The sequence below is a fragment of the Oncorhynchus keta genome, chromosome 21 (assembly GCF_023373465.1).
Source record: "Oncorhynchus keta strain PuntledgeMale-10-30-2019 chromosome 21, Oket_V2, whole genome shotgun sequence".
Classification (NCBI taxonomy): domain Eukaryota; kingdom Metazoa; phylum Chordata; class Actinopteri; order Salmoniformes; family Salmonidae; genus Oncorhynchus; species Oncorhynchus keta.
This window is the reverse complement of record NC_068441.1, coordinates 5927138-5999226: the sequence shown is the minus strand read 5'-3', so window position 1 is coordinate 5999226 and position 72089 is coordinate 5927138. Positions and strand designations below refer to the sequence as shown.

At 43.2% G+C, this 72089-nt stretch overlaps 2 protein-coding genes across 12 annotated transcripts in view; both read right to left on the bottom strand.

Moving 5' to 3' along the window:
* Positions 1 to 7018, bottom strand: part of LOC118399988 (RNA-binding protein 6) — a 17533-nt gene extending 10515 nt beyond the window's left edge. For 2 of the 8 annotated variants that reach the window (XM_035796297.2, XM_035796296.2), the window contains exons 1-6: positions 6645 to 7017; positions 5759 to 5833; positions 3253 to 4990; positions 2982 to 3071; positions 2777 to 2846; positions 1519 to 1592 (exon numbers count right to left, since the gene is read on the bottom strand). In XM_035796297.2, coding sequence (XP_035652190.1) covers positions 1519 to 1592; positions 2777 to 2846; positions 2982 to 3071; positions 3253 to 4990; positions 5759 to 5805 — 2019 coding nt within the window. In that variant the 5' untranslated portion in view covers positions 5806 to 5833; positions 6645 to 7017. Of the gene's footprint in view, positions 1 to 1518; positions 1593 to 2776; positions 2847 to 2981; positions 3072 to 3252; positions 4991 to 5758; positions 5834 to 5981; positions 6277 to 6423; positions 6447 to 6644 lie in introns of those variants that run through there. The other 6 variants (XM_052473251.1, XM_052473252.1, XM_035796295.2 and 3 more) reach the window with 6 other exon arrangements.
* Positions 7019 to 18877: 11859 nt separating this feature from the next.
* LOC118399992 (caM kinase-like vesicle-associated protein) lies at positions 18878 to 58583 on the bottom strand. Of its 4 annotated transcripts, none has more exons than XM_035796306.2 (11): positions 58314 to 58583; positions 28074 to 28209; positions 27795 to 27926; positions 22948 to 23022; positions 22507 to 22645; positions 22139 to 22259; positions 21905 to 21980; positions 21653 to 21789; positions 21402 to 21480; positions 21228 to 21315; positions 18878 to 21030 (listed from the first exon to the last, which is right to left on the bottom strand). In XM_035796306.2, exons 2-11 carry the CDS (start codon positions 28166 to 28168, stop codon positions 20677 to 20679), a joined length of 1296 nt encoding a protein of 431 aa, XP_035652199.1. In that variant the 5' UTR covers positions 28169 to 28209; positions 58314 to 58583; the 3' UTR covers positions 18878 to 20676. The 4 variants fall into 4 exon arrangements, with proteins under 4 accessions (XP_035652199.1, XP_035652197.1, XP_035652201.1 ...); XM_035796304.2 differs by lacking the exon at positions 58314 to 58583 and adding an exon at positions 52972 to 53190; XM_035796308.2 differs by lacking the exon at positions 58314 to 58583 and adding an exon at positions 52972 to 53190 and having other exon boundaries at positions 28112 to 28209.
* Between the last annotated feature and the right edge of the window lie 13506 nt (positions 58584 to 72089).

The window sequence follows — 72089 nt, the reverse complement described above, 5'->3', positions numbered from 1 at the left end:
ACCAACCAATGCAGGCTTCTGACACTCTACATGAACTTGTACCAATTTGACCAAAAGGAAGGCCTCACAGTCCCCAAAAGGAAAAAGTAAGAAAAGAACTGTGGTCAAGAGAAAAGACTCCTCAAGTGTCAAGTGAATGGGTGTCGAGCAGATATTCTACTTGTATTTAGCAGACAAGTGGATCTGATGTGGAGGACGCATTTAGGCACAGAGTCTATCCATTCAGCACTGTGAAAGAATACCATGGTTGCTGCACAGCTCTCTACGTGTAGAGAAAGAAGAATGGAATAGAACATTACTGTCCACTTGTTGAGAACAAGGAATGAGCATAACCCCCAACAAACAGTCAAGAGTATTGTAGAATGTAGTACCCCAAAGTAATTGGGGGTAAAGTTGGGCTTGTAGATAGCCAAAGGTTAAGGCAAGATATTGCCAGAAAGGTATAAGTCAACAGGCAACAGCAATCTGAAGCATAAAGAGATCAACTTTCCAACATTGCCACCAAAAAAAAAGCAACTCTCGTATTTTTAAGTTCTGTGCAAAAATGAGAACAAAACAAACCTTAAGATGGACTTGAACGCTAGCTCAGAAATGGCTACCTTACTCGCCTTGACATTGCCATCTAGCAATGAAAAGAAAGAGATCACTAAAAGAAAACCAATCCAACTAAGGACTTCGATGGACAGAGGACCAAGAATGCAGGAACAAGACATTATGTAGCATGCCTATGGGCCTAGACATACACTGAGTGAGCAAAACAAAAACACCTTTCTAATATTGAGTTGCACCATCCCCTTTTGTCCTCAGAACAGCCTTAATATGTTAGGCGTGGACTCTACAAGGTGTCTAAAGTATTCCACAGGGATGCTGGCCCATGTTGACTCCAATGCTTCAAGTTAGAGGGATGTTCTTTTGAGTGGTGGACCAGTCTTGATACACACGGGAAACTGTTTGAGCGTGAAAAAGTAGCGCTGCGGTTCTTGACAAACCGGTGCGCCTGGCACCTACAACCATTTAAATATTTTGTCTTGCTCATTCACCCTCTGAATGACACACATACACAATCCATGTCTCAAGACTGTAAAATCCTTCTTTAACCTGTCTCCTCCCATTTAGCTACACTGATTGAAGCGGATTTAAAGTGACAGCATTAAGGGTCCATAACTTTCACCTAGATTCACCTGGTCAGTCCGTCATGGAAAGAGCAGGTGTTCTTAATGTTTTGTACACTCAGTGTACAATGCACCAGACAGACGCCTCCACGACCTCGTATTATTGAACTATTATGAAAAGTCGAATTTCTCCCAAAAAGCTATTCTCAGCATCCTTGAACCTACACCAACAGTGTAAATTCACACACCCACACGTAGGGAGTAACTACGACAAATTATCCCAAACAATAACCAACCCTGCTCCCACCTCTCCCTCCCCTAACCCTTATAAAATGCCAGCCCCCCCAGCCCAAGCCTTCTTCCTGCCCGAAGGCACAGCCGACGTAGAGAGACGAGGATGGGCCACCTGGTTGGATTCCATGAAGTGGACTGCATCCTCGAGGTTTAAAAACTCCACATAGGCCGTATCGTAGCTGTAACCTGGGGACAGCATTTGAAATACAGATGGGTTTGAGTTAGTCAATGCCAGTAAGGACAGCAGTTCATGAGCACATCACGAAAGGAGATCACATTCAGCATTTTTGTGGTGATGGTGCTGCATTTAGATGACTACATAGGGGGATAGAACATTGTCCTAATTATTCATGTTGAGACATGTATGCCAATGTCTCCACTAATACAGTACCCTTTCAGCACAACATGCATTTTAGTCATTTATCTTGCATTTGAGTTGGCAATGTCCGTATTTAATTGCCAGTACCAACATATTTTCATAATCCAACTATGAACTGAATGTTGTCTCTAAACATCTTGCCAAGTATGCCAACTATAGCTTCATTTCCATAAAGGGAAGTTCCTGCAAGCATAAAGGTATGACCTATGTGCTACTAAGGCATAGGCTTACAGTGTATGAAAGAAACTAACATGAAACATAGGCTATGCCATTGATGAATTGTCTTGCTGCCATATTTAAACTTAGTCATTTCAGAAACATGGTATTGTAGCATCTCAGGGATCTGAAATGTAACGCTTTACATTGCATGAGCTCAGCCCTTTTCAACTGAACACAGTTTAAACCCATCTTGCAACATTTATTAATGTGATGTTCTTTGGTAAGCATGTGAATGAACAGTTGGGAGTAGATGGCTGAAGCAGTCCTTACAATCAAATTATTGAGAAAACTTTCGGTCTAAGCTGAATGACGAGAAACGCAACACCAAGAACCTGAGGTCGCAGCAAAACACTTAAGAGTGGTCTGTAATACAGGCTTGCTGCCGACATTCATTTATAATCAATGCTTTATTTGTTCAAAAAAGGAAATAGTGTATAATGAAACAAATGGTGTGTACGCAAGAAATGCTTGTCACATGAACTGTTGTGACAGATAGTCACTGTCAAAGATGGCTTCGTTGAGGATGAAAGCTTCTACAAAATGTTTTGAACGTGTTCCTACATCGTCAGGAATGAAAAACACTAATGGATAAATACTAAGAAAACCTGGCTGTTGAACTGATGCGCGACTGCATCAAGATCGAGAACACCGGAGGCAACAAAGACACTTTGAAAAGCGTATATGAGTCGTATAGTGAAATAGCGAAACAATTCGTAGGAGATTTGAGATACTGTTCGAGTTGAGCATGTCCACACATGGACTTTTGTCTCACCTGGCACAACATTCTTTATCTTCATGCCCTGCATTGGGACACCATCACGGACTGCAAAGGCACCAAGAATCTGCGAGTGAAATGTTGTTAGGTTTAACCTTTAATAAAAACACCTATAGGTCTATAACTAAAACTTGTATCATCTAAGTAGAAGATTTTACGCAATCAGAAAAGTAAAAAGCAAAATGTCTGATTTGATTCCTACCTGTTCCATTGTGGCTGTCTTAGGAATTCCAGTTATGCAAATTGTATGAGTAACCTTGTCCTTCACAGTCGCACTCCTGTAATCCTGATCCTTTGGTTGACAGGTCAGATTTAAATAACAGGTTAATTAAAGCAATTGAAAAATCACATAAATGACAAAGGGGAACACTCAACCAACAGATGTACAAGAATTTGTATGGAATTTAGTTTGGATACAAATTTGTTGTTTTGCATTTACTATGGGGTTTAGTCTATACATTTGCTTTACTAACCTGGGAACCAGAGTCATTGAATTTGGGAGTCTGGACTGGTTTGGATTCCTTTAGAACTTCGTTAGGTACTTGCAGCTCCTCAGATTTGTGGTAAAAGATTCTCCCTGGGCCTGTTCTGTAGTCAATGTCCCTGTAGTCCTGGTCTTTGCCTTGGAATGCAGGCCCTGGAACCAGCTTATCCATCTCTGGGCCTTGTTCAAGCAATGCATCGTTCTGTCCTTTGAAACTAGCGTTATCTTTTGGCCCCTGGCCCAGTGGAGTTGGTGGAGTCTTCTCTAGGAGATAGGGGGGCCTGTCCATCTCTAAGAGGTATGGGGGTCTGTCACCTCGATTTGGTGCATTTTGATTCTGCTTGGGATCTCTGTCTCCAGGCCAGCGCTTGCTGTTATTCTCTCTGTTCGGGGTGTTTGGCAGGAGCCCAGGACCCATGGGTGGAAAGGGAGGGTACTGGGGACCTCTACGGCCAAAGGATGGCAAATCCATGACAGGAAAATCTTGGGGGGGCTTTTTATCCCAGTCCTGGGAACCAGGAGCTTCTCTCTCAGTGTGAGGGAAGCCAAAGGGAGGCCCATCCTTTTTCCCTGGGAATTCTGTGGATGGTCTGTCTTTTTCTTTAAAAATTGGTGGCTCTCCAAGAAGACCGCCCCCTCTGGACATTGGAGGGAATCGCTGTCCCTGAACATCCATGGTGAAAGGAGGAAGACCTCTGATCATAGGAGATGGAAGAGTGTCCTTCATTTTTCGGTTCTTCCACTCCTCTGCAAGCGACACCTCATCCATTTCTGGAAAGTCCCTGTCTCTATGGGTGCCTTTTGGATCTTTACCCATAAACTTGGGTGTGTTTGGCCCACCAAGATCTGGAGCGCAACCAGGACTTCCCCGGACATCCATTGGCGCACCTTCACTGTCGCCAAATCTTACAGGAGATCTGTCCCTTCCTCTGTATTCAGCCTGGGGTCCAACACGGTTTCTGAAGTCCATATCAGACTCAAACCTTCTCCTTGGATTCAACGATGAAGCACCCCTCCTCCTGAAGTCCATCATTCCCCTGTCCGAGTCCCGTGGAGGCATGTCCATATTAAACCCATCAATGTCATCCATGCCCATCGGGGGCCTGTCAATATGAGGCCTGTCTCTATCACGCATGTCTCTGAACCCCTCATTTCTACCCATAGGCTCAATGGAAAATCCTCCACGCCTTCCATCCATGTTGGGATTGTTGAAACCTGGCATATCCTTGCGGAACATCTCCCCATCTCTCATATCTATAAATCTGTCATTTGGCTCTCGTAAATCTCGTGGTGGCATGCCTCTCCCTCCCATGCCTGGGCCTGGCCCCTTGAAACCACCACTACCTGCTGCATTTAGCAGCTTGTCTCGGATTGACATTTCATACTGCCTTCGGAGGCCATAGTCTGATTCCTCCCCAGGTCTTCCCGGGAAATCCCTGGGTGGTTCTCCTCTCCCTCGTATGTCAAGAGGTTCCATAACATGGCCCCTCATATCAGACGGACCCCTCATATCAGACGGACCTCTCATATCAGACGGACCCCTCATATCAGACGGACCCCTCATATCAGACGGACCCCTCATATCAGACGGACAATCCATCCTCCTCATGTCCATACGAGGCCCCCGATCCTGTGGCCCCCTGGGACCCATGTTCATCCCATTTCGACCCCTGAAATTGGGCATAGCTCCACCTCGGTCCCCAAACATTTCTCCACGATTGCCCCCACTGGAACAAAAAAAATGGTGGGATGTTTGTGTTGGTACAATTAATTATGCGAGAAATGGCCATGATATAATAAGCATATCAAAGTAAACCTGGAGTCACGTGATGATATGGTGTGTGGTCCTCCCACTACGACTCAGGAAACCATGCAAATTATTAGGTTACAGATTAAATAAATTATGATGAACTTCACAGGTTGGTTAAAGTGCACTGTGATGAGCTTGATGCTCCTTTCCAATAAATATAGAGAGTCTTATTCTGGTGACATGATGATCCATGCTTGACAAATAAACATTCTCACTCTTATCTGTAATAACCTCATCATGTAGACTAGCCTACCCTCACTGTATCTGTGAGGTGTTGGCGAGAGAGCACATGTCAAGACCAGAGTAGGCACATTTGCTATTTAACGCAACAGTTTTTCTGACAAAACTATTGGTAGAGTTGAAAATGAGATGGTAACACATTGAACTTTAGATTCTTATTCAGTAGTTGAAAACTAAAATTTACATTGTGTGTACTAAATCCTCAAGCACTGATTTTTATCTGTAAGAAGTCTGTTTGGTGGAAACACACCACTGGTGGATTTTAGAATATTTGCATGAAAATCTATTGCCAATTGGATGGCATCCTAGCTACTGACAAACATTTTCAATTGAGCACCTCTTTCAAATCAAGTAACCAATGAAAATAACTTAACGTTAGTGTTCCTCATCTCATATCACTATAAAAACAGCTCTGTGGATACTGCCTTTGCCACTGTTTGCTTACCGAAAGTGTGGTCCCGCTTGTGGTCCTCTCCTGGGTCCGTCCCACATTTTTCCAAACTTCAATCACCAAATTTATCTGAAGAGTAAAACGTTTATGTTAAATCGCAGAAATCGCTTGACTCCAATGCAGTGTTATACATACCTTCAATATAGCAATAAACTACAGGGGTTTGATAAGCATCTATAATGAGCAAATTCAAGGAAACAAATTGCCACCAGTTTACCGTCTACAAAGGAAGATGGCATTGACACAAGTCGGTATCACCAATCTTTAGCATCGTATGTTGTGCCAAGGAATGGGTTAGCTAGCAATGTGACATGTTATTTACTAGCTAGGCCTGACAAATGTGTGTTAGCTAAATTAAGTTAGCTAGCTAGATAACGTTAGTTACTTTCAGTCAATATTTCCTCCACAATTTGTGGTACAGTTGAAGCTAACTATCTAGCTGTCAAGTATTTTGATAAACAATCAAGGTACACTCTGGTGTGCATTGCAAGGCCAAATACGCTAATGACGACGTTTCATTTCGCTAGCCGTGCTGGCGACATTTTCTAAGAAGCTAAAGTCAGAGATACTGTGTATAATGACGAGACAGTCTTCTCCCATAGGCGGGAAAGCAGACCGGGCAGTCTGCTTATCGTGGAAAGAATTTGACGGGAGTATACCCTCTCGCTTCGCCGTTTCCTCTCTGCTGTCAGCTAGCTAGCTGCCTCCACCGGATTGGTTTTCAAGCTACTAACGCTAGTGAGCTAATATCCTGGCAGGTATATGAGTCGGTTTTCAAAATGTACGCTAGGTGATGTTTTTATTTGATGATAAAGGTTGATATGAACGGAAATACCCATATTGAATCTATTTATTAGTATTTATAATAGGAGAAGCTCACCTTATATTTGTTCTGAGATCTTCAATCAATCGGGAAGAAAATGGAGACCGGAGGTTTTAAAGAAGAGTGGTATCCAGGGAGGGGTAATATTTTGGTGGGATTTGTAGTCCTCTGGCAATATGTACTACAATATCCACTGAGACGATAGGTCTGTTCGACATTGAAGCTTGACTGATCTTCTAATCACCTTGCATCATAAATAGCGACTCGTTATTATTTGAGGGTCAGTCAGTCACAATTTACCCACGATATAACACGGGTTTGATGCTCTCGAACACGGCCAGTGGGCGAGTTCCAGACCGACTAACGGCTTGAGAATTTGGCCCTCCATCGCATGCTGCCTACCCCGATCTCCCCTGGACAACTTTTAGAGATCCCTGTTTTTCTACCGTCAAAAGACTGCAATATCCACAAGGCTGTTGACAACCAAAGCAAACATACGAGTATTTGTTAAATGACTAAACTGTAAATGTAAATATGTGTGAACAACAGGACATAGATGGTTAAAATAATGTATTTACAATCAATACCATTCACACTTTACAAAATCATATCTCTCATTCATTCTTAATTACTTATATTTACAAAACCAAATCACCAAACACCAAACAAAAACAAACCTCAGGGGAGCATCGTCCCTCCCCGTCATACCTAACCAATACCTAACCCTTTCCCTATCTCCCCTTCCCTAATCTATCCCCTTACCAAACTCACTCTAACACTCCCAGCCCTAAACCCCCTTTCCGCCTCTCCCGTGCCGCATGCTTCCCCCACTTCCTCTCCTCCCTCTTCATCCTCCTCCTCAAATCACCTTCCACCCTTCTCACTATCCCTTCCACCCCCCAATCTCTCCCTGTCTTGACTAAATTCTTCCTGGCTTCCCACAGTCCCTTTTTAAAGAGACTCATGAGAAGCCAGAGCAGAAACCTGTCCCTATCCGTTCCCTTTGCTCTCCCTACGCCTCTCTCTAGCCTAGCCCATGTCAAAACAAAATCACTCCTAACCACACCTAGCCAACAGGACATAGATACTGACGGAGAACTCGTCTTTGTATCTGTGACGGCATGGGCAGGACCATTAAGGCTATCGCCATTTAAAGTAGTCTGTTTTCTTCTTCTTCATTGGCTGATTGCTGCCAACTCATAGGAATCCAGTTTTAATATCACATACACAAGTGCAGTGAAATGCCTTTCTTGGAAACTCAAAACCCAACAATGCAATAATCAATAATAATGTTTTACTTGAAAAAAAAACACAGGAAATAAGAATAGGAAATATGAAATAGACATTAAAGTAAGTAAGTAACCATAGTATATATATATATGGTATTGGAACTGACTTTTTAAATATTTCCTGTATATACTATGTATATATATATACTCTTGACATGTTTATTTTTAGGGGATAGATCAGCTTTAATATTGCAAATGGGTTGTAGCTTCCGTCAATGTAATTCTCTGCATCATTTCCAATCCTCAAAATATTGTTTTATAAATATATACAGTACCAGTCAAAACTTTGGATACACCTACTCATTCAAGGGTTTTTCTTTATTTTCACTATTTTCTACATTGTAGAATAATAGTGAAGACATCAAAACTATGAAATAACATATGGAATCATGTAGTAATCAAAAAGTTTTAAACATCAAAATATATTTTAGATTCTTCAAAGTAGCCACCATTTACCTTGATGGCAGCTTTGCACACTCTTGACATTCTCTCAACCAGCTTCACCTGGAATGCTTTTCCAACAGTCATAAAGGAGTTCCCACATATATGCTGAGCACTTATTGGCTGATTGTCCTTCGCTAAAATCCCAAACCATCTCAATTGGGTTGAGGTCGGGTGATTCTGGAGGCCAGATCATCTGATATAGCACTCCATCACTGTTCTTCTTGGTCAAATAGGCCTTACACAGCCTGGAGGCGTGTTGGGTCATTTTCCTGTTGAAAAACAAATGACAGTCCCACTAATCGCAAACCAGATGGGATGGTGTATCACTGCAGAATGCTGTGGCAGCCATGCTGGTTAGGTGTGCCTTGAACTCCAAATAAATCACAGACAGTGTCACCGGCAAAGCACGCCCACACCATCACACCTCCTCCATGCTTCACCGTGGGAACCACACATGTAGAGATCATCTGTTCACCTACTCTGCATCTCACAGACACGGTTGGAACCCAAAAAATCTCAAATTTTGATACATCAGACCAAAGGACAGATTTCCAATGGTCTGATGTCCTTTGCTCATGTCTCTTAGCCCAAGCCTGTCTCTTATTATTATTATTAAGAAATTCCACAAATTAACATTTACAGTGGGGCAAAAAAGTATTTAGTCAGCCACCAATTGTGCAAGTTCTCCCACTTAAAAGATGAGAGAGGCCTGTAATTTTCATCATATGTACACTTCAACTATGACAGACAAAATGAGAAAAAAAATCCAGAAAATCACATTGTAGGATTTTTAATTGGATTTATTTGCAAATTATCCTGGAAAATAAGTATTTGGTCAATAACTTTGTTATATACCCGTTGTTGGCAATGACAGAGGTCAAACATTTTCCGTAAGTCTTCACAAGGTTTTCACACACTGTTGCTGGTATTTTGGCCCATTCCTCCATGCAGATCTCCTCTAGAGCAGTGATGTTTTGGGGCTGTTGCTGGGCAACACGGACTTTCAACTCCCTCCAAAGATTTTCTATGGGGTTGAGATCTGGAGACTGGCTAGGCCACTCCAGGACCTTGAAATGCTTCTTACGAAGCCACTCCTTCGTTGTCCGGGCGGTGTGTTTGGGATCATTGTCATGCTGAAAGACCCAGCCACGTTTCATCGTCAATGCCCTTTCTGATGGAAGGAGGTTTTCACTCAAAATCTCACGATACATGGCCCCATTCATTCTTTCCTTTACAGGATCAGTCATCCTGGTCCCTTTGCAGAAAAACAGCCCCAAAGCATGATGTTTCCACCCCCATGCTTCACAGTAGGTATGGTGTTCTTTGGATGCAACTCAGCATTCTTTGTCCTCCAAACACACAGTGTTGATTTTTTACCAAAAAGTTATATTTTGGTTTCATCTGACCATATGACATTCTCCCAATCTTCTTCTGGATCATCCAAATGCTCTCTAGCAAACTTCAGACGGGCCTGGACATGTACTGGCTTAAGCAGGGGGACACGTCTGGCACTGCAGGATTTGAGTCCCTGGCGGTGTAGTGTGTTACTGATGGTAGGCTTTGTTACTTTGGTCCCAGCTCTCTGCAGGTCATTCACTAGGTCCCCCCGTGTGGTTCTGGGATTTTTGCTCACCGGTCTTGTGATCATTTTGACCCCACGGGGTGAGATCTTGCGTGGAGCCCCAGATCGAGGGAGATTATCAGTGGTCTTGTATGTCTTCCATTTCTTAATAATTGCTCCCACAGTTGATTTCTTCAAACCAAGCTGCTTACCTATTGCAGATTCAGTCTTCCCAGCCTGGTGCAGGTCTACAATTTTGTTTCTGGTGTCCTTTGGCCATAGTGGAGTTTGGAGTGTGACTGTTTGAGGTTGTGGACAGGTGTCTTTTATACTGATAACAAGTTCAAACAGGTGCCATTAATACAGGTAACGAGTGGAGGACAGATGAGCCTCTTAAAGAAGAAGTTACCGGTCTGTGAGAGCCAGAAATCTTGCTTGATGGTCGGTGACCAAATCATTATTTTCCACCATAAAGGGCAGATAAATTCATAAAAAATCCTACAATGTGATTTGCTGGAGTGATGGAGGTTGATATGTATAGGGGTATGTGGCCAAGGCAACAGGACATAAGATAAAGTAGCAGCAGTTTGTATGTGAGTTGGTGTGCAGGTGCGTAGAGTCAGTATAAATGTATGTGCATATTATGTTTGAGTGGGCAAATGAGTGTTTGTTTGTGTGTTGGAGTGACAATGTATGTATATGCCATTTTAGCAGATGCTTTTATCCAAAGTATGTGAGTGTGTAGGGCCCTATCGGTGTGCTTAGGAATAGTGCAAGTGTCACATGTGCTCCATCTCCGGCCTCTAGGTCACCAGGCTGCTCGTTATGGTGCTCACCTGTCACCATCGTGATGCGCACCAGCGCATTATGACACTCACCTGGACTCCATCACCTCCTCGATTACCTACCCTTTATATGTCACTCCCTTTGGTTTCTTCCCCAGTCGTCATTGTTTCTGTTTCTGTGTCATGTTGCTGCTCTGTTCGTGTTTTCTTGTTTTGTATTATGCTACGTTTATGAATTAAAACACTCACTCCCTGAACTTGCTTCCCGACCCAGCGCACGTCGTTACAGCAAGGATGGAAATAAAGGTAAATAAAGAGGTTACTCAGGCAGTCCGTGTAGCTAATTTGTTAGCTATTTATCAGTCGTATTGCTTGGGGATAGAAGCTGTTCAAGAGCGTGTTGGTGTCAGACTTGATGCACCAGTACCTCTTGCTATGCGACGGCAGAGAAAATTGTCTACGACTCGGGTGGTTGGAGTCTTTGTCGATTTTCCGGGCCTTCTTTTCAGACCGCCTGATATAGAGGTCCTGGAAGGCAAGGAGCTCGGCCCCAGTGATGTACTGGGCTGTCCACATAACCCTCTTTAGCGCCATGTGATCGAGGGCGGTGCTATTGCCATACCAAGCAGTGATGCAGCCAGTCAATATGATCTCAATGGTACAGTTGTAGAACCTTTTCAGGATTTGACATACAGTAAGTGCATGTTATACCAACATTTCTACTAGACAGTCACCATTACATTGGTGTCAGAACTGGGCTAGCTATACACCCAAGCCTGTGAAGCATCTGATGAAGAAGACTGGGCAAGAAGAGGAGGAAATTAGCACTCTGCTCCAGGTGCTGAGTCTCGGCGGGAAGTGATCCAAGGAATAAGGTGCCCATCCGGACAGTGAAGGTTGCCTGCTATGGGAAGTGGAGTCCTATGAACCCTACCTCGCCTAGTTTCAGCTAGCCATGTGGTAAAATGGATGGGCTGAAGAGGAAATGGCTGTGCAGCTTGCCCCTGTAGGGGCTGTACTAGACCTCAGCTCTGACCAGTGGTGGGACTACACTGCCCTAACTACCACCTTAAGGCAGAGATTTGGTTCAGCCCTGGCCCACACCTGAGTTGACAAGAATTGCCATTGGGATAATGACGATGGGAACTTCATCCCAGTCCCCTGACCCCTTGTTGAGCTGGAATATGGAGTTTGTTGTTTAGGCCAGATGCAGGGCATCTACCTTCCATGCAGCATCAGCGGGGAGGCCTGGAAGGCGTTGATTGACACAGATTCCACGATAGCCCTTGTTCAGCCTGGTGTTGTTCCAGGCCTCTACCTCTGTATGTCTTCGCACAGTGACGGGAGCTTGCGGTCGTGAATGGTCGGAGGTCCTTATCTGTGACAGTCAGCAATGTCTCGTTGGAGCACAAGTTCTGGTTGGCCAATATCCAAGGTGACTACATCCTAGGGTTGATTTCCACAGTCAATCAGGGGCATGCCTAGATGTTGGAACATGGAAACTCCAGATGAAAGTCTCTGTGATGGAACTTCAAAGCAGTGGAATAAGGCAAGGGAATTGTGGACAGACAGCCCCAGAAAGATCCTTCCTCCAGATGAGAAGCAGCAGTTGATGCCCCCTGAACAGGTGAGTGTGCCCCAGCAGATGAGAAGTGGCAGAGTGGACGTACATTCAGAAGCTACCCAGCAAGCTGTGCGGTTACAAGGGAAGAGGTGTTCGGAAGGTCTGGAGCCTGATCAATGGGAGAAGTTGGAAACACTGCTTGCAGTTAGTGGATGTCTCTGCAGCATGAGATGAAGACTACTGGAGAATCCGTCTGGTCCAGCACTCTATTGATACTGGCAACGCAGAGCCTATCCGTTTGTGGCCCCATCGCTTGCCACTGTCGAAGAGAGGAAACAGAGCAGACGATCCAAGAGATGGCGGATACAAGTTTCATCAAGCCATTCAACAGCCCTCGGGCGGCCCCTGTAGTCCTTGTCAAGAAGATGGACAGCTTGTGGCGTTTCTGTGCAGACTACAGGCAGCTGAACTATGTGACTGGGAAGGATTCCCATCCCCCCCACACATAGATGAAATCACAGGGCCACTGTGGTACAGGGCCACCTCTTCAAGGAATACCTAGGATAGGGTAAGTAAGGGTAAGTAATCCTTCTCACCCCCCCCTCTCCCCCCCCCCAACAAGATTTAGATGCAAGTGGCTGTTCCACTGGTTGTCATAAGGTGTATGCACCAATTTGTAAGTCGCTCTGGATAAGAGCGTCTGCTAAATGACTTAAATGTAAATGTAAATGTTCCCTTGACCTCCACCAACCTTTGAGCTTCTTATGGAGCAAGTGCTGTGTGTAATCCTGCAACAAGTGTGTGGTCTACCTGGATGACCTCCTTGTGCCTACTGCAGACTTCCAGGGAGCTCTGGCGAACCTATGTGATATCATACGCGCCTTCTGTTAGGCAGGACTCAAGCTAAATCCCAAGAAGTGTAACCTACTGCAGCGGCAGATCAGGTTCCTGGGCCATGTTGTCAGGGGCAGATGGAGTCGCAGGTGATCAAGCCAAAGTAGTGGCGGTTAAGCACTGGTCAGTCCCAAAGGACCTCACCGAGTTGAGAAGCTTTGTTGGCCTAGCTTCTTACTACCGGAAGTTCATCAAGGACTTTGCAACAGTAGACAGCCCTCTACAAACAAGGACCAGCGGTTTGACTGGGATGAGGACTGCGCGGCCGCAATTCACTTAACTGTGGGAGGCCCTTATCAAGGCTCCGGTCCTTGCGTACCCTAACCCTCAGCACCTATTCATCATGGATACAGATGCCATCAATGTGGGCATTGGGGCTGTTCTGTCGCAGGAGGGGCCAGATGGTGAACGGGTGGTGGCCTTCTACAGTCGGAGCCTCTACCTTGCAGAGTGCCACTACTTTGGCTGTGGTCGACGAACTCCATCATTTCTGATCCTACCTCTACGGGACCTAAGGCCTCCTCCTTACTGACCATGCCTCACTCACCTGGCTCCTCAACTTTTGAGAACCACAGGGCCAGGTGGCTCGCTGGATAGAAAAGCTACACGAGTACGACTACCAGATGCAGTACCGGGCTGGTCGTCTCCACAAAAACTCTGATGCGTTTAGAATATAATGCTATATATGTGGGGGAGAATCTCAAATTTGGACTCGTCAGATCAAAGGACAGATTTCCACCGGTCAAATGTCCATTGCTTGTGTTTCTTGGCCCAAGCAGGTCTCTTCTTATTAATAGTGTCCTTTACTCTTTGCTTATTTGCGCTGTTCTTGCCATAATATGGACTTGGTCTTTTACCAAATAGGGCTATGTTTTGTATACCACCCCTACCTTGTCACAACGAAGCTGATTGGATCAAACTCATTAAGAAATAAAGAAATTCCACAAATTAACTTTTAACACGGACCACCTGTTAATCGAAATCGCATTCCAGGTGACTACCTCATGAAGCTGGTTGAGAGAATACCAAGAGTGTGCAAAGCTGTCATCAAGGCAAAGGGTGGCTATTTTGAATAATCTCAAATATAAAATACATTTTGATTTGATGAACACTTTTTTCGATTGCTACATGATCCAATATGTGTTATTTCATAGTTTTGATGTCTCCAGTATTATTCTGCAATATAGAAGATAGTAAAAATAAAGAGAAACCCTTGAATGAGTAGGTGTGTCAACATTTGACAGGTACTGTATGTACAAAATGCCATAACAGTAGCTCAAAAGGGACAGGAGATATGCTTGTTCAAAGTTTGGTGGGATACAAAAACTCTCATTTGCAGAAAATGTAATGGTGATGAGCTTATAAGTACTTATGGGAAACATGTTGCTCATGAGGAGATGAATATACTGTATGTACAAAAGGTCATGTCTAGCTCAAACGGGACAGGAGATATGCTTGTTCGAAATTTCAGTTGATTACTATAGCGCCCCTCTTGTGCCGATCAGTGTATTGTTGTAAATGCCAGATCTCTATGGCAAGACGCATCATTCACCTAAGTTTCGTCAAAATCAGGCCAGTGGTGTCTGAGATATCGAGTGTGACTAAACTATGGACAGCAACATCTCCCCACTTGGTCTGTTTATTGCTATATTCTCGCGTGGACAGATTTTGACAGGAGTGGGGTCTCTCGCTTTACTTCTTCCTCTCTGTTAAAACCTCCAAGTGTGGATGTCCGCACCCCCGCGGGAATCGAATTAGCGTAATAAGCTAGAGACTATATGTATCTGTTTTTTTTTGTTTTGGATGCATCTCAATCCACCATCCACCATTGTCGCACTTCTGCATGTATGGTGACAGAGCTAGAGCGGTGTTTGTCAGACCAAATCAAATCACATTTTATTTGTCACATACACATGGTTAGCAGATGTTAATGCGAGTGTAGCGAAATGCTTGTGCTTCTAGTTCCGACAATGCAGTAATAACCAACAAGTAATCTAACTAACAATTCCAAAACTACTGTCTTATACACACACACAAGTGTAGGGGGATAAAGAATATATACATAATGATATATGAATGAGTGATGGTACAGAGCGGCATAGGCAAGATACAGTAGATGGTATCGAGTACAGTATATACATATGAGATGAGTATGTAAACAAAGTGGCATAGTTAAAGTGGCTTGTGATACATGTATTACATAAAGATGCAGTAGATGATATAGAGTACAGTATATACGTATACATATGAGATTAATAATGTAGGGTATGTAAACATTATATTAGGTAGCATTGTTTAAAGTGGCTAGTGATATATTTTACATAATTTCCCATCAATTCCCATTATTAAAGTGGCTGGAGTTGAGTCAGTGTGTTGGCAGCAGCCACTCAATGTTAGTGGTGGCTGTTTAACTGTCTGATGGCCTTGAGATAGAAGCTGTTTTTCAGTCTCTCGGTCCCAGCTTTGATGCACCTGTACTGACCTCGCCTTCTGGATGATAGCGGGGTGAACAGGCAGTGGCTCGGGTGGTTGTTGTCCTTGATGATCTTTATGGCCTTCCTGTAACAACGGGTGGTGTATCTGTCCTGGAGGGCAGGTAGTTTGCCCCCGGTGAGGCGTTGTGCAGACCTCACTACCCTCTGGAGAGCCTTACGGTTGTGGGCGGAGCAGTTGCCGTACCAGGCGGTGATACAGCCCGCCAGGATGCTCTCGATTGTGCATCTGTAGAAGTTTGTGAGTGCTTTTGGTGAGAAGCCGAATTTCTTCAGCCTCCTGAGGTTGAAGAGGCGCTGCTGCGCCTTCTTCACGATGCTGTCTGTGTGGGTGGACCAATTCAGTTTGTCTGTGATGTGTATGCCGAGGAACTTAAAACGTACTACCCTCTCCACTACTGTTCCATCGATGTGGATAGGGGGTGTTCCCTCTGCTGTTTCCTGAAGTCCACAATCATCTCCTTAGTTTTGTTGACGTTGTTCCTGACACCACACTCCGAGGGCCCTCACCTCCTCCCTGTAGGCCGTCTCGTCGTTGTTGGTAATCAAGCCTACCACTGTTGTGTCGTCCGCAAACTTGATAATTGAGTTGGAGGCGTGCGTGGCCACGCAGTAGTGGGTGAACAGGGAGTACAGGAGAGGGCTCAGAACGCACCCTTGTGGGGCCCCAGTGTTGAGGATCAGCGGGTTGGAGATGTTGTTGCCTACCCTCACCACCTGGGGACGGCCCGTCAGGAAGTCCAGTACCCAGTTGCACAGGGCGGGGTCGAGACCCAGGGTCTCGAGCTTGATGACGAGCTTGGAGGGTACTATGGTGTTAAATGCCGAGCTGTAGTCGATGAACAGCATTCTCACATAGGTATTCCTCTTGTCAAGATGGGTTAGGGCAGTGTGCAGTGTGGTTGAGATTGCATCGTCTGTGGACCTATTTGGGCGGTAAGCAAATTGGAGTGGGTCTAGGGTGTCAGGTAGGGTGGAGGTGATATGGTCCTTGACTAGTCTCTCAAAGCACTTCATGATGACGGAAGTGAGTGCTACGTGGCGGTAGTAATTTAGCTCAGTTACCTTAGCTTTCTTGGGAACAGGAACAATGGTGGCCCTCTTGAAGCATGTGGGAACAGCAGACTGGGATAGGGATTGATTGAATATGTCCGTAAACACACCAGCCAGCTGGTCTGCGCATGCTCTGAGGGCGCGGCTGGGGATGCCGTCTGGGCCTGCAGGGTTAACACGTTTAAATGTTTTACTCACCTCGGCTGCAGTGAAGGAGAGGCCGCATGTTTTGGTTGCAGGCCGTGTCAGTGGCACTGTATTGTCCTCAAAGCGGGCAAAAAAGTTATTTAGTCTGCCTGGGAGCAAGACATCCTGGTCCGTGAAGGGGCTGGTTTTCTTTTTGTAATCCGTGATTGACTGTAGAGCCTGCCACATACCTCTTGTGTCTGAGCCGTTGAATTGAGATTCTACTTTGTCTCTATACTGACACTTAGCTTGTTTGATTGCCTTGCGGAGGGAATAGCTACACTGTTTGTATTCGGTCATGTTTCCGGTCACCTTGCCCTGATTAAAAGCAGTGGTTCCTGCAGTGGTTCTTGCCATGACACATCCCGAAAATCAGTCTTCTCACAAAATCTTCTGTAGTGTCAGAATGGATTGCCTACAAACTATTATGACCCCTTTATGTAACCATGTGATTCTCACAAATACGTACAGTGCATTCGGAAAGTATTCAGACCCCTTGACTTTTCCCACATTTTGTTAAGTTATAGCCTTATTCTCAAATGGATTAAATAAAATAATTTCCTCATCAATCTACACACAATACCCCATAATGACAAAGCAAAAACCTTATTTACATAGGTATTCAGACCCTTTCCTATGAGACTCGAAATTGAGCTCAGGTGCATCCTGTTTCCATTGATCATCCTTGAGATGTTTATACAACTTGAGTGGAGTCCACCTGTGGTAAATTCAATCGATTGGACATGATCTGGAAAGACTACAGGCAGCTGAACCAAATAAGGTCCCACAGTTCACCGTGCATATCAGAGCAAAAACCAAGCCATGAGGTTGAAGAAATTGTCCGTAGAGCTCCGAGACAGGATTGTGAATAGGCACAGATCTGGGGAAGGGTACCAAAACATGTCTGCAGCATTGAAGATCCCCAAGAACACAATGGCCTCCATCTTTTTTAAATGGGAAAGTTTGGAACCACCAAGACTCTTCCTAGCCAAACTGAGCAGTCGGTGGAGAAGGGCCTTGGTCAGGGAGGTGACCAAGAACATGATGATTACTTTGACAGAGCTCCAGAGTTTCTCTGTGGAGATTGGAGAACCTTCCAGAAGGACAACCTTCTCTGCAGCACTCCACCAATCAGGCCTTTATGGTAGAGTGGCAAGACGGAATCCACTCCTCGGTAAAAGGCACATGACAGCCCGCTTGGTGTTTATCCAAAGACACCGAGAGGACTCTCAGACCATGAGAAACAAGATTCTCTGGTCTGATGAAACCAAGATTGAACTCTTTGGCCTGAATGACAAAAACATTACTCCTGGAGGAAACCTTGCACCATCCCATCGGTGAAACATGGTGGTGCAGCATCGTGCTGTGGGGATGTTTTTCAGCAGCAGGGACTGGGAAACTAGCAAGGATCGCCGAAAAGATAAACGGAGCGCTCAGGACCTCAGACTGGGGCAAAGGTTCACCTTCCAACAGAACAACGACCCTAAGCACACAGCCAAGACAATGCAGAAGTGGCTTCGGGACAAATCTCGGAATATCTTTGAGTGGCCCAGCCAGAGCCCAGACTTGAACCCGATCGAACATCTCTGGAGAGACCTGAAAATATTGTGTAGCGACGCTCCCCATCCAACCTGACAGCGCTTGAGTGGATCTACAGAGAAGAAAGGGAGAAACTCCCCAAATACAGGTGTGCCAAGCTTGTAGCGTCATACCCAAGAAGTCCCAAATGTGGGAAAAGTCAAGAGGTCTGAATTACTTATGTCAGTTGTTTTTTGAGGGCCACAGGCCTCACAAGACTCTTCTGACGGTTCCCAAGTACCAGTGGAAAAAATGTATTGAAGTAAACACATCTTTCTTATATCTCTCAGATATAGGACACACTTCCTTTTCATTTTTTTTGGGGGGGGGACTATCTGTTCCATGTAGTGAATCTGTTTTTTGATCCCCCCGGCTTAGACAGGGAGTAGACTGTAATGGGTTAACACGGTAGAGTTGATGCACAAAAAAAATACTGAGTTGGAAAACGGCTTAAATCGAGTTTACTCAGAAAACTTTTAGCTAGATACACTATTTTTTTTAAAACTTTTAATAAACTTGTCTGGTAGTGGTGATCGAACGACATATGCTCAGTTGGTCTTGAGCAAGTTGGAAAAGCAGTGTGAGCCACCTTTTGTGTGAGCCACCGTTTGTGACCAAACCTCAACCTGCAACTTTTAATAATACACAAGTAACACAAGCCAACACCACAAATAAATATAAGTAACACAAGTATAATCACATTACTTGCTTTCCTGCTACAGTAGCTACATAGACAATAAAATGCATTTTTTTTTGTCTGTGTAAATTTCAGCCTCCCCTAATGCAGGATGTGATGACAGAGAATGTATTTTCTGGAAATGATGACGATACGTTTATTTCTCCTTTGATAGCTACTGGACCATAAACCTACACATAGTATTCCAACTCACCTTTTTAGCACAGCTGCAGCACCCATACAGTACATTGTGCATCAACAATATATATTATAACTTGTGAATCACAATACATTTTATTTTAGATTTACAGTCAAGAAATACAGACTACAAATGGGACATGACTCAAAATACAACAAAAAGTACATTCGCTAAATAAATGCATAATACAAGCATATTGTTAAATAATTCACCATACATTAACCTTATAGAATACTTTTTAAACGTGTGAGGATTGATTAAATCATTGCTTTGATTTGTTACTCTTTGTTTTGTGGTGGCTCCCATGATATGAATCAGTCAAAGTGAATTAAGAAAATGTTTTACAGGTATTCATGGGCTAAATGAAATGGCAAAAAAACTAAAACAATCTTGTCAAAAAGTTATGATCTGTTTTAAAATATGTTCTACTGTCCCACACCTATATAGGGACACGTTTTTTTTAATCAACGAGGAATGTGCCATTTGAAAAGCAATCAAGTGGAACCGGCTGGTCATGGCATATGAAAAATAAATCATACTGATCAGTCACAATTAAATCAGATTCTGAAAAGTGTCACAGTTTTATACAGCAATACGAATATTGCTCAGTTCATAGATGTACATAATACTTCGGCAGCACTTCAGCTCAGCTAAAAGATGCTTAAGACATAAATAACACACTTTAACAGGCTTGACGCGATCTTAAACGTACACACAACATGAGCTACTATTTGCAAAATGTTCATAAAGCCCGATACACTATTTTATTGGGATAAATAATCAAGCATACACATTTTCTCACCAGGTTTCCATCTTCTTTCCAAAGAAAAGGGAGTATACAGAGAGAATATAAGCAGTTATCAGACCATTTCTCAGTCACATTGGGTACGGTACAGCAGAAAACAGATTTTGAGATTGCTCTCTAAGTTGACCTTTAAGGAACCAAAGAGGCTGGCCATCACAAACATGTAGGCGTCTAGGAATTTCACTAAAGGTGTGATTCAGATTCAAACAGATACATTGATAGAATTGAGAATTCGATCAAATAAAAAGTAATTAAGTGAAGAGAAAGTGAGACAGAAATTTGCTAGACCTGCTCAAAACAAATGTTAGAGGTATGTATTCCTCACACTCTTTTTTCCCAAAAGGATGAGTATCAACAAAACTAGAGGGGAAAAGAGTAAGAGGAAAATATAGACAGACCACTCAACCAATCACAGGGTGCAGATAGATAGAACAGACTGTGTGAGATGCTGCTGCACTAATGCTGCAAGAGGGTGAGTGGGGCGGGACGTTAAGCAGATTCTGGATGATCATGGCGCCTTATTTACAGGGTGTGTGTGGTGGGGGACACTGGTCCCGCTTTGTCTAGCCATTCTGATCCTCCTGTGTTTGTGGGGGTGTTTGGAGTGGTGCTGCTGAGTCCCCGTTACACCGTTCCAGGGGCTCGGCCTCTGGCTCCTCAGGAGCTGGGCTGGGCTGGAGCTGGGAGGGGGAACCAGGAGTGATGATGGTGGGTGCATTCTGTGAATAGGGAACCTGGAGGGTGAGTGAGGCCTCTGTGCTGGCAGGGGTGCCCTCAGAACCATCAGCTGGGGGTACTGGAGTGTTGCTCGGGGTGACAGGGCCAGCGGTGGCCCCTGGAACTGGGCTGGAGGCACCGGAGTCACTCTGTTCTGGAGCTCGAAGCCTCTTCATCAAGGTTGTGACCCTTACAGCTTTCTGTGGAAGAGCAAGACCATAGAAGGATGTTTTTAGAACACCATCATCTAACTGAACAGACTGTCCAGTGAATGAATAGAACTTCATATACACAACATTCATGCATTTAGCATACTACGGTGTAGCCCAGTTCAGAAATGTTTTTTTATATATATTTTTTTTTTTTTTTACATTAGTTTGACAGAAAGGAAGAGTACCTTCCACTTGGCTTTGGCAAAGTTCTTTTCAATTTGCCCACACACTCCATCCCTGATGTTCTTGTTGGAGGCTGCATTCCCAGAAATCCTGAAACAAGGGACAGGTCAACGGGAAACCCACCAAAACACCTGAGAAGACAGAAATGGGTATGCATTTCAATCTTGGATCCATACCATTCATGGTTGATGGCCTCCTGTGCAGTCAGTCTTTGATCCTGCTCCACTTCCATCAGACATGACACCAGGCTTTTCGCTGTGGACGAAATCGACAAGAACGATACAGTACACATCTGCTCTTTCTCGCCTCTGGTGCAATAAAGTGGACATGCCTAAGAACCATAGTTTTTCCATCTAGCTGCTTTACTGGTTTAAAAATGTGATATGTAGTACTGCATTCTGATTTGAAATAACATGACTCTTTATACCTGAGTCAGATATGTCATCCCAGTACGGTGAGTCAAACTCATAGTCTCCCGACAGAATCTTGCGGAAAAGGTTTTTGTCGTGATTATCATAGTCTTCATCTTCCGTTTCGTCGTAGAAAGGGGGGTTTCCTGACAGGCTGGAGGAAGGGAAAACGAGACGTTTGATCGTCACCTGAGATGGGCAATGACATTAATACTGTATGGGCAAGACACTGTAAACTTTAATGAACTTAGGTGGTAAAGAACACTCACAGAATATACATGATGACCCCGATGGCCCAGCAATCCACTGGCCTTCCGTACCTCTGACGTCCCACCACCTCAGGAGCTGCAGGAAGACACACAGAATCCAATATTTTATTAATAGGAAAATTGAATGCCCAGAGGTAGCAAGATGGTGTCCGGCCTCTAAAGTTGGCCAAACATTCATGCCAAACCCATCTGCCCCCATAAGTCCATGATCTGCCCTCCTCCCTACCCCCTCACCAAGGTACTCTGGGGTTCCACAGGGGTCCTTGATGAGTCCGTTCTCCAGCTTGGCCAGGTGGAAGTCACTGATCACTATTTTGGAGTGCTTCAGGCGGTTGAAGTACACCAAGTTCTCCAGCTGTGTGAGACAAAACAACGTGTACATTTGAATACATCATCGTTAATTTTTGTTATTTAGAAAGCATGACAAAATATAGATAATTGCCAGGTTATAGAATTACTCAGGGTGCCATTCAATACATTTTTATTTCAGGCAGAGGGCAAAGTAGCTTAATTTCTAATGCTGGCACCCAAGTGAGTGGCCGGTGGTGTAATAGCCACTATGCAACACTAGATGGGAGCAGTGTGCTGAGTGTGCAGTATACCTTGAGGTTCCTGTGAACAATTCTCTGGGAGTGCAAATAGGCCACGGCTTCCAACACCTGTCTGACAACGTTGCTGGTGTCCTTCTCTGAGTAGTAGCCTTGGTCTAAAATCCAGTCAAAGACCTCTCTGCCTGTAGCTCTGCAGAGAACATACAACATATGATATGACAGTGGTTTTCTCTGCAACACTCAATAAGTCAAATCAACTCTCAGATGAGACGACTAAGATGAGATTCTCCTGCAGAATATGGGAAATAGACATTTCACACAGGGGTTCAGAAAGGGAAGCATACATTGAAAAGTGTGCATGATGTAGGCTATCTTTTTGTACACTCCTTAAAATGGTGTAAACTGGGTGGGAACCACAATGACTTCAAGGGAATGAGTACAAAAAATGAAAAAAATAAGCAACATCATTCAATAATTTCCAATAACACTCACAGCTCCAGGAAGAGGAAGTACTCCTTTCTAGTTTCAAAGACATCAACCAGCTGCAGGATGTTGTGATGTTTTACCCTGTTAAAAAGGGAGACACAGAAGGAAACAGAGAAAGACACAAGACAATATTATATATCAAGCAATTATAAGATTAACTAGCAATCATCAAAATATATGACATTTAATTATTTGTATCAGTGGTTTAATGACTTAATAAACATTTGAGAATTGGACCATTTACAATTTAAGTGAAATTCATATTCTGAAATGCCTACTCATGCACTAAATAAAATCAGTAGGGGAGAGTGGGGCAAATTGAGCCAAAGGGGTAAGTTGAGCCACCCGTGTTTCTAGGAAACCATACACACAATGTATAACTTGACCAAATATTTAATATTTCATGGAGTCTGCAAAGGAAGAAACCACATGGAAGAAGTTAGGTCCAAAAAACACATTTTCAACCAGTACAAATACATTTACTGTGAAGTTGGACCCGCTCCAAAATGGACCTGACCTTTATGCATAAATACATATTTTTAATATAGAGACCTGTTCCGAACGGACCTGAGGACAACTAGACCTGTACCCTATAGACCTGGTCTGAGTGAAGGAAGCAGCAGAAAAGTCACGTTTTTAAGCTACTTTATCAACAGGAGCTGATAAAGCGCGAGGTACAGGAGGGAGAGAGAGCTGCTGCTCTAGCAGACGAGAGGATGGGGGAGTGTTACTGTGAGCGAGTGAAATGGGGAGGAGGGAGAGAGAGATGAGACAGCAACCAACCAAGCCGACTCGTGCTATAGTAGAATAATACCTGCCATAGATAGGTTATTTATCATCCAACATGATTACATAGTACCCGTCTTGACTACATCAAACCGAGAAGATACTCTGAACAAAAATATCAACGCAACATGCAACAATTCCAAATATTAAACTCAGTTACAGTTCATATAAGGACATCAGTCTAATAAAATCATTAGGCCCTAATCTCAGGATATCACATGATTGGGAATACAGATATGCATCTGTTAGTTACAGATACCTTAAATAAAAACAGAGGAGCGTGGATCAGAAAACCAGTCAGTATCTGGTATGACCACCATTTGCCTCATGCAGTTCGACACTTCTCCTTCGCACAGAGTTGATGTGGCCTGTAGAATGTTGTCCCACTCCTCTTCAATTCTTGTGTGAGGTTGCTGGATAACGGTGGGAACTGGAACACGCCGTTGTTCAAGTCGATCCTGAGGATCGCAAACATGTTCAATGGTTGACATGTCTGGTGAATATGCCGTCCATGGAAGAACTGGGACATTTTTAGCTTCCAGGATTTGTGTACAGATCCTGGCGACATGGGGCCGTGCATTATCATGCTGAGACATGAGGTGATGGCAGCGGATGAATGGCACGACGATGGGCCTTAGGATCTCGTCACAGTATGTCTGTGTATTAAAATAGCCGTGAGTGAAAGGCAGCTGTGTTCATTGTCCATTAATCATTTTGTTCAAAATCAGCAAACCGCTCGCCCACACATCTGCCCAATAGAGTTGAAACCGGGATTCATCCGTGAAGAGCACCCTTCCCCAGCATGCCAGTGGCCGTCGAAGGTGAGAATTTGCCCACTGAAGTTGGTTACGACGCCAAACTACAGTCAGGTGAAGACCCTGGTGGGGATGACGAGCATGCACATGAGCTTTCCTGAGACAGTGTGTGCAGAAATTCCTCAGTTGTGCAAACCCACAATTTCATCAGCTGTCTGGGTGGCTTGTCTCAGACGTTGCCGCAGGTGAAGAAGCCAGATGCGGAGGTCTTGGGCTGTCGTGATTGCACGTGGTCTGCGGTTATGAGGATGTACTGCCAAATTCTCTAAAACAACGTTGGATACGGCATATGGTAGACAAATGAACATTCAATTATCTGGCAACAGCTCTGATGGACATTCCTGCCGTCAGCATGTCAAATGCAGGCTCCCACAAGACTTGAGACATCTGTGGCATTGTGTTGTGTGACAAAACTGCACATTTTTAGAGTGGCCTTTAATTGTCCCCAGCACAAGGTGCACCTGTGTAATGACCATCTTGTTTAATCAGCTTCTTGACATGCCGCACTTGTCAGGTGGATGGATTATCTTGGCAAAAGATAAATTATCACTAACAGGGAAGTAAACAAATGTGCGCATAACATTTGAGAGAAGTAAGCTTTTTGTGCGAATGGAACATTTCTGGTATATTTTATTTCAGCTCATGAAACATGGGACCAACACTTTGCATGTTGCATTTATATTTTTGTTCAGTGTAGATAAACTAGCTAGAAAGCTAGGCTAATTGAGGCTGCACTTTCTCTTCTTACAGTTAAAATAACAACAATTTCTTTCAGAATATTAAGGAGCAGCATACCTGTTGGCTCTTGATCGATGTAGCCTATCCTTTAACTTTTAATTCCGTAATTGTAATTCCATATTCCATTGACTTGACACATTATGTGTACAAAAGTATGTGGACACCCGTTTAAATTACTGGATTTGGCTATCTCAACCACACTGTTGATGACAGGTGTATAAAATCGAGCACACTGCCATGCAATTTCCATAGACAAACATTGGCAATAGAATGGTCTTACTGAAGACCTCAGTGACTTTCATCGTCGCACCGTCATAGGATGCCACCTTTCCAACAAGTGAGTTTGTCAAATTCCTGCCCTGCTAGAGCTGCCCCGGACAATTGTAAGTGTTGTTATTGTGAAGTGGGAACATGTAGGAGCAACAACGGGCTCAGCCGCGAATTGGTAGACCACAAAAGATCACAGAACGGGTCCGCTGAAGTGCGTAGTGCATAAAAATAGTCTGTCCTCATTTGCAACACTTACAGAGTTCCAAACAGCCTCCGGAAACAACGTTCATTGGGAGCTTCATGAAATGGATTTACATGGTCGGCCATCTGGCAGTCCGACGGACGAATCTGGGTTTGGCGGGTGCCAGGAGAATGCTACCTGCCGAAACGCGTAGTACCAACTGTGGTACTGGTCAGGGGCTGTTTTCTATGGTTATGGTTATAGGCTAGCCCCCTTAGTTTCAGTGAAGGCAAATCTTAACGCTGCAGCATACGATAACATTCTAAACGATTCTGTGCTTCTATCTTTGTGGCAACATTTTGGCAAAGGCCCTTTCCTCTTTCAGCATTACAATGCCCCCATGCACGAAGCGAGGTCCATACAGAAATGTTTTTTTTCGAGATCGGCGTGGAAGAACATGGCTGGCCTGCAAAGAGCCCTGACCTAAACTCCATCGAACACCTTTGGGATGAATTGGAACCCTGACTGTGAGCCAGGCCTAATCGCCCAACATCAGTGCTCGACCGCACTAATGCTCTTGTGGCTGAATGGAAGCAAGTCCTTGCAGCAATGTTATGTACGGGTCCTTCCAGACAAGTCTAAAATTACACATACCTGAGACCCGTGACAATTATTTCAGATCTGACCCAGACCCGTGACATTATTTAGAATTCTGGATGCGGACCTGCTCGGGTCCTGGATTGGGTCTTCGGGTACAGGTGGATCCGTGAAGACCTTTAATTTATTGTGGTATAGGTTTCATGAAGCTAGTATCTAAACCAAAGTTGATACTTTTAAGATGTTTCCATATATCAGTTGTGGTCTCTATAAGGTTCAATATGAGGTTCTAAACCTAGCATGAAAGTGAATCATTGTAGCTGTGTGGGTTAAAAGATGCTTAAAATGATTGAAAGACTATTGGGAAATAAAGATAGACATGGTTTTAAAAAGGTAGTGGTAACATTTCACTCAGTACATACATTTGAAGGCGGTTAACTCAATCCATGTCAAAGAGACCACTTTTTTGGGACAAGCTATGTTTTCAAAACTGTAATGTTTACATGAATTCGGATTTCGGGGGGGGGGATACACATCATCCTGAAATATACTGTATGTAGATATCTTTGCTCTAAATAATACGATATTTCCCTTGACACAGGGATGCTGAATGTAAAAAATGGCTCAACTTGGACCACTCTCCATATAGGAGAGGTACAAATACAAAAAGAGAGAGGTACAAAAAGGTACAAATAGGCATTAAAAACAGACATTATTTATGATATTGTAGGGGTGGATTAATGATTATATTTTGTTATGTATGGAGAGTGGACCATTTCCAATTTCAGGTTAATGAATTCAAACATGAGATTGGTCTCACTACCAAAGTTGATTTTTTTTAACCTTTGTTTAACTAGGCAAGTCAATTAAGAACAAATTATTGTTTTCAACGACAGCATAAGAACAGCAGGTTAACTGCCTTGTTCAGGGGTAGAATGATTTTTACCTTGTCAGCTTGGGGATTTGGTCTTGCAACCTTTCGGTTAATTAGGTATTTAAAGGAATCTTGATTGGCATATTTTATTCACAGTTTTAAGTTAAATAATGTTTTAATTAATGGAATCCCAATAGTTTCAATTGCATGTTAATATTTGTTTTTAACTTACTGATGGGTCTGTGACTCTTTCTACTTCAAATTCAAGACTGGACTGCTCAAGAGATATTGCTTTATTGTAACTATTTGTTACAGGCAAATGGATCATTCAAGCTGAACAGGACTGGTGTTTATGGGAATGTTATAGAGATGTTATGGAAACATTATGGGGATGCTATGGAAACAAGAACTTAGTATTTAGTAACCATTATTAACTATCTCTATGGCGCCCCCCCCCATTTCAATTGCATACATGTGAATTGTAAAACTAGAGATAATCGTAACAGAATGATTCATGCTTTCCTGTGGCATTTCAGATGCCAAGGATAAAGCTTTGCATTAATGAATAAGCCAAAAACTGAATTTCACTCACATATTCAAGATCACAATTTCATTCTTGGCAGCTTTCCTCACTTTCCTCCCGTCCTTTTTCAAAAACTTTTTACAGGTGAACATTTTGAGTGTGTTCTTATCCTTCGCTCTGAAGATCTCACAGAACTCCTCCCTTAAATCAGGACCACACACAAGAACGAACAAGAGAAACATTTTAAAACGGTCAAATCTTCTACTGAAAGGAAGAGGCATGTGTGTTCCTATTAAGCCCCAGTCCCAGAATACAACAGTCGTTTAGACGTCGTGAAGGAATACTCACGATTTAACAATCTGTCCCAGGTCATATTTATCAGTCACCTCTGAGGGATTGTTGTAATCCTTCTTCTCCCCGAGTGTCAAACAGCCAAATGGCATGGCAGCTCCTGCCCTTCACAGGGAATTCACACCAGCACCACCTGTTAACAAGACCGAGCACATTGTTGCTACAATACACATGAAAGCAATTGTACATGAGAAGGCACGTTAAAACAACTTCTTTCACGTGGCTGTGCTGCGGTCATAGGTACGAGTTCCATCTCACTACTAAACATCTGAATAAGAGCACCGTGACAAACGCTGTTGCTAAAGTTTATGATCTATCCCTTCTCCTAGTCACTGTACCTGTAGGTACACGTCTACGTCAATTACATCACACCCCTGCACATCGACGCAGTACTTACCCTGTGTAATATAGTTATCGTTACTCATTGTGTATTTATTCCTTGTGTTATTATTTTTCTGTTACTTCTACATTTTCCTCTCTGCGTTGTTGCGAAGGGCCCATAAGGAAGCATGTCACTATTAGCGCTAAATGGCACAATTGTAATTGGCTCCTGCTGGATGTTAAATCCCTCACCTACCTACGGTAGCAGTCCACTTTGCTGAACATAAGTGTAACAATACTCTATCTGAGTGAGGTTACATAAGACCAGGCCTGGCATTGTGTTAGAGGTATCCAGTCTAGAGGTAGCCTGTCATCGCTAACAATTAAGGTGCAGACCAAAACATGTATTCTTTCAATCAATGCACACATTAGCCAGCATGCACTTATCATTTTCAAAATGGGTTTATGGAATATGCCGGTCATTGAGATCATAACGCACTTTGAAATCAACATGATAATGACTTCGATTCAAATCTTTAGAGAACATTGTATGCCATGGGACCTTGAAAATAACCGGATTCATTCACATTCATCCATCACATAACTCTACTATACAAAGACTTAAGTCTCCAGTAGCCTGGAAGGTGTGTTTCTTTTTTACTCAACAGTGAGCCAGCCAGCCCTGTACTTGCATTGCTGATGTCACTTTATAGAACTGAATAGGTTTCCATGAATCTGGCCCACAGCAGCAACACATACTCAGTATTCAGCCTTGGGACGATCAATACCACCAGGAGCAGCAGTAACTATTTTTCTTTCTGAACAAAGCATACAGTTCCCTGAATACATGCAATATGAATATGATCCTCTCTGGATGGGTTTCTGGCTGCTGAACAATCCTGTTGATTTGGCAGCAGAGGAAGCAGAGTGAAATACAGTGGGAGGAGGAGGAGGCGAGTGAATTTGACCGAGGTGCCATCTCAGTGGAGCCATCAATCATGTCCCTATTATGAGAAGAAAAAATGGATTCCTCATCTCTGGTGGAAAATCAATGCGAGGTTTCACTCTGTGGTAGAGGAAAATAACACGTCCTTCTGGAAGGATCGTGAATGTATGAGGAAACAACAAAAATACATGATACAGGGAATAAGGCATTTAGCCTTTGTAAATGAGCCATTACCATTCCTGCAGTAATAGCCAGTGTAGATGCACATGATTTCAAAACAGTTCTAATCTTTTCGTAGTATTAGGAGTAACAAATAGTTATGTACAACTACATTTTATGTAAGAAATGCACATTTCTAGGTGAGTAAATTTATTGGGAAACAAATCTTGTTCTACATAAAGGTTCACTTATTTTCTTTTGACAACACCAATCATTCATGACGTATGATGCATCTGCTATGCTCGTTGCAAGCCTTCCTAATGGCTAGTAGAAGGTAAAGGTTACAGCAGGACTAACTTCATGTAGTAGGTGTTAAAGAAACACCTGAAACGAAATGCCGCATATGACGGAGAAGCTGTCGGTTCTCTTTTGCATTGTTCAACCAATCCAGTAAATGTGGAGGAGGGGTGAAGACGGAGTGTCACCGTGTTGATATTCCTGATAGAAACAACTTCAGATCGCAAGCTACTGTAGCAAATGTGCCATAGCTCGCTGCTAGCCAGATACTAGCCTGCATTATTTAGCAATAAAGGATTATCCGACCAAACTTGACATAAAAAAATTGGTATGTGGTGTCTGTCGACTTTGTGGTAAAACACTATCCCGTGAATATTGCAAGTTTTAATTATTGCTTCCTCAAATATTTGACCAGAAAGCTTGTTTTCTAGTCGTATGCTCTCCTGCTATTTTTCACCGACAGGGTTCATTATCGCGACCAAAACAGTCGTATTTGCGACCGTTTGACTTCGCAGTGAGACACATTCTTAACTGGTCGCAAGAGTGACAGCAATTATTTTTGGACCTTGTCACGTTAGTTTTTGGTTCAAAATGAGCTTTTTCTTATCATCCTGATTTATTCAAACAGTAATGTGTAATTGACCAAAGATAAAACAACTTTCTGAATAGGCAACAATGACACCGGAATACAGGGAAGGTTTTGGAAAACCTCCTGGCCAGTCGATCATAACGTGGCCTGCTTGGTCCAGTGAATTTATTTTGTAATAATGCAAAAAAAAACGATCAAATCAAATCAAATTTATATAGCCCTTCGTACATCAGCTGATATCTCAAAGTGCTGTACAGAAACCCAGCCTAAAACCCCAAACAGCAAACAATGCAGGTGTAAAAGCACGGTGGCTAGGAAAAACTCCCTAGAAAGTCTAGGGGAAAGTATTCATTATTGTATATTTTGTTGTGTTACTACAGCCGGAATTCCAAATTCACACCCATCTACTCACAATATTCCATAATTACAAAGTGAAAGCATGTTTTTAGAAATGTTGCAAATGTATTTAAAATGAAAAAGTGAAATATGTCATTTACATAAGTATTCACAGCCTTTCTCAATACTTTGTAAAAGCACCTTTGGCAAAGATTACAGCTGTGAGTCTTTCTAGGTAAGTCACTAAGAGTATTCCATACCTGGTGTGACTAGGATGGGCATTCTAGTTTCTTTATTTCTATGTGTTCTATTTCTTTGTGTTTGGCCGGGTGTGGTTCTCAATCAGAGGCAGCTGTCTATCGTCTCTGATTGGGAATCATACTTAGGCAGCCTTTTCCTTTCGCAGGTGTGGGTAGTTATCTTTGTTAGTGGCACTGTTGCCCAAGTTAAGTCTCACGGTCGTGTCCTTGTTTTGTTGGCGACATTCATTTCAAATCAAAAGAAATGTACGCTCATCACGCTGCGCTTTGGTCCAGTCATTTCCACGACGACGTCCGTGACACCTGGATTGTGCAACCATTATTATTTTCAAAAATCTTCAAGCTCTGTCAAATTGGTTGTTGATCAATGCTAGACAACCATTTCCAGTCTTGCCATATATACAGTAGTGAACAAAAACATAAATGAAAATGTAAAGTGTTGGTTGCATGTTTCATGAGCTAAAATAACTTTTATGAGCAAATGTGTTTACATCTCTGTGAGCATTTCTACATATCAAAGATAATCCATCCACCTGACAGGTGTGGCATATCAAGAAGCTGATTAAACAAGATGATCATTATACAGGTTTATTTACTGTCCCACAGATGTCTCATGTTTTGACAGAGTGTGCAATTGGCATGGTGAATGCTGGAATGTCCACCAGAGCTGTTGCCATAGAATTGAATGTTAATTCCTCCCCCATAAGCCACCTCTAATGTTGTTTTAGAGAATTTGGCAGTACATCCAGCCAGCCTAACAACCGCAGACCATGTGTAACCATAACAGCCCAGGACCTCCACATCCGGCTTCTTCACCTGCGGGATCGTCTGAGACCAGCCACCCGGACAGGTGATGAAACTGTGGATTTGTACAATTGAATATATGCTCAAACCTTCAGAAACCGCCTCAGGGAAGCTCATCTGTGTGCTCGTCCTCACCAGGGTCTTGACCTGACTGCAGTTCGGAGTCGTAACCAACTTCAGTGGGCAAATACTCCCCTTCGATTGGCCACTGGCAGGCTGGAGAAGTGTGCTCTTTATGGAAGATACCCAGTTTGAACTGTACCGGGCAGGTGGCAGACAGCGTGTATGGCATCATGTGGGCGAGAAGTTTGCTGATGTCAACGTTTTGAACAGAGTGACCCATGGTGGCGGCGGTGTTATGCTATGGGAAGGCATAAGCTACGGACAACGAACACAATTGCTTTTTTATCAAGAGCAAAGTTGAATGCACAGAGAACCATGACGAGATCCCGAGGCCCATTGTCGTGTCATTCATCCGCCACCATCACCTCATGTTTTAGCATGATAATGCACGGCCCCATGTCACAAGGCTCTGTATACAATTCCTGAAAGCTGAAAATGTCCCAGTTCTTCCATGGCCTGCATACTCACCAGACATGTCACCCATTGAGCATGTTTGGGATGCTCGGGATTGACGTGTACAACAGCGTCTTTTAGTTCCCGCCAATATCCAGCAACATCACACAGCCATTGAAAAGGAGTGGAACAGCATTCCGCTGGCCATAATAAACATCCTGATCAACCTTATGCAAAGGAGATGTGTCGCACTGCATGAGGCAAATGGTAGTCACACCAGTCACGGACTGTTTTTCTGATCCACACGACTACCCTTTTTTTAAAAGTATCTGTGACTAACAGATACATATCTGTATTCCCAGTCACGTGAAAACCATGGATTAGGGCTTAATTTATTTATTTAAATTGACTGATTTCCTTATATGAACTGTAACTCACAAAAATCTATGAAATTGTTGCATGTTTTGATGTGTTTAGATTTTTTTTCAGTGTAAACTAAGCCAATAATTTAATTCTTGCACCCGTTACTGAAATGGTTGTTCCAGTTTAACAGGCTTAGGTAGTTTCATCCACGGTGCTTAACCCTGGCAGACATTACAAGTGCTAGTTGCGGATTAATACACATTTCAACTGTTGGATAGCCTAATGCTGGCTAGATTCCAATAGGAATTACACATACTTTTACAAGCCAGTATAATGTGATTTACAGTTAGGGTTGCAACATTCTGGTACATTTCTCAGGTTTTCCAGAAATCCTGGTTGGAAGATCTCTAAACAATGTTGGTGGAATTTTGCAACCCTACTTGCAGGCCTGGTGTGACCTGTAAACGGAGTTTCAGGCCACAGTATAAGGTCTTATGATATATGTAATAGTTGATATATAACTTTTTATATTTGCCCAGGAACTCACCATGTCGCTGTCACTAAGAAATACAGTCATGGGTGGTATTCAATCGAAAAGGCAAGTCGCACTGATTGGAGTATTAGAGGCTTAGTGGGGGCGTTACATTTAAGTGTACCTTACAAAAAAAGCTGCATTTGTATTACTCATATGAAGGTAGTACTGCTTACTTCAGCTCTTTAAGTTTCTTATCATTTTTTTTTTTTTAGGTAATCAGTTTCCTGTTTGAGTACTCAGGAACATTATCACTCTTCTTGGTAAGCAACGCCATTGTAGATTTGGCATTAGGTTCTAGGTTATTGTCCTGTTAAAAGGTGAATTAATCTCCCAGTTTCTGGTGGAAAGCAGACTAAAAACAGGTTTTCCTCTAGGATTTTGTCTGTGCTTAATGGTGGCTGCATAACATGATGCAGCCACCATTATGCTTTAAAATATGGAGAGTGGTACTCAGTAATGTGTAGTATTGGATTTGCCCCAAACATAATATTTTGTATTCAAGGCAAAAGGTTAATTGCTTTGCCACATTATTTGTAGTATTACCTGCCTTATTGCAAACAGGAGGCATGTTTTGGAATATTTCTATTCTGTACAAGCTTCCTTCTTTTCACTCTGTTAGTTAGGTTAATATTGTGGAGTAACTACAATTTTGTTGATCCATCCTCAGTTTTCTCCTATCACAGCCATTACACTCTGTAACTGTTTTAAAGTCACCATTAAAGTCATCATGGTGAAACCTCTAAGTGGTTCCCTTCCTCTCCGGCAACTGAGTTAGGAGGGACGTCTTTATCTTTGTAGTGACTGGGTGTTTTTATACACCATCCAAAGTGTAATTAATAACTTCACCATGCTGAAAGAGATATTCAATGTCTGCTTTTTTTTAACCATCTATAAGTGCCATTCTTTGCGAGGCATTGGTCTTTGTGGTTGAATCTGTGTTTGAAACTTACTGCTTGACTGAGGGACCTTACAGATAATTGTGTGTGGGGTACAGAAATGAGGTCGTCATTAAAAAATAATGTTAAATTTTACTATTGCACACAGAGTGAGTCTATGCAACTTATCATTTTACTTGTTCAGCACATTTTCACTCCTGAACTTATTTAGGCTTGCCATAATAAAGGGGTTGAATACTTACTTACTCAGGACATTCCAGCTTTTTATTTTTCATTAATTTGTAAAACATTGTGGTATCCCAGGAGGTCTACCCGGGGGATGGTATTAGAGGGGAGGTACGTGAAGTGACGTTGGCGCCCTCTACTGGAAATACGGGAGCTGGGCACCCCGAAGCCTACAACCAGGGGGGCCCAACCACGAGAGTTCCAACCAGGTGAGAAGGTCTTGGTGCTGATCCCTACAACAGAGAGTAAATTCCTGGCTACGAGGCATGGGCCCTACAACATTGTTGAGCGAGTAGGTGACATCAACTATAAGTTCCGCCAACCGGGGCGGAGAAGACCCCTCCAGCTTTACCATGTGAACTTTACTCCAGTGGCACACATGTGAGGCACTGTGCGTAACGTGGACCCGGCCACAGCAGGGCCCGCCCTCGGTCTAAGTTGCAATGGGGGAAGACCTCAGCCCAATCCAAGACAAGAGCTCAGAGAGTTGGTCCTGCGGAATACGGCCGTGTTCTCCGAGGTGTCGGGGTGCAAGGAACTCGTGGAACATCATATCCACACACGTCCCGGAGAAAAAGTGCGCAAACGGCCATACCAGGAGCCCGGAGGGTGGTGGTCCAGCGGGAAGTGACGACAATGCTAGAAATGGGGGTACTGGAGGAGTCACACAGTGAGGGGTCTAACCCCATAGTTCTGGACAAGGTCAGTAAGTTTGATGCTTACCCCATCCCCCGGGTGGACGATCTGCTTGGGGATGGCGAGATACGTCAGCACCTTGGACCTGACAAACTGGGTACTGGCAGGTGCCACTAGCAGCTGCCTCCCGGGAGAAGACTGCCTTCTCCCCCCCGGGGGGGGCTATACCACTACAGGGTTCTGCCTTTCGGGCTCCACGGGACACCAGCGACCTTTCAGTGACTCATGGACCACGTCCTGCGGCCGCACAATGAGTACGTGACAGTTGGGAGTCACATCTTTGTAGGTTACAGGCCGTGGTTGATGCGCAAAAGGGATGCAGGTCTGACCGCGAACCCCCACAAGTGCAAGCCGGGCTACGCCGAGGTGGAGTACCTGGGATATCAGATCGGGAGAGGAAATGTGAAACCCCAAGAAAAATAATCACTGCCATTAGGGGATGGCAGGACCCCTGAACCAAGAGGCAGGTGAAGTCATTCCTGGGGTTAGCAGGGTACTACATTAGATTTGTACCCAACTTTGCTGCAATAGCTTCTCCCCTCACAGACTTAACGAAGGCACGATTACCCCAGATGGAGGACACGGAGGCGGCAATCCAGGCCCTGAAGGATACGCTATGTTCGCACCCGGTACTCGTCACTCCGGACTTCTCAAAAAACCTCCTAGGCCAGAGAGACACGTCTGACACAGGGGTAGGGGCCGTTTTGTCCCAAGAGCAGGAAGGCGAGGAGCACCCAATCATCTATGTCAGCAGGAAGCTCCTCCTGAGGGAGAATAAATACTTGATTGTCGAGAATGAGTGCCTCAGCGTGAAGTGGGCACTGGACACACTCAAGTATTACCTTCTCGGGAGGAAGTTCACCCTGATCACTGACCATGCCCCCCTTGTGTGGATGGCAAGAGGTAAGGACGCGAATGACCGTGTCACCCATTGGTTCCTGTCCTTACAGCGCTACTCTGTCATCCACAGGTCGGAGGCCCCGCACGGCAATGCAGTCGTCCTCTCCAGGAGGGATACAAACCTAGACCTGAGCATGCCTCCCTCCCAGTCAGGGCTAAGGAGGGGGGTGGGGTCTACTCTATGGGGGGGTCCTACCCTTTTTTTTCACCTAAAATGACATACCCAAATCTAACTGCCTGTAGCTCAGGACCTGAACCAAGGATATGGATAATGGAAGGAAACACTGAAGTTTGTGGAAATGTGAAATCAATGTTGGAGAATATAACACATTAGATCTGGTAAAAGATAATACAAAGAAAAAAACATGCGTTTTTTTATTTTTATTGTGCCATCATCTTTGAAATGCACAATGAATTGTTCCAGCTCAGGCACAATTTGGACTTTGGCCACTAGATGGCATCAGTGTATGTACAAAGTCGTGGACTGATCCAATGAACCATTGTATGTCTGTATATCAAGACTGCCTAAATGTGCCTAATTGCTTTATTAATACATTTTCAAGTTCATAATTGTGCACTCTCCTCAAACAATAGCATGGTATTCTTACACTGTAATAGCTACTGTAATTTGGACTATGCAGCTAGATTAAGAAGAATTTAAGCTTTCTACCCATATCAGATATGTTTATGTCCTGTGATTTTTTTTGTTACTTACAACCTCATGCTAATCATATTAGCCTACGTTAGCTCAACCGTGCAGCATAGGAGGGACACAGATCCTGTAGAGTTTAAAAATCTGACATATCTAGGCTATTTGGTCCTTGAATAGTCAGTGAAGTTATGGTAGCTGATTTAGTTAAGTTAGAATTATTCCATTATTTTATTTCTGATTTAAGAGATGTAGGTGCTTTCGTTTGTTTCCTGCCATCTCAATTGAAGGGTGTTGCGTTATTGTGCTTTTTGTCGTAAAACCATGTGCGGTTATTATGAGCAAGACAGCATCCAATGTTGGCTTCAACTTGGTTTTCCATACAAAGTGTTCCGTTACAAAGGGAACCCGGTTTTTGGTTGCTTTCTCCTTTTAAAATATGATAAAGTAACCCCTCAACAACATCTAGTTTTAGCAACTTGCTAGCTAGCTACCACATGAACAGGTGCAGTTTTATATGGTCAGCTGTAGTAGTTCAGCACAGCTGGATCAAATTAGGTTTAAGTGGCTTGCTGAAGGGCACATCAACAGACTTTTCACCATGTCGACTCAAGAATTTTAACCAACAACCTTTCGGTTAGTGGCCCAACGCTCCAACCGCTAGGCTAACTGCCACCCACTAGTGTGTTTGTGTCGGGAGCATGCTGTCTATTTAGTCAGGCAATGCCCACATTATTCTGACATATTGTTTTTAATAAAAAATAATGTCAGTGTCAATGCAGGCCTATTAAATAATGAATTATTCTTCAAATGGTAATTAATAGCCACATTTTTTGCAATCCAGTGGCCATTTGTTTTGAAAGCCCTACACCACTGAATTAAATGGCAACTTCTTTGCTGTTACAGTAAAGCCTGCTTTTCCACTGACAAGACCATGTAAAGAACACACTCCATCTCCCAGAATAGCTCTTTGGGCCAGGAGAGCAGACTGAAGTATAATTTCAGAGCCAGAATGATTGCATCCAGATTTTTTCTTCTTCTTCTAATAAACACACAAAAGCCGTTAGCTACTCAGTCTACACTCTGGCAGAGGAGGGTGTTATTTTTGTCTTCTTCATGGCAAAAACTTTCAAAGCGTTGATTAAATTCCCTTTTCCTAGTGTTTCAACAGTGCTGTTTACAGCAGCAGCAGCAGTCCTTCCTGCATTGGTTCGGTGCGGAGTGGGCAATATCTCCAACCGACAAGTAGACTGCTAGTAATGAGCCAGGAGAGGGAAATAATGAACCCTGTGCAGCGAGAGAGGAGAAGAAGAGTGAATAGTTCTGTTTCAGGTTGTGAATCAATCATCGGCACGGGAAGGAGAGAGTCTCTGGGATGAAGACTCAGAGGAGAGGAGAAGAGAAGAGGCGGTTGAGTGTAGTGCGGGCCACAGTGGGACTCACTACTATATAACTCCAGGATCAGGGCTCCAGAGATACGCATTGCCTGACTCGCTGGCTGAATAGCACAGTGGCCCTGATATAATCAGCCTCCCCTCAAGCAACTATATTACTGCAACTGATAAACATACATCAAATCATATCAAATGGTATTCGTCACATGCTTCGTTAACAGTGAAGTGCTTACTCATGGGCCCTTCCCAAAAATGCAGAGAAATTAAATAGAGAAATAATACAGAAGTAATAACACATAAAACATCTAAGTAATAATAAATACACAATAAGTAACAATAACTTGGCTATATACACGGGGTACCAGTACCAAGTTGATGTGCAAGGGTACAAGCTCATTGAGGTAGATACGTACCGTACCAGTCAAACGTTTGGACACCTTCAAGGGTTTTTCTTTATTTTTACTATTTTCTACATCATAGAATAATAGTGAAGACATCAAAACTCTGAAATAACACATATGAAATCATGTAGTAACCAAAAAAGTGTTAAACAAATCATAATATATTTTAGATTTTAGAGTCTTCAAAGTAGCCGCCTTGATGACAGCTTTGCACATGCTTGGCATTCTCTCAACCAGCATCACCTGGAATGCTTTCCCAAAAGTCTTGAAAGAGTTCCAACATATGCTGAGAACTTGTTGGGTTTTTACAAGGACTGATTTGACGTCATTTCCGGTCAGAACTTGTAGACATGTTTGTGTGCTGCTGTGCGGTTTGTAGCTAACCTTACTTTGCTACCTGCCAACTTTACAGTTTTTACTTTTTAATTACCGTTTTATATTTACATTTTTGACCTCTTTCGACTTTTTTCATTCAACTTTTTCACCCCAGGCGCTTTATCTGGATGTGGTTCATCAGGACCTCCACCATTCGGAGCTATGTAGTAACATTAACATTATGCCATCTAATTGCAGTCCCTGTACTCATACTATACAGGAGAACGATCTCCTTATGGCGAGGATAGCTGTGCTGCAAGCCCAGCTTCAGAGCAATCATTAGGCAAGTGTAGGAACGGATGAAATAGTGTCTGTGCCACCAATAAGTACAGATAATAATATAAATCGCCTCGCACAGACCCCGCAGCCGGACAATTTTCTCATGGATTCTGGAGGGAAATGCTGTAAGATTGCTCAACCGGTGTCGCTCATTCAGCCGACAGTAACTTTCAACCGGTTCTCCCCATTAAGCAACGCGTCGGAGTCAGAGGCCGTGCTTTCTCTGGTCTCTCCTCCTCCCGTTACGGTGTCTGAGACGCCGAAGCCTCCCACCATTAGCTCTGACAAATTGAAAGCCCTAGTCATTGGCGACTCCATTACCCGCAGAATTAGACTAAAAACGAATAATCCAGCGATTATACAATGTTTACCAGGGGGCAGGGCTACCGACATCAAGGCTAATCTGAAGATGGTGCCGGCTAACACTAAAACTGGTGTAGAGAGTATAGGGATATTGTTATCCACGTCGGCACCAACGATGTTAGGATGAAACAGTCAGATGTCACCAAGCGCAACATCGCTTCAGCGTGTAAATCAGCTAGAAAGATGTGTCGGCATCGAGTAATTGTCTCTGGCCCTCTCCCAGTTAGGGGGAGTGAGGAGCTCTACAGCAGTCTCACAACTCAATCGCTGGTTGAAAACTGTTTTCTGCCCCTTGTAGATAATTGGCCCTCTTTCTGGGACTCACCCACAAACAGGACCAAGCCTGACCTGCTGAGGAGTGACGGACTCCATCCTAGCTGGAGGGGTGCTCTCATTTTATCTACGAACATAGACAGGGCTCTAACTCCCCTAGCTCCACAATGAAATAGGGTGCAGGCCAGGCAGCAGGGTGCAGGCCAGGCAGGAGGCTGTTATTCCAGCCTGCCAGTTTAGTGGAGTCTGCCACTAGCACAGTCAGTGTAGTCAGCTCAGCTATCCCCATTGAGACCGTGTCTGTGCCTCGATCTAGTCAATTAACTAATCACTGATCATAATCTTGATGTGATTGGCCTGACTGAAACATGGCTTAAGCCTGATGATATTACTGTGTTAAATGAGGCCTCACCTCCTGGTTACACTAGTGACCATATCCCCCGCTAATCCCGCAAAGGCAGAGGTGTTGCTAACATTTATGATAGGAAATGTCAATTGACAAAAAAATACATTTACGTCTCTTGAGCTTCTAGTCATGAAATCTATGCAGCCTACTGAATCACTTTTTATAGCTACTGTTTACACGCCTCCTGGGCCATATACAGCATTCCTGACTGAGTTCGCTGAATTCCTATCGGACCTTGTAGTCATGGCAGATAATATTAAAATTCTTGTTGACTTTAATAGTCATATGGAAAAGTCCACAGACCCACTCCAAAAGGCTTTCGGAGCCATCATCGACTCATTGGGTTTTGTCCAACATGTCTCTGGACCTACTCACTGCCACAGTCATACTCTGGACCTAGTTTTGTCCTGTGGAATAAATGTTGTGGATCTTAATATTTTTCCTCATAATCCTGGCCTATCTGAGCACCATTTTATTACATTTGCAATTGCAACAAATAATCTGCTCAGACCCCAACCAAAAATCCTCAAAAGCCGTGCTATAAATTCTCGGACAACCCAAAGATTCCTAGATGCCCTTCCAGACTCCCTGCACCCACCAATGGACACCAGAGAACAACAATCAGTTAACCACCTAACTGAGGAACTTAATTTAACCTTGCGTAATAACCTATATGCAGTCACACCCCTAAAAACAAAAAAACATTTGTCATAAGAAACTAGCTCCCTGGTATACAGAAAATACCCGAGCTCTGAAGCAAGCGTCCAGAAAATTGGAACGGAAATGGCGCTACACCAAACTGGAAGTCTTCAGACTAGCTTAGAAAGACAGTACTGTGCAGTATCGAAGAGCCCTCACTGCTGCTCGATCATCCTATTTTTCCAATTTAATTGAGAAAAATAAGAACAATCCCAAAATTATTTTTGATACTGTTGCAAAGCTAACTAAAAACAGCATTCCCCAAGAGAGGATGGCTTTCACTTGATCAGTGATAAATTCATTAACTTCTTTGATGAAAAGATCATGATCATTATAAAGCAAATTACAGACTCCTCTTTAAATCTGCGTATTCCTCCAAAGCTCAGTTCTCCTGAGTCTGCACAAGGGAGACACTCTAGTTTTTTAATATTATATTTCTTTACACATTGCTGAAAATATTAATGGCCTCTAAACCTTCAAACTGCATACTGGACCCTATTCCAACTAAACTACTGAAAGAGCTGCTTCCTATGCTTGGCCCTCCTATGTTGAACAAAATAAACGGCTCTCCATCCAGCGGATGTATACCAAACTTACTAAAAGTGGCAGTAATCAAGCCTCTCTTGAAAAAGCCAAACATGCCATTATCAAATCTCCCATTCCTCTCAAACATTTTTGAAAAAGCAGCAACTCACTGTCTTCCTGAAGTCAAACAATGTATACGAAACGCTTCAGTCTGGTTTTAGACCCCATCATAGCACTGAGACTGCACTTGTAAAGGTGGTAAATTACCTTTTGATGCCATCAGACTGAGTCTCTGCATCTGTCCTCGTGCTTCTAGACCTTAGTACTGCTTTTGATACCATCGATCACCGCATTATTTTGGAGAGATTGGAAACCCAAATTGGTCTACACGGACAAGTTCTGGCCTGGTTTAGATCTTATCTGTCGGAAAGATATCAGTTTGTCTCTGTGGATGGTTTGTCCTCTGACAAATCAACTGTAAATTTCGGTGTTCCTCATGGATCCGTTTTAGGACCACTATTGTTTTCACTATATATTTTACCTCTTGGTGATGTAATTTGGAAACATAATGTTAACTTTCACTGCTATGTGGACGACACACAGCTAGCTGTACATTTCGATGAAACATGGTGAAGCCCCAAAATTGCCCTCCCTGGAAGCCTGTGTTTCAGACATAAGGAAGTGGATGGAGGCAAATGTTCTACTTTTAATTCTCAGACAAAACAGCTAGTTCTAGGTCCCAAGAAACAAAGAGATCTTCTGTTGAATCTGACAATTAATCTTGATGGTTGTACAGTCATCTCAAATAAATCTGTGAAGGACCTCTGCGTTACTCTGGACCTGACTTCTCTTTCGACGAACATATCAAGACCGTTTCAAGGACAGCTTTTTTCCATCTATATAACATTGCAAAAATCTGAAACTTTCTGTCCAAAAATTATGCTGAAAAATGTATCCATGCTTTTGTCACATATAGGTTGGACTACTGCAATGCTCTACTTTCCAGCTACCCGGATAAATCACTAAATGAACTTCAGTCAGTGCTAAACACGGCTGATGGAATCTTGACTAGAAACAAAAAATGTGATCATATTACTCCAGTGCTAGCCTCTCTACACTGGCTTCCTGTTAAGGCTAGGGCTGATTATAAGATTTTACTGCTAACCTACAAAGCAGTATATGTGCTTGCTCCTGCATATCTTTCCGATTTGGTACTGCCGTACATATAATATAAATATATGCCATTTAGCAGACGCTTTTATCCAAAGCGACTTACAGTCATGTGTGCATACATTCTACGTATGGGTGGTCCCGGGAATCGAACCCACTACCCTGGCGTTACAAGCGCCATGCTCTACCAACTGAGCTACAGAAGGATACCTGCATGTACGCGATGGTCACAAGACGCAGGTCTCCTTACTGTCCCTAGAATTTCTAAGCAAACAGCTAGAGGCAAGGTTTCTCCTATAGAGTTCAATTTTTATGGAATGGTCTGCCTATCCATGTGAGAGAGGCACACTTGGTCTCAACCTTTAAGTCTTTATTTAAGACTCATCTCTTCAGTAGGTCATATGATTGAGTGTAGTCTGGTCCAGGAGTGTGAAACAGAAAGGCACTAGAGCAACGACCCGCAGTGAGTGTCTGCCTGGCCGGTTCCCCTCTTTCCACTGGGATTCTCTGCCTCAAAACCTATTACAGGGGCTGAGTCACTGGCTTACTGGTGCTCCTCCATGCCGTCCCTAGGAGGGGAGCGCCACTTGAGTGGGTTGAGACACTTACGTGATCTTCCCGTCCGGGTTGGTAGATGATGATAGATCCTTAGTGTTGTGGAACCCGAGAAAGCTCTCAAACCTCTCAAAGCTCCCCTATAACTCCGTCAATGTAAATGGGGCGTGTAGTCCACGATTAGTTATTTTTTCTTGCTGATGTTCAAGGAGAGATTGTTGGCAGTGTAGTGTCAGATCTCTGACCTCCTCCCTATAGGCGGTCTCGTCGGCCGCGGAGATCAAGGCTACCCCTGTTGTGTTGTCATTAAACTTAAGGATGGGGGGGGTGGCCCATCAAGAAGATGCAGAGGGAGTTGTTCAGTCCAAGGGTCCTTAGTTTAGTGATGAGCTTGGAGGCGATGCAAATTGGTGTGACGCGAATTGGTGTGGGTCCAGGGTGTCTGGGATGATGGTGTTGATGTGAACCCTAACCAGCATTTCATGTTTTGTGCTACGAGGCAATAGTAATTTAGACAGGTTACCTGGCATGCTTGTCACAGGGACTATGGTGGATTGCTTGAAACATGAAGGTATTACAGACTGGATCAGGGAGAGGTTGAAAATTTCAGTCAAGACACTTGGTAGCTGGTCAGCAAATGCTCCTAGTACGCGTCCTGGTAATCCTTCTGTGTCCTGGTAGTCCTGGTCTTACTCGGAACAGCTGGTGCTCTCATGCATGGTTCAGTGTTGCTTGCATAGTGTTGAGAGCATAGAGGGCATTTAGCTCGTCTGGTAGGCTCGTGTCATTGGACATCTCGCGGCTGGGTTTCCCTTTTAAATCCAGGATAGTTTGCAAGCCCTGCCAAATCTGATGAGCATCAGAGCCGGCGTAGATGGATTCGATCTTAATCTTTAGTACATGGACCATTTGTTCTGTGTTGTCATATGTTCTGCAACTTTACTAATATAATTAATGTTTTGATATACTGTAACTATTTTCCATTCATAAGTATAGTGTTACTAGTCCATTGTGTATGCTAATCCAGACCCACTCCACAAGAGACACAAACCCATTCCACGACAGAAGAATGGACATGCTGCATTGGCCTGTCCCTTCATTAAAAAATGTCACGCTCCGTCAAGCTAATCGACCTTTAGGGGTTGGGAAGCCTCAGCTAGGCTATACATGAAATATAGGCTGTCGCATATTGCTGTGACAGCTTTCCTTACAGTGAATACCGCCTGTTGTATTTTCTCCCCTCAAGATTAGCAGTTTCAATGATGTGTAGTAATATCCATACAGGCATTCGCTCTTACCTTACCCCGCCTTCCTGATAACCTCACACACATCAGTCTAAATGTACCTTACAGTTAGACTTCCATCACAGTTGCCACAGACTTCTACATAACACTGCTTCTACAGTATCTGGAATAAATGTATCTACTGTAAAATGTACAACAAAAGAGTTCAGAAGTCAAAAACAAAGGGACAATGACATACAAGGGTTGTCATATCTGTCTTGATTTTAGCTGTAAATTTGACAGCAAGTCAGTTCTGACATGGGGGACACTCTAGCTCTTTAAGGTAGTCAAGACCTTTCTCAGTTTGAGATTAGATCGACATCACTCCCCAAATGTTTGTTTTAGACATAATAGCTTTGCACTCTCTGGCAATCCCTTAGTAGCAACACATGCAGGGCTATGTTTGTGATTGTTAAATATCTTAGTCATTCAGCATTATGCAGAGCGACTTACAGTAGTGAGTGCATACTTTTACCCCCATTGGAATCAAACCTACAACCCTGGCATTGCAAGCACATTGCTTTAGAAACTAAGCCACACGAGACCTGTAATCTGCTGTCACCTAGCAGCACATTGATCCCAGCATTCATATTCGATATTCTACGTGGCTGTAAGGAGATAATGAAAGAGCGGAGCCAGCAGGTTTGCCAGCACATTTTCATAAGCTGCTTGTGTGTGAATACATTCATTTTTGTTTTGACCTTCCAAACATGCCCTAAAATGGGGCGGCAGCGTAGCCTAGTGGTTAGAGCGTTGGACTAGTAACCGGAAGGTTGCAAACCCCCCGAGCTGACAAGGTACAAATCTGTCGTTCTGTCCCTGAACAGGCAGTTAACCCACTGTTCCCAGGCTGTCATTGAAAATAAGAATATGTTCTTAACTGACTTGCCTGGTTAAATAAAGGTCAAATTAAAAAAATTAAATTCAAATAAGCCTCTGCAAATGTGTTTCTGTTTGCTCCGTCATATGAATGATGAGGGAAGGAGGCCAGTATTGTTAACTGTAGGCTACATTGGATGTATTGGCACTGGCATATGGAGAATGCAAATGTAGCCTAGCCTTAAACAGTAGCCTATGTAGTGTGTATCAGCAGCTACGTTTTCATCCAATAGGCAACAGATCTTCATATGAATATTCCAGTATTCGCATTTTCCCACCACAGATGTTTTCCCATTATTGCCGATAAAAGGCTGTGATGACATTGTGCACATAAAAAATAACCTTTTGCCGAATAAAAAAGTGAAATGGGTTTTCATGGCATTTAACTCTACTGATGGTTTTGTCACTAAAAATGTTTGTGTTATATAGTGAATGTGCCCACTGATCTTGACATGTGCTTTCCAGCCTACAGCTCGCAGATACAGTGTGGGTATAGTTTACATGATGAGATCATTATGAACAAAAAGAGCAAGATTATTTCGGTTTGTCAAACGGCAGCTAAGCATGTCACCAGAATAAGACCCTCAATACTTATTGGAAAAGAGCATCAAGCTTCATCACCGTGCACTTTTACCACCCTGTGATGTTCATCATAATTTATTTAATCTGTAGCCTAATAAACTGCGTGCTTTCCCGAGTCGTAGTGGGAGGACCACACAACATATAATCGCGTGACTCCAAGTTTACTTCGATATGATGGTTATTGTATCAATATTTGCGCATAAAGATGTTCCCACTGTCATTGCTCGCATAATTCATTTTTTTACAGACACAAATATCCCACCTTGTGATTTGGAACATTTACCGACAGATTAGCTGTATCCATCAGGCCTGTCATGACATTTTCACCCGACATGTACTTTACTCCCGTAGAAAGGTTGGATTTCATCACCTTCCAGTGTAGGATTATCTGTCGATATGTGTAGTGTCTAACCGAATGAATATTTAAGTAACTGCATTATTAACCCTTTATAGGACACTATACGGGGAACATAAGGGGGAAAGGAGAATGTTCATGTTCACAATCCACTATCTGAGGAGCCATTTTTGAAGACTTCTAGAAATCAAGGGACGAGACAGTCAGGCGTAAGAGAATATAGCCAAAGACACATGCTCACATATGCACTCTGAACAATATGGAATAATGCAGATATACATTTGAAACACATGTATTCCGTAGCTAAACATGTTCTGTGCATAAATAGCCAACAGTATAGCCTGTATACAGTATGCACACCTCCTTTCTCTTCCGTCTGAAAGCTGCAGAGCTCAGCATCACTCCCTGGTACTGTATGCTAAAACAGAGATGTGTTAGTAGTTTCAAGTCCAAAGTACAGCCTGCCACTCTTCACATGCTGAGACCCCTTCTCAAGCATGGATCCTAGGGGAACGACCACCACAAAGGCTGCCTGCCTGGCTGTCTCTAACCCAGTGGTTCCTAAACTGTGGGGAGCGCCTGCAGCGGGGACGTTGGGGGTGTAACACAAGCACACTCTTATAAAACACACACACACACACACACACACACGCCAAATTAGCTTATATAACGGCTTCATAATGACATTCCCCCTTGTTCTACAATCCCATTATGGTTTTGCTATGCAGCTCTTGTTCCAATAGTGAAGTGTTGGCTCAGGGGTCACTTTTAAAAATGGTTTCATGTCTGAATACGAGGACAGCAACAATAACCCTTGTTCACTTTTTATTCTATTATTTTGTTTTCTAAGCAAAGCATTCATCCAATTCAGTTTCAGCAAACATAACAAGTGCGAGACACAGCATCAATCAGTGGTGATACTGATATAGCTAATAGAAATACTGCTTAGCATAATGCATAAACATTCATCAGTCTTCGCTGTATTGTCTGAGCCTCTGTGCTAATCATGAATATGCAAAAAGCCTCGTCACAACACTGTTACGCACTAACCAGGTTTCCATCCCACCTTTTCTATGTGAGTAAAATACATGTTGGATAAAAAATGTCACGACAGGCTTGATGGAAGCAGCACATTTTATCGGTAAACTTTCCAAATGACGACAAAAGAAAATACGCTATACAAAGGTGGGATCTTTTTTTGTGTCTGTAAAATGTATTATGCGAGAAATGGCGGTGGAAACACCTTCATGGTCCAATAGTAGAGAAAATGAGGAAGTAGGATTTGTTGTGTGGTCCTCCCACTACGACTTGGGAAAGCATGCAGTTTATTAAGCTTCACATGAAATAAGTTAAGATGAACTTCACAGGGTGGCGAAAGTGCACTGTGATGAGTTTGATGCTCCTTTTCAAGAAATATCAAGGGTCTTATTCTGGTGACATGATGGTCGATGCTTGGCTGCCGTTTGACAAATACAATTGGACTATGGCATTGTCAAATACTCTTTTCGGATTGGCTTGAAGGGCATTCTAGCATGTGCATTATTTCCCTATAATGCACGGTATATCAGCACAGTAGAATAACAATGACTATAGTTCTATGTTCAAGCTTCTTTTGAAAGCAAAAGACAAATTGAAAACATTATTGACATTGTTGAATTCGATTTTCATAATAGCAAGCTAGGACTGATGGTTTGGTTAGCTAAACTAGCAAGTCTGTTTGTTTGGTTACCAAGGTAACTACTGAAGCTTTCAAGTAAACTTGCTAGCTACTTCAGTGAATGTTGAACACATTTCTACTGGCACATTAACAAATTTCAAGTGGCAATTACGTTAAATTATAGCCTTGGAATAAAAGGGATAATCAATTCGGGGCTCTATGCAAGATATTTTTATGTGCACTACGTCATCACGCACAGCTTTTTATCCGCAACAAGTCAATTTGATGGAAACATATCTCTGGTGGGAAAATGCCCATGTTGTTTTTATGAAGATTTTAGAATATGCGCATGAAAATCTGTCGCCAATTGGATGGAAACCTATAGTTCTTCAAAGAATCTGCGTTACAGTAATATCAACTGTCTGATCCAGGGTCTGTTTAGGACTATAATTCAGGGTGCAACAATCAGTAAACTATACCATAAGCAAATGCTAAATGTATATGTATTGTGATAGATGGCAGGGAGAGGTGAGGGGAGTGGTTATTGAGGGGAAAAATCTTGCAGGTCGCTGGCTCCACCCCCGAGCCTTATATGGACTTCCTGCCCCAACGAGGCAAGGCTGTAGCTCATTAAGCCAGGGAGTGCTTGGGGACAAAGGACAGAGCAATGAACCAAGAGAGTGATGAAGAGTGAGAGAAGCAAGAGCAATATCTGTGTGATTACACATTGTGACCTGGACTGTCGGACTACCCGCCTTGTGTATCGGACCGGATTGGCTGAGGACCCGAGCGTGAGGTTTACCCCTGGAGAACGGAACGGACAACGAGAACAGCTTCGGGACTGTGAAGTAATTGGTGAATTCCCCCTTCTTCCCCAGTGTACAAAAACCCCTAATTAACTTCCCATGTGCATTCTAGTTGTGCTACTGGTGCAAGTTTTATTACTGAACTTGGTGACGTGGAAACCCCACACCCTTGAACCTGCTACATATGGTGGAGAATGCAGTCAAAACAAACCAAGCTCAATTACTAAAGAAACACAGAGCACAATGGAAGCATTGGTGAGACAGCTGGTGGAGGCAAACAAAGCACAGCAGGCTATGCAGAGGGAGCTGCTGGAATAACAGCGTCAGCAGACCACTCTCATGCGAGCTGACCTCAACCAGCTGACAGCCGCCCAGGCCGGCATAACGACAGGCGCAACAGTCTCTCGTCTCAAACCCAGTAGGCTTCTACTGAAGCTGACATAGGCTGACGACATCAAGGCTTACCTACAAGCCTTTGAGAGGACAGCGGCTAGGGAGAAATGGCCCCATGAGCAATGGGCCAGCCTACTAACACCCTTCCTATCAGGCACGGCACAGAAGACCTATCAGGATCTGACGGTTCACCAGGTGACGCATTACGAGGTGCTGAAAAAGGAAATCTTGCGCCGCTTGGCCAAGCAGCAGGAGGACAACTACCTACAGAAGGGACTGCTGCAGAAGGTGCAGGCCACAGTCCTCCAGGAGATGGAGGCCAAGGAGGCACTGAGAGGGGAGGTGTCCCTCCACCAAAGATCTGCAGAGCTCCAGCAGAGCCTAGGTTGCTATGAGGAAAGATTTAGCCAGGCAGTAGGAGGAGAAACAGGAGGGCCTTAGAGAGATGAAGGAGCAGCTTGTCAAGCAGCAGGAGGACAGCTCCCTACAGAAGGTCTTGCAGGAGGCCCAGGCTGCAGCCCTCCAGGAGGAGGCAGTAGATGCTCAGAGAAGGGAGGTGACCCTCAACCAGCAGAAAGCTGCAGAGCTACAGCAGAGCCTGGAGACTGCTCTGAGGGATCAGGAGGAGAAGATCAGAGAGGAGGCCACTCTGAAAATGGAGACCCTCCAAGCAGCAAAAGACCTGCAGCTCAGCACTCGGACAGAGAAGGCCACCCCTTTACAGGAGCAGCTAGCTAAGAGGGAGCAGGAGATCTCCCTTCAGAAGGAGGCGCTGCAGGAGGCCCAATGGGAGAAAGAGTCAGTGGAGGCGATTCGGGACAGGCCCGCCCCCTCACCAAGAAGCAGATCAGGTGCAGCCCATGGAAATGCCGATGCCCTCTCCAGGAGAGGTGCTCTAGGGAGCTGGACCGCCCCTCCCTCCTAGACAGAGCTGGGTGTGTGTATGGCAGACAGCAGGGAGAGGTGAGGGGATTGGTAATTGAGGGGTAATATCTTGCAGGTTGCTGGCTCCACCCCTGAGCCTTACATGGATTTCCTTCCCCTGGCCAGGCTCAAATAATCAACATAACTTGCAATACACATACACATCATTTTTTTAAAGCATGGGTTTACATGCAATCTCCTTTATCCGATTCGAATTATTTTGAGTATACTTTAAATGCCCTGATGTGTCACTAATTTCGGCTTTGACAACAGCTGATCAATTAGATATGGGGATGCGCAAGGAATAGCGGGATGGAAAGCAATTGCGGCATGACGCATGCGAAAATACAATGTTTTATAGTATTTAAATTTTCAAAAAATCAAGTATGGGTTAAATGCCAGGATGTTATACTCATTTTGGCTCTTCCTTGAGTAGATTGGAAGGGGTGGGCTGTGAGTGATAGAACCTAGTTCTCTTCAGGTAGCCAAACAATAAAACATGGCTACTGAATTAGGAAGATGCCTAAAAGCAAAGCTTCTGCGGTGGTATTCAAATGTAGGCTAACTAGTTTTTCTTCTACATCGCAGAAGAAGTCTTAAAAAATATATATATATATTTTCTTCTCATTGACAAGTATTTCTTGTTCTCTTGCCCTTTCTCAGAGCTTTTAAATTAAATACTAAACCATCTTTTGATTTCTAATTGTGTCGGCACCGGGGACTCGAAATGTGACTGCTTTATTGATGTCATGCTAATCAGGCTTTTTGAACACATGGATTGTTTTACTTTTGTAGGCTAGGATACCAGGATACCAGGATTTCAGTGCTTTAGTTTATTATGTTGCTGTCCAGCGTTTCTGATTTGTAGCCTTTTGATTTGAACATTTGAACACTTCTGGCTATTTGATTTCATTTATACATGTTACAGAACTTTGGTTTCACTAAATATGTTGAAATTAAACTAAATAATCTGTTTATGTCTTACCTTTACTTTTGTAATAGGATAGGTAGATTACACGGCCTACAGTACAGGTAGAATGTGGTAGTCTGGTTTTAAACAGACTATGTAGGCCTATAACTCCATTCCTATTCAATTCAGAGTTTAGAGAAATCCATCGAATTGCAAATGAGCTATTATCAGGCTGGTTAATGCGATGTTTGTCTGTTGAATTTGGAAATATCCACCTGCACTCGGCCCCGCCCGCCCCATCTACTCAGCCAGTCAAGAGCTGAGCTGCTGCTGCGTTGTGGCCGTAGCATACTGCATACTTTTTACTAAACGGTTAGTGCTAAATAATATGTGACGATGAGTACGCAGTTTAAGTTTGTATGGGTATTTGGACACAACTAGTCTTTATCTGAGAGTAATGGCTTGGGAGCTACAGAGACTTCAAATATCGTTATGGAGTAATAAGGCATCGTGAACTGTACAATTGGGTGATCTGGCTGTCAGTAGCTCATTTCATTGCCAGGTCGCAATTGTAAATGAGAACTTGTTCTCAACTTGCCTACCTGGTTAAATAAAGGTGAAATAAAATAAATAAAATAAAATGTCATTCTTTCTCGTAATAATGTAAGTACCATACAATAACCAGGTCAACTATTCTCCCCAGTCTCACAGGTCTTTAAAAAAAAACGTTTATTTTTAACTAGGTAAGTCAGTTAACAAATTCTTAGTTTCAATGACAGCCTGGGAACAGCCAGTCAACTGCCTTGTTCAGGGGCAGAACAACAGCTCTGGGATTCGAACTTGCAACCTTTCGGTTACTGGGCCAACGCTCTAACCACTAGGTTACCTGCCGTCTGACGCAGGTATGGCCCTGATGCCTGATCTCTGGCACGAGCCTGGAGCCCACGAAGGTTAAGGCTTATGGAGCACTAGTGACGGGGGAGATGTTCAGGCTAGGAAACAGATGTTGCCTTTTGGAACGGTAAGACCATCGCTGTGTATTATCCCCGCTTTGAGGAATTTGATTAAATCAACCTCAATACAGACTAGATATTGCATAAAACACAAACATATATCGTTGTCAGGGGTGAAAGTAAACTAACTTTACTGCATGTCAGCCGCATAAAAAAATGAGCGAATTGCTTCTATGAGAACAATTACATTTTGCCAACGTGGAGATTAGTGGCCGATACCGAAATGCGTGCGGACAACAGTGGACTCATCAATTCATGCTACAAGTATCATTACAATACACGTGTAGGTGTTTTGTAACAGACGTCTCTTTCCGTTCATCAAATTGTGGGTGCACAGTACACTGTTTGGATGCTGGAATTATTTGATGAGCGGACGAACGTGCGCAGGTAGCCTACAGGAGCGCTTTTTTTTAATGATTGACAATCAGATGAAAACATCACGACTGGTTGTGTTAATGCCACATTAAAAGATAACACATGTCAAAAGTCATATGACACATATTTACTAGGTCTACTAGGCACACAGAGATCATATGAAATGAATAGGGATTCTACATGTAATTCGATGATTACATCTACACTCTATAATTGTTTTTATCTATGTGACACATAGGGAGTCCCATACCGGTAAGAAATTACATCTACTTTCACCCCTGAATGTTAGTAATGGGGGGGAAATCGATACAGTTAAATATCGGGATATTCTTTTTGATGATATATATTGCAATCTTATTTTCCCTGTAGTTGGCTGTACCTGCATCAAAACTCCAGTATTTTTCCTTTACATATTTTTCTCCATCTTCTTTTTAAATAAGGAGCCAATTTGTTTCCAGATCTTTTATTTCCATGACTGATCCAAACTCATTTTCTCACGGCTCTCTATTGTCCCTCTGCAGCAGACATGTGGTGAGTAATATGTTTGGAACATCAAATTGCAATAAAATCCCAGTATTGAATCGCAATACACATAGAACCGTGGGAATCGCAATAAATATCTGAAGTATCGTGATAATATCATATCGTGAGGTCCAGTTCCCAGCCAACACTGATCGTTTACCATCAGCACCTAGGACAACAGATTCCACAACAGAACTGCAAGGGAATGGGAAAACTACATGAAATCACTGGTGAGAACAGCTGAGATAGCTGGGCTCTTCTTACCTGTTTGATCTGGCTGTTGACCGATAGAGGAAGGACGTAGGTCCCTTGTGTTCCAGCTTCTGACTTTATTGGTTATGAGTAGGACACATTTGTTCCTATTCTTCTTCTTCACGCTTCACTGCCTAATCTGACCATTCTGTTCTGTTGTTTGTTGCCTTGGATACCAAGTCCTACATGAGCGTCATTGGTACAGTGCTGCGTATTCCCCATCCACACGGTGTTGTACAGGAACAGAGCTAAATTTAGTGGCTGGCGAGGGTCATGCTCACCTCACTGGGGGGTTTTTGACGCAAAAGAAACGGATGTTTCGTCTTGCATCAAAAGATCAACATAGAAGATGCTTCATGGAATGATCTTAGTACCTTCAAATAGACTGTGTTTGTAATAAGAACAGTACCCGTTGGCCAACAACCCAGTATTCGACCCATTATTTTCATCTGCATGCACATGAAGCATGACGTGACCACTTTCTTCACTCACTTCACACTTTTTGTTGACTTGTTGACTGTTTTTTTTCTCACATTACTGAAAACGCGCAATAACCGCACAATATATACAACAAGGACAACAATTCATTAGTGTGGTTTAACCTTATCAGACCAGGTTCTATGGAAGGCAAACTGATAGGTTTCTGTAATAATCTGTCACATCTCTCTGTAGTCATCCAATCAATGACTAGTTGAAGATTGACATACAGCATCTAGCAAAATTACATCATGGATCAAGCGGGGGTGAAATATTAATTAATGCTATAATTTAAAGATCTCCTTCAATTTTAGTTTTTTGAAGATGCAGTCATGTACTCGGATCTCATGCCACACTTTCAGTAGGATGGGAGGATTTTCTTTGACAGCGGTGCTCACTCACATTTTTTTGCTTGTAAAAATGGGCTTTACACTTGCGTTCTTTGATTGGCGAATGACCTATTTTCTCAAAATGGTATTTGAGTGCTCTCCAGCCTCTTCACTGTGTGAATGGGACTTCTATAAACTAATCCAATTGCCTTATGCGGATCCCTTGTTTCTCCAAATTTTCCCTCAGGTAAAACAATGTACTGACATTTGAATGTACTGACATCTCCTCCAAGCAAATATTATTTCACACACACACACACACACACACACACACACACACACACACACACACACACACACACACACACACACACACACACACACACACACACACACACACACACACACACACACACACACACACACACACACACACACACACACACACACACACACACACAACCCAAAAGATGCCTCCCAGAAGAAGTTATTATTACAAGCGTTTGGCTACATCACTTAAATAATACATTATGATTTCCATGGCTTTAGTAATTGTCACCCATGGGAATATGGTTCTTACTGACCTTTGCAGTGGTTTCATTATACTCAGTGGGGAGATGTGAATTTCCCTCACAGCCATTCAGCAAATGGATTGCTTCATTTTCTCTGCTTGAGTCTATGCAGCGACATGCTGTATGTAGATGCTGCATTAGTAGACTGACTAAACCCAAATGAAACCATATTTTCCCTCCCTCTCTTGGTTTTCCTCAGAGGACTGTCTATTTGTTAATTAAGCCATATTCCCACGGTGAAAGATGGAAAGTCTAAGGAGTGGAGGGGCGAAAGAGATTTCTACTTTGTAATTCACATTAGGCTACATCCTTGCTTTTCCCTTCGTTGTGGCTGGCAATGCTACATTCCTGGTCCGCAGCTCAAATTGACCGTAAATATCACAGTGGCCATTAGCCAGTAATCACAAACTATTTACATTGAACAAAAATATAAATACAACATGTAAAGTGTTGGTCCCATGTTTCATAAGCTGAAATAAAATATCCCAGACATTTTCCATACGCACAGAAAGCTTATTCTCTCAAATGTTTTAACAAATTTGTTTACATCCCTGTTAGTGAGCATTTCTCCTGAGCCAGGATAATCCATCAACCTGACAGGTGTGGCCTATCAAGAAGCTGATTAAACAGCATGATCATTACACAGGTACACCTTGTGCTGGGCACAATAAAAAAGGTCACTTTAAAATGTGCAGTTTTGTCACACAACACAATGCCACAGATGTCTCAAGTTTTGAGGGAGCGTATAATTGGAATGCTGACTGCAGGAATGTCCACCAGAGTTGGTGTCAGATAAATGTATGTTAATTTCTCTACCATAAGCCGCCTCCAATGTTGTTATAGAGAATTCCTTTCAACCAGCCTCAAAACCGCAGACCACGTGTAACCATGCCAGCCCAGGGCGTCCATATCTGGGTTCTTCACATGCAGTATCATCTGAGACCAGCCACTCGGACAGTTGATGAAACTGTGGTCTTGTACAACCAAAGAATTTCTGCACAAACTGTCAGAAACCATCTCAGGGAAGCTCATCAGCGTGCACGTCGTCCTCACCAGGGTCTTGACCTGACTGCAGTTTGGAGTTGTAACCGACTTCAATGGGCAAATTCTCACCTCACTGGCACACTGGAGAAGTGTGCTCTTCATGGATGAATCCCGGTTTCAACTCCTGTACCGGGCTGATGGCAGACAGCGTGTGTGGCGTCTTGTGGGCGATCGGTTTGCTGATGTCAGTGCTGTGTCAACAGAGTGCACCATGGTGGCGGTGGGGTTATGGTATGGGCAGGCATAAGCTATGGACAACAAACAGTGCAGTCACTGGGGGGGGGGGGTGACATCAATATGGCCAGTAGTTGTTATCGACACAAGACATTTCGGTAGAAGCGGACCATAGCAGGCAATTGGTACATCCATTTTCAATGTGAACTTTCTACATGTCGACAAAAAAAAAATCACTGGGCAAGTTAATGGAGACATAGTTAGTATGGTCTGATTTGCTGGGCTATTTCCTTCACCTTTGACCCCATCAAGAGCAGCTTTTCTGCTGAAGTAATTATTCACTTAATCTACCATCTCATGGGAGATGCAACAGAAAAAATACGTAGAAGGAGGCCAGATCTTAACGGGGATATACAAATCAGTTTATTTCTGGTAATGCTTTCATAAATAAAAGCAATGGCTTATATGACTGTAAAGACATGTCCAGACTGTACATGTTTACCAATTCTTCTGTATTTTGTGATTTCTGTCCCTCTTGAAAATATCTGCATCCCCAAGAGCGCTTAACCTGAGGTAACGCATTCCTTAACTCTACCTGATAAGACAGACCTATGTGGCTCCACCTCTCTCAGAACAAAGACTGTTGCCCATCGTATGTCACAAAGAAGGACGTGCCAACCCACATCCAGTCAATCTATACGGTCAATTTGAATGGGAGCCAAGACAATATTTACACCCTTTGACAGCCATCAATTCAAGTAGAGCCAAGTAGAGAGGCAGGTGTCCTTGCAGGACCACCAACAGCATCCTAAATGACTTCTCTCCTTAATCCCAATTTAGGACATTGTGCTATCCCAAGATGATTTACAAACACAGGGCTCCACTCAGTTGAGCAGAATGTGTCATGTAAAATGTAGATGTTTTGAGGTTGAAAATATTACTGACATATGTAAAGAGAGTGAACAGCTGACGCGAGAGTCCATCCTTGGAACTTGCGGATCAAAGGCATACACACACACACAACGCATACACTGCCTTCAACTGGGTAATTGCGGAGGTGGGGTTTCGACATCATTAGATAGAGCAGTGGTAATTCACACCTATGTCCTCTATAGGCTGCTACTGGAGATTTTGGTGGTACGTTAAACATTCCGAGATATAGCTTTTACATTGGATTTTTATTAGGAAAACACAACAGCCTCTCTCCTCTCCTCTCGTGTCTGATACGTGACGCTTTCCAGACTTCAGTTAAAAATGTCATGTTTCATAATGTCGGTTGGATGCAAAATAAAAACACACCACGACCCCGACACAGGTGTCATGGAAACCAGCGCAAAACATGCCACATAAACATGAAATATCCTCCACTGACAGGCCAGAGAAAACAGTGTTATGAAGTCTGTAAACCTGGATTTAAAAAAATACCATGCCAGGTGTTTCTGCACTTCGGTCTTTGCATGCAGCCGCAGCAATATTAGAAACTCTTTTAAACAGGGTTAGTGATAAGCAATGGTCCAATCCACTCCACAGTCAGCAAACAATCAGCCTACTCAGTGCTAGTTAGAAAGTGCGAGTGTTACTCCAAGAGAGGCTCTGCCAAGGCCATGAGCTGTCACAGCCTGTCAGGCATATCAGGGCCCATTATCAGCCCTAAAGAATGCAGGCCGTGCCCAACTTCACACAGAGGGAGCAGGGCATGATCGCTGGGCTAAGACCCAGACTAACATACATATTTTACTCGTGTAAATCTACCCTGAGACCCATATCACTTACCAGAATAGTCATTATTCCTCCTGGGTCTGTGGGTGCTGCCTGATACCCAAACGTGAGGTATCGCTATAACAAACACAATCTGACTCCTTTTAGACAGTAAAATCACTTGAGAGTGGAACAATGTAATTGAGCTGCACCATAAGTTAAGGTGAGAGGGTTGTAGTAGCTGCCATCCTACTCTGACTCGGGGAAGGAAAGCGTGAACAATGCAAATAACATGGTAACATGATAAACAATGTCATTTCTAATTGTCATACATTGTCAAGGGATTTAGCATCACGTGTATTTTTCAATTGTAAATCTGCAATCGAATCTTACGATATTTTCATGAAATTAAGTACATTCCCCACCAATTCCTGACTAATTTTAAAATTCTATTTTATTATATTATACAATGATTGGAAACATCTCAGACAATTTTGGGCAAAGCCATATGAAAAAAAGTTTGCCATCGGGTGTTTACAGTAAATGGAATTGTTACAATACTTTCTGAAATTCACAATTTTTGTAATGTAAAGCCAGTTAACCTTCGAGGAGGGTACAACAGGCACACAGTTTCCAAAACCTGCAACGTGAAGAATGTCCATTAAGAAAGGTATTCACATATAGTCAGTGGTGTAAAGTACTTAAGTAAAAATACTTTCAAGTACTACTTAAGTTGTTTTTGGGGGAAACTGTACTTTACTTTACTATTTATATTTTTGACAACTTTTACTTTTACTTCACTACATTCCTAAAGAAAATAATGTACTTTTTACTGGCTGACTTACATTAATAGAAAATGACTCAAGTAAAAGTGTATCTTTACTTTTACTCAAGTATAACAATACATTACAGTACATTTTCAACCATTGCATTTTGGATCTTATATATCTGTCTTGTATATTTTCCAAAACAGAAGGCCCCCAGAAAATGTGTGGGACATCGTAGGTTACATCTCACGTTTTAATAAGTCCAATTTGCAAATTGCATGCTGCTCACTCACCCTAAATTAGCTCTGTAAAAATTGAGTCCGTTCTTTTTCCAGGTCTTTCTTTAGCCTATGCGTGCTTTGTCATCGAAAGAACGTTATAAGAGCTTGGTTTTCCTGGGTTGGTTAGCAGTGGAGATGTATTCCCTGTGAGATAAAAGAGATAGATCCTCGCTCATCTGCTCCGTCAAAGCTTCTTTAGGAGAGCAACACAGAGGAGGAAGGATGCGCATCGATAGTAGGCTGCTCTAAATACCATCAACAACATCCAGGCAAGGGAGTTGTGGAGGTGTGGAGTGTGGAGGTGTGGAGGTGTGGAGTGTGGAGGTGTGGAGTGTGGAGGTGTGGAGTGTGGAGGTGTGGAGTGTGGAGTGTGGAGTGTGGAGTGTGGAGGTGTGGAAGTGTGGAGGTGTGGAGTGTGCGCATATGAGTGTGCAAATATATGGAGTGCATTTGAGTGGGTACGGCTAAAGTGTTTATCATAGTCCAAAATGTGTACCTGTATGCACAGCAGCGTGGTAGAAAATTGGACTGTTGGCTTTCAGACTTTTCACAATTTCTGTCAACACATTCAAATGAATCGAGGACGGGTAGCGGATCCGCGTTGGTTGGGCATTGTGGGGAAATGCGCATTTGGGCTGTATGTCTGATGGTGGTCTCAGAGCCGCGTAGCTTTGTCACAATGGGACCCCTGACGATCACAACTGACTAGATGAAAGTCAAGGAGTGAAGTCGGGGGAGGTGGATCTGCAACGGCCAAAAGTCGGATGCTAATGTGGTTTTCCAACAGCAAGGATCAGATCAACTTGGCGGTGTTGCCATTGTTTATAAACGTTTTTCTTTATAATGTCGAAATCAACTTGTCCCCAACCCCAATATCGCACAATCACAAACTGAAATCATATTTGTGTACATTGTATAATGAATTAGTGAGAGAGAGCCTTATTAAATATCACATTTGATTGTATCCGTGGTAAGAAGGAGACTCTGTAGCTCAGTTGGTAGAGCATGGTGCTTGTAACGCTAGGGTAGTGGGTTCCATCCCCGGGACCACCCATACGTAGAATGTATGCACCCATGACTGTAAGTCGCTTTGGATAAAAGCGTCTGCTAAATGGCATATATTATATATTATTAAGAATCGTGGCAAAGTTGGTTCCTGTTTCAAGTCAAGTCTTTGGTCACGTTCGTGTGGGTCAAACAAAAACACCCAAATGATTGGTTGACAATAGAGCCACCAACAATGCAGGCCATGGCTGCAGGATGAAGTTGGCGAAGAGCACCTGCAGAAACTTGTAGTTGACTGAAGTCAAAACTTCATGACCTTTGATCACATGATTTTTGCAAAGTTAACGCAGTCAACATGTTGGCGCAAGTCTGACTATTTGTATCCCTATAATGCAACACACCTTGAAAAGCGGTGACACTTGACAAAAGTGATCTGCTCGAAAGCATTCATTTATCAAGGCTAATGGTAGCCTATGTTACATAGAAACGGAAAAAGCAAATTATTTTGCATTCCCTCGCAAAAAGTTAGCTAGCTGGTAACCTCGTCCCCAGGCTATTGCACACAGTGCATTTTGATGGAAGTCTCTGGGAACGAGATTAGCTAGCTACCTTACCTTCACAACCAAAAGGTCATTGAGGAACAGCCTTGTAATTTCACATCTGGAAGGTGAATTGAAACAATTAGCTAGCATGATTATATAATTTGTAGCACTGCCAACTATATGAATGATGCACTGAATTTACTGTCGAGGGGATCTCAATAGTTGTTAGCTATGGCTATACTCATATCAAGAACAAGCAAGACCCTATCTGAGAAGCATGACTGATCGAGCATTTTGGAAATGCAATACATTTCAAAAGGAGGCCAGCTGTTTTTGATTACCTTTGCTAGCTAACGACAACATTGCTATCGGTCTAAAGTACATTGACAAAATGATAATGATGGCAAAGTTGTTTCCTTCGAAACAATTGCCTACTTTATCAATGCCATAGTGTTACCAGGCCACCATAGATTCATTTAGATTAAGCAGTCTTTAGCCTCCATCTATCACGATTTTTTTGGGGCCACTATGGCAAAATTGGTTCCTGTTCCGACAGAGGGAGGTTTGAGAACCTTCCGTTCATAGCAATGGTATGGCGCGACCAGTTAATGGAGGTGCAAACTATGAATGGCAACATTTGCTTTGCAGTTGTCTAATTTGCCCAAATCTCTGACTGTGTATTTCTTCCAGTAGAGGTGCGTGGGTAAAATCACTGGGTAAGCCCCCCCCAGCCACACACACACACACACACACACACACACACACACACACACACACACACACACACACACACACACACACAAGAAAAGCCATATTACAACCGATGTGTTGTGATAATTGCGTTGTTTGCTCCTTAACCTGTTAATTCATATGTCTTGCGATCGTGATATATAGGACTAAAAGCTGAGACAATAAGACACAGAATAAATTCAACCACACCTTTGTTTTATCACTAAACCAGATAACAGCCACAAAGCATATTGCATGTACAGCATGGTCAAGCAGGTTAATGTTTCCAACATTTTTGGACCACTTAACAACTATTGATTTAGAACCACAGAGAGTTCCCGCAAGTCGTAAAGAAAACAAGAGCTGACTCCACTATTCCAGCACCATTTCAACTTCAACATTTCATCATCATCAAATCACCTCTGCTTAGTCTAATACAGTGACAACTAAATGATCCCAAAAACAATTTAGTCCATTCAACATGAGATAAATATAATTTGGCTGTCCATGGTTCTGATTTATGTGTGTGTTTGTGTTTATGTGTGTGTGTGTGTGCGTAAGTGTAGAAAAAAGTAGAAAAACATGTCGACTCACCCTACAAGTAGAGAAATGCAAATGCCATCCTGCTCTTTTTCATGTTGACGAAACAGTCATACAGTACACACTTTTATTTTTTGTTGTCATAGGCTACCTGGCTAAAATGCTTGCTCGCCAGTCTAATTTCCATTCATGGGCAACATTAGCTAGTTAACATTAGCCTTCTACAACTAGCTACATATTGAACTGCCATGCTCTCAAGCCAGGGGCACAACAATGTATGAATTAATGGTTGGATCAAAATCCGCCATTATAATCATTGACCAGTACGGAGAATTAGGTAAAACCACAAGTCCAAATCCCTATCTCCATCCATGTCTAATTTAGGAAAGGGACAATTTTAGCTAGCTGGTTAGCCAGCCACCGGAGGACAATACCACAACGAGATGCAACAATTCAAGTTTATCTGTCAATGATGTATGCTCTCAATGGGATTTGATAGGAGAGACACCAAATCCAAGCTGGCTTCCGTTGACACTTTTTTTTGGTCCACCAAAGCCATTCACAGTTTAGCTCTATGCTGACTGGCACATTTTGTATACTTTTTTGTCATGGGAGGCCAGATGCTCGCTGACTTCTCTTGCCTTCAATGCTACGGGCGGAAAGAATGTCATACTTGTTTGGATCAGAGAGAGAGAGAGAGAGATGCTGTTTCGCTCGCTCTAAAGCTTCCTCCTGTGAGATACATTCAGCCTCTTGCGAATTTAAGGAAAACTATGAAAAACCTAGAGACGAAAGACACATTATTATTTTATTTTTTAAATTCATTTTTGTACATTTTCAGGGGGAAGCCTGGCTTCCCTTGTCATCCAGGAATACACGCCACTGGTGTCTGCCAGCCTGTCTGCCTACCTGTCTGCCTACCTGTCTGCCAGCCTGTCTGCCTACCTGTCTGCCAGCCTGTCTGTCTAGGAGTTCCAGATGTGGCTGGAGGAGTGGTGGTGGCCACTGCAGGGCAACTTTACTGGAGCACATACATTTTTTTTTATTATTAGTTATTTATTTAACCTGTATTTAACCAGGGGAAACCCATTGAGACCAGGGTGTCATTTACAAGGGTGCCCTGGGAACAAGAAATCAACATGAAAAGTCTCAATAAAACACTATACGTTTAGCCAACAGAAAAACACATATTCTTGCAGTTAACACAGAATCTTCTCATGTTTCTGTGCAAAACATTTTTGTCACCTTTTTGGGCCCTCACCAGCTTTTAATCCCTGGATTAACTCCACGGTCTATGATTAGTAGATGTGGGTGATTGGACATACAAATCTGGGACTAGCCTAGCAACAGCATCTCTTCTCAACTATTGACAAGGATTTATTTGACATCCAATCATCACGAGAGACGCTTTATTCTGCATGCAACACTTCTACTGCCGAAGAGTTGAGCACCGATCAGATCCTCCTGCTGTTCTTCACCCCTTGGTGCAGTCTGCTGACCATCCCTGAGGCCAGGAAGAAGGCTGCCAGCTGAAGTAGGAGCCAAGTTCATCGCCATGCAACATTCTACTGACCGAGGTAGACGATGCTTTGAGTAGCAACTGACTGACATGCAGTCAGGCAGGCAGAGACACACACAATCACACTTGACTTGTCCTTACAGTGCATTCGTAAAGTATTTAGACCCCTTCCCCTTTCTACATTTTGTTACGTTACAGACTTATTCTAAAATGAATAAAAGTACTTTTTTTCCTTTATCAATCTACACACAATACCCTTAATGACAAAGCGAAAAAACATTTTTTTTTAAATGTTGCAAAAAAACAACAACCTGAAATACCTTATTTACATAAGTATTCAGACCCTTTGCTATGAGACTCGAAATAAAGCTTGGGTGCATCCTGTTTCCATTGATCATCCATGAGATGTTTCTACAACTTGGAGTCCACTTGTGGTAAATTCAATTGATTGAACATGATTTGGAAAGGCGCACACACTTGTCTAAATAAGGTCCCACAGTTGACAGTGTATGTCAGGGAAAAAAACAAGCCATGAGTTCGAAGGAATTGTCCGTAGAGCTCCGAGACAGGACTGTGTCGAGGCACAGATCTTGGGAAGGGCACCAAGAACACAGTGGCCTCCATCTTTCTTAAATGGAAGAAGTTTGGAACCATCAAGATTCTTCCTAGAGCTGGCCACCCTGACCAAACTGAAACATTTGGGGAGAAGGGCATTGGTCAGGGAGGTGACCAAGAACACAGTGGTCACTCTGACAGTGCTTCAGAGTTCCTCTTTGGAGATGGTATAACCTTTCAGAAGGAAAACCATCTCTTCAGCACTCCACCAATCAGGCCTTTATGGTAGAGTAGCCAGGCGGAAGCCACTCCACAGTAAAAGGCACATGACAGCCCCACTTGGAGTTTGCCAAAAGCCACCTAAACAAGATTCTCTGGTCTGATGAAACCAAGATTGAACTCTCTGTGGCCTGAATGCCAAGCATCACGTCTGGAGGAAACCTGGCACCATCCCTACGGTGAAACATGATGGTGGCAGCATCATGCTGTGCGGATGTTTTTCAGCGGCAGGGACTGGGAGGCTAGTCAGGATTGAAGAAAGATGAATGGAGAAAAGTACAGAAAGATCCTTGATGAAAACCTGCTCCAGAGCACTCAGGACCTCAGACAGGGGTGAAGGTTCACCTTCCAACAGAACAACGACCCTAAGCACACATCCAAAAGACAACGCAGGAGTGGCTTTGTGACAGGTCTCTGAATGTCTTTGATTGGCCCAGCCAGAACCCTGACATGAACCCAATCGAACATCTCTGGAGAGACCTGAAAATAGCTGTGCAGCGACGCTCCCCATCAAACCTGACAGAACTTGAGAGGATCTGCAGAGAAGAATGGGAGAAACTCCCCAAATACAGGTATGCTAAGCTTGTAGCATCGTACCCAAGATGACTCGAGGCTGTAAAGGGTCTGAAGACTTATGTAAATGTGATATTTCAGGTGTATGAAAAAGGTTTCTCTGCAAAAATGTCTAAAAAGCTGTTTTTGCTTTGTCATTATGTGGTAATGTGTGTAAATGGATGAGAAAAGAAAACTATTTGTATCAATTTTAGAAAAAGGCTGTAACGTAACAATTTGTGGAAAAAGTCCAGGGGGCTGAATACTTTCCGAATGCACTGTATATTGACAGGACCTTACACAGATACTCCCCTCAGGGCTGTAGCCAGGGTCTGAGTTTTAGTGAGGTCCCAAGACATTTTAAGAAAGTTAAAGCAAATTTACTGCATTTCTATAGGATTAAAAAACTCTAAAATACTATTTGGAGAACAGCATAAATGACCCCATCCATTATCACATTTGAAATAGAGCAACCCTGCTCTACTTATTTGCTGACCTGTGACCCACTGACACCGCCCCAGTTTAGAGGGTAAGGCAGCTCAAGAGTTAATACACACAGGGAACTTCATTCACACACAGGAGAAGATGAACATGGATATGTTGTAACAGCGTTCTTCTATCTCCTCCTCTGATGAAGAAGTAGAATAAGGATCGGACCAAAATGCAGCGTGGTGGTTACTCATGTTCTTTAATGTAGAATCGACGATACATGGCCTAATAGTCCTCACCCAGAACCCCACTGGACTGAGGGGCAGCTCGGGACTGAGGGGCAGCTCGGGACTGAGGGGCAGCTCGGGACTGAGGGGCAGCTCGGGACTGAGGCAGCTCGGGACTGAGGGGAAGCTTGGGACTAAGGGGAAGCTCGGGACTGAGGGGAAGCTCGGGACTGAGGGGAAGCTCGGGACTGAGGGGCAGCTCAAACGACTAAGACCAAGGCGTGACAGAACCCCCCCCCTAAGGTGCGGACTCCCGGACGCACCTCAAAACCATAGGGAGGGTCCGGGTGGGCGTCTGTCCATGGTGGCGGCTCCGGCTCGGGACGTGGGCCCCACTCCATAAATGTCATAGTTCCTCCCCCTCGCGTCCTGGGATAATCCACCCTCGCCGCCGACCATGGCCTAATAGTCCTCACCCAGAACCCCACTGGACTGAGGGGCAGCTCGTGACTGAGGGGCAGCTCGTGACTGAGGGGCAGCTCGGGACTGAGGGGCAGCTCGGGACTGAGGGGAAGCTCGGGACTGAGGGGCAGCTCGGGACTGAGGGGAAGCCCGGGACTGAGGGGAAGCTCGGGACTGAGGGGAAGCCCGGGACTGAAGGGAAGCCCGGGACTGAGGGGAAGCCCGGGACTGAGGGGAAGCCCGGGACTGAGGGGAAGCCCGGGACTGAGAGGAAGCCCAGTACTGAGAGGAAGCCCAGTACTGAGAGGAAGCTCAGGCAGGTAGTTGGCTCCGGTAGATCCTGGCTGGCTGGCGGATCTGGAAGAGTCTGGTTGACTGGCAGATCTGGAAGAGTCTGGTTGACTGGCAGATCTGGAAAGAGTCTGGTTGACTGGCAGATCTGGAAGAATCTGGTTGACTTGCAGATCTGGAAGATTCTGGTTGACTGGCAGATCTGGAAGATCATGGCTGACTGGCGGATCTAGCTGCTCTGGCTGCTCCATGCAGACTGGCAGCTCTGGCTGCTCCATGCAGATTGGCAGCTCTGGCTGCTCCATGCAGATTGGCAGCTCTGGCTGCTCCATGCAGACTGGCAGCTCAGGCTGCTCCATGCAGACTGACAGCTCAGGCTGCTCCATGCAGACTGACAGCTCAGGCTGCTCCATGCAGGCTGACAGCTCTGGCTGCTCCATGCAGACTGACAGCTCTGGCTGCTCCATGCAGACTGACAGCTCAGGCTTCTCCATGCAGACTGACAGCTCAGGCTGCTCCATGCAGACTGACAGCTCAGGCTGCTCCATGCAGGCTGACAGCTCAGGCTGCTCCATGCAGGCTACCACCACGCCTATTCTGAATATTTCTACTCAGGCCATTATATTTATCTCATATATAGCATATTCATTATCTCTGTTTCTGTCCATTACAGAACCGTCCCTAAGTGCATATGTCACGCCTTGGTCTTAGTATTTTGTGTTTTCTTTATATATTTGGTCAGGCCAGGGTGTGACATGGGTTATTGTGGTGTGTTTTTTGTCTTGGGGTTTTGTGGGGCGTCGACGTAGTCTATGGCTGCCTGAGGCAGTTCTCAATCAGAGTCAGGTGATTCTCGTTGTCTCTGATTGGGAACTATATTTAGGCAGCCATATTCTGTGAGTGTTTTCGTGGGTGATTGTTCCTGTCTCTGTGTAGTGTTCACCAGATAGGCTGTAATAGGTTTTCGCGTTTCGTTTGTTGTTTTTGTATATTATGTTATTTCATGTATCGTCGATTCTACATTAAAGAACATGAGTAACCACCACGCTGCATTTTGGTCCGATCCTTATTCTACCTCTTCATCAGAGGAGGAGATAGAAGAACGCCGTTACAGAATCACCCACCTCACCCGGACCGAGTGGCGTGGTAAGAGGCAGGTAACAGCAGGAGCAGCGAAAAGAGGAACGGACATGGGAGGATGCGAAAACCGCGAAAACCTATTACAGCCTATCTGGTGAACACTACACAGAGACAGGAACAATCACCCACGAAAACCAGGAGGACGAGGAAAGAGATTCTGGGAAACGATAGGAGCTGACAGGAAAAACGCTTGTTAGCTTGAACGAACAAGGCGAACTGGCAAGAAACAGACAGAGAGCACAGGTATAAATACACAGGGGATATTAGGGAAGATGAGCAACACCTGGAGAGTGGGGTGGAGACAAGCACTTGGACTGGTGAAACAGATCAGGGCATGACATGATAAGTGTGTGAATTAGACCATTTCCCGGTTTAAATGTAACATGTACTTTTGGGTGTAAGGAAAAAGGTATGGAGTAAAAAGTATTTTCTTTTCTTTAGGAATGTAGTAAAGTAAAAGTAAAAGTTGGCAAAAAAATATAAATAGTAAAGCAAAGGTACAGATACCCCAAAAAACTACTTAAATAGTACTTTAAAGCATTTTTACCTAAGAACCTTACACCACTGCCTAATATTGAGTTGCACCTCCTTTTTGCCCTCAGAAGAGCTTCAATTCGTCGAGGCATGCTCTACAAGGTGTCAAAAGCGTTCGACAAGGATGCTGGCCTTGTTGACTCCAATGCTTGACTCCAAGTTCAAACACTTGCCTTAATTGCCACAACCAAATATGATTGTTTTTTTCTTAAAGCTCCCACCTCATTTTCTTACCAATGACTAAGTGGACGGATGATCTGTTCATTGTTTTAACAGTTGTAACAAGTTGGCTGGATGTCCTTTGGGTGGTTGACCATTGTTGATACGGGAAACTGTTGAGCTTGAAAAACCCAGTAGTGTCGTTGACAAGGGATCATAGATTTCATCTGGATTCGGCTGGTCAGTCTCTGTCATGTTTTGTACACTCAGTGTATATAGGAGATAGGAAGAAGTAAACGGTGAATAATCATTGCAGACAACAACAGAATAAACATAATAATAACAGGAATGAGAACTACATAGAATACTGCTAATCTAGCATATACTGCAATGACAACAACAGTGACAACTAACTTTGTAATCACGTATCCTATACACGTGCAGTACCAGTCGAAGTTTGGACACACCTACACATTCAAGGGTTTTCAATATTTTACTATTTTCCACATTGTAGAATAATAGTGAAGACATTAAAACTATGAAACAGTTGCCCTCAGGTAGCCTGTTTCTGGTCTCAAGTTCAGGATTGGCTGAAAATGCATAACAGGGATCTAATATTGACCCTAGATACAGTACTGTTAGGAGATCTGGAGAGACCGGGTCAGTCAATGACTAATATACTAATACTCTTAGTAAAAGTATTTGTCTTCAACTTTCAATCTGTGGATTTGATTAGATAGATTGAAATTGTATGTTAAACATCACAGCATAGTTGAAAGATATATGGAGCATAGAAATCCAAAGAGGGTGGCCAGCAGAGATAGGTGGGATGGACATTTCCTTCTTAATGCGTTTGAGCCAATCAGTTGTGTTGTAACAAGGTAGGGGTGGTATACAGACGATAGACTTATTTGAAAAAGACCAAGTCCGTATTAAGGCAAGAACAACTCAAATAAGCAAAGAGAAACGACAGTCCATCACTACTTTAATTCATGAAGGTCAGTCAATCCGGAAAATGTCAAGAACTTTGAAAGTTTCTTCAAGTGCAGTCGCAAATTGATGAAACTGGCTACCTAATAAACTGGCCACTAAGTGTATTTGACAACAGATAAACGATGTGGGAAATCAAAGCTTACATCAACGTAACCTTTTTCTCAAGGATTCTATTTTAAAACTTCTTTGTGACTTCCCTGAGTTTATCTAAAGGAACTCACACTTATCAATTCCCTTTGCAAAGTAAATGAATGAATAATGCTGAATGATGATGTGCAAATTGTACGCCATCAGAGGCCAGTGATACTGGGGCCTGTAGGAAAGTTGCATTTTTAATTTGAATGGGATACAGAGAGTCCATTTCAGATCAAGCTCCAAGCAGTGGTTGGACGACAAATCCATGTTATCAACAGTGCATTTAATTCCTTCTCTGGCCGTTGTACTTCGATAACTCTGAGGCAAGAGAGATTCATACCCCTTCCCCCATCATTCCATGAAAGAATGAAACCACACACCCGGTTCAATTTGAGAACCTTTGACATTGATGCAGTGCTGAGTTCCAGGCAGTAGTAACTGTTCCAGTTCCATGGAGGTGAAATGAACGGTGTATGTTTGATTAGGTTCGACATTGATGGGTGGGCTTGTTGCACTGAGACTTCATCCTTTTACTCAGTGGGCTAAATCAGAGTCGCACAGAGTGTTTCTTGGTAGTCTTAAATCTACTTTGGAACAAAAGTATACACCTCACACACATGGTTATGGTCTGAAAAAAAAAGACCCCTGTACTACGTTAGATATAGAGTTGAAATGTATTTAATGTTGAGTTTGCATCCCAATATTACACTTTATATTCACCAGAGAAGACTGAAATATAATAAAACCATTTGACATAGAAATACCCGCCATACTGCTCGTTCTGTGTGTGATTTCCTGCAAGACAGGAATGTTAGTGTTCTGCCATGGCCAGCGAAGAGCCCGAATCTCAATCCCATTGAGCATGTCTGGGAACCTGTTGGATCAGATGGTGAGGGCTAGGGCCATTCCCCCCAGAAATGTCTGGGAACTTGCAGATGCCTTGGTGGAAGAGTGGGGTAACATCTCACAGCAAGAACTGGCAAATCTGGTGCAGTCGTTGAGGAGAAGATGCACTGCAGTACTTAATGCAGCCGATGGCCACACCAGATACTGACTGTCACTTTTGATTTTGACCCCCCCCTCCTTTGTTCAGGGACACATTATTCCATTTCTGTTAGTCACATGTCTGTGGAACTTGTTCAGTTTATGTCTCAGTTGTTGAATCTTGTTATGTTCATACAAATATTTACATGTTAAGTTTACTGAAAATAGACACAATTGACAGTGAGAGGATTTTTTTTTTGCTGAGTTTATGAAAACAAACCCCACTACGATGAAACTAGGCTTATGTCGCAAGTCACGACTTCACATGAGAGCCATTTGAACATTTCTTTACATTTTTATCAAAAGTTTGTTTTTTGGGCAGAAATGCCTTCTGGAACATATGTGAACTTTCATGTGCCATAACAAAAACTTGTATGCCATCTGTAAATATGAATACAATTGTTAAATTACGAGCCTTGTTAGTTAAGCCACAGAAAAAGTCAGCAACCTTCCCATTAGCCATGATTGGCTGAGAAAATGAGTGGGCTGGACATGCCGAGAGAGGAGTTCGGATTGGTTCTGTCTATTTGAACTGGTCAGTCTGTGTTGGTAATCCTGTCGAACGCAGCTTTTAAAACAATTTATTGTGTAGTGGAGCTGCAAAAGTGTTGCTCTCCACTTTCTGGAGGATCGGGTTTTGAAATCAGTGGAATTAGAGTATGATAGCTAAAGAGATGGAGAAAACACCTGTCTCCGGATTACATGTTCAAACTAAGGGCAACCGTGGCATGGCATCCATGACAGGGAGACGCATCCATCATGCATGTTGACGTATACAGGCAAGATAGTCTAGCTAGCTACATTTTCATATATTACATGCTTCTAATTTTGACATAAAGCTTAAGAGGGTGTGAACGATGCTGAATGGGTGTAGACAAAAAAGAGCTCTTCACTAGATACCAAACCATTCAAAGGCCATTTCTCAAATGTGAGTTTACAAGTTTATCAACTTTCAAAGCAGAATTTCTTTCCCAGTGTTCCTCAAAAATTAAGTGTATGACATACAATTTTCTTGCTCTGAGTCTCTACTTTTATCCAATGTATAAAACACCATTTCAAATTGTGCTACATGAGACCAAATCCAGGTAGTGAGTCACATATGGAGAAACTTTGACCTATGAGAAGGAGAAAATAGCACCTCTTGAGAAAATGCGTTAGACAGTGGGTAGTTTGGCAAAATCATTTGAAATGTATTCACACCCCTTGACTGTTTCCACATTTTGTTGTATAAAAGTTGGATTAAAATGTATTTGATCAACTATCTACATAAAGTACTCTGTAATGCCATTATTTTAATTGATGGAAAATAGAACACAAATAGTGTATATTTTATATATACTCTGACACACAAATACTGTATAAGTATTCAACCCCCTGAGTCAATACATGTTTGAATAACCTCTGGCAGCGATTACAGCTGTGCATTTTTCTGTTTAAGTCTCTAAGTGCTTTGCAAACCTAGATTGTACAATATTTCCCCAATATTCTTTTTCAAATTCTCCAAGCTCTGTCAAGTTGCTTTTTGATCATTGCTAGACAAACATTTTCAAGTCTTGACATAGGATTTTAAGCTGATTTCAATTTTCAAGCTGATTTAAGTCAAAATTGTAACTAGGCCACTTGGGAACATTCAATGTCGTCTTGGTAAGTAACTCTAGTGTGTATTTGGCCTTTCGTTTTAGGTTATTATCCTGCTGAAAGGAGGATTTGTCTCCCAGCGTCTGTTGGAAATAAAACTGAACCAGGTTTTCCTCTGAGACTTTGCCTGTGCTTAGCTCTTTTCCATGTATTTTTATCCTAGAAAACTTCAGAACATGATGCAGCTACAACCATGCTTGAAAATATGTAGATTGATACTCAGTGAGATGTTGGATTTTACCCAGAAAATGCTTTGTATTCAAGGCAAAAAGTAAATATCTTTGCCACATGTTTTGCAATATTACTTTTTGCAAACAGGATGCATGTTTTCTATTCTGCACAACATTTACATTTACATTTAAGTCATTTAGCAGACGCTCTTATCCAGAGCGACTTACAAATTGGTGCATACACCTTATGACATCCAGTGGAACAGCCACTTGCATCTAAATCTTTTTTTTTTTTTTTTTTTTGGGAGAAGGGGGGAGAAGGATTACTTACCCTTACTTACCCTATCCTAGGTATTCCTTGAAGAGGTGGGGTTTCAGGTGTCTCCGGAAGGTGGTGATTGACTCCGCTGTCCTGGCGTCGTGAGGGAGTTTGTTCCACCATTGGGGGGCCAGAGCAGCGAACAGTTTTGCACAAACTTCCTTCTTTTCACTCTGTCATTTAGATTAGTATTGTGGAGCAACTACAATGTTGTTGATCCATCCTCAGTTTTCTCCTATTCCAGCCATTTTACTCTGTATTTTTACTCTCACTGGTTTAAAATCACCATTGTCCTCATGGTGAAATCCTTGAGCGGTTTCCTTCCACTCCATCAATGGAGTTAAGAAGGATACTTCTATTTGTGTAGCGACTGGGTGTTTTGATACACCATCCAAAGTGTAATTAATAGCTTCACCATGTTTAAAAGGATATTCAATGTCAGTATTTTTTACCCATCTACCAATAGGTGCCCTTCTTTGCGAGGCATTGGAAAACCTCCCTGGTCTTTGTCGGCTACCGCAGCATT

What these genes read in the sequence shown, in the direction of transcription:
- LOC118399992 (XM_035796306.2), bottom strand. Translation starts at nt 28,168, where the DNA reads ATGCCATTTGGCTGTTTGACACTCGGGGAGAAGAAGGATTACAACAAT. An exon ending in CTGGGACAGATTGTTAAATC is followed by an intron (nt 27,927 to 28,073) that starts GTGAGTATTCCT and finishes TCCTGATTTAAG; the next exon opens with GGAGGAGTTCTGTGAGATCT. An exon ending in GGATGACATATCTGACTCAG is followed by an intron (nt 21,481 to 21,652) that starts GTATAAAGAGTC and finishes TTTCGTCCACAG; the next exon opens with CGAAAAGCCTGGTGTCATGT.